General features: G+C 42.4%; 2 protein-coding genes and 2 long non-coding RNA genes across 5 annotated transcripts; 1 reads left to right on the top strand and 3 right to left on the bottom strand.

Annotated features, from left to right (window-relative positions):
- Positions 1-56313: 56313 nt before the first annotated feature.
- On the bottom strand, positions 56314-59286 carry LOC123079729 (uncharacterized). The gene is made up of 3 exons (XM_044502524.1): positions 59152-59286; positions 58859-58993; positions 56314-56446 (listed from the first exon to the last, which is right to left on the bottom strand). The coding sequence occupies exons 1-3, from the start codon at positions 59250-59252 to the stop codon at positions 56314-56316; spliced, it is 369 nt and encodes a 122-aa protein (XP_044358459.1). The 5' UTR covers positions 59253-59286.
- A 1212-nt stretch (positions 59287-60498) lies between these two features.
- Positions 60499-61422, bottom strand: LOC123076378 (uncharacterized). The gene is made up of 4 exons (XM_044498664.1): positions 61297-61422; positions 61000-61182; positions 60818-60892; positions 60499-60741 (listed from the first exon to the last, which is right to left on the bottom strand). Exons 1-4 carry the CDS (start codon positions 61375-61377, stop codon positions 60499-60501), a joined length of 582 nt encoding a protein of 193 aa, XP_044354599.1. The 5' UTR covers positions 61378-61422.
- Positions 61423-61920: 498 nt separating this feature from the next.
- On the bottom strand, positions 61921-62590 carry LOC123079730 (uncharacterized). Its single transcript, XR_006438100.1, has 4 exons — positions 62469-62590; positions 62287-62388; positions 62132-62210; positions 61921-62055 (listed from the first exon to the last, which is right to left on the bottom strand). It is a non-coding gene; the product is annotated as an uncharacterized lncRNA (long non-coding RNA).
- A 2748-nt stretch (positions 62591-65338) lies between these two features.
- On the top strand, positions 65339-68224 carry LOC123079728 (uncharacterized). 2 transcript variants are annotated; one of them, XR_006438098.1, is made up of 3 exons: positions 65339-65774; positions 66186-66298; positions 67769-68224. It is a non-coding gene; the product is annotated as an uncharacterized lncRNA (long non-coding RNA). The 2 variants fall into 2 exon arrangements; XR_006438099.1 differs by having other exon boundaries at positions 65339-66298.
- Positions 68225-72089: the final 3865 nt, after the last annotated feature.

The raw sequence follows: 72089 nt of genomic DNA, 5'->3' as shown, positions 1-72089 counted from the left end.
AGAACTACCCTAGATACTTCGTAGATGAGGAGGCTGGTAAGGTCGACAGAAGTATATTGGATATACATTATATTAATGTGTACTTTACTAGTACTCCTAGTAGCACCAGGGTATTAGATACCGGTTCGGTTGCTAAGTGTTAGTAACTCGAAATAAAAGCTGCGGAATAAACGGAGACTAGCTAAAAGTGAGATGACGATATGTGTTGGAAGTGTTTCCAAGGTTGATGTGATCAAGCATCGCATGCTCCCTCTACCATCGAGATTGGTGTTAAACCTAAATAATTGTTATTTGGTGTTTACGTTGAGCATAGACATGATTGGATTATGTTGTTCATTTAAGAAGAATAATGGTTACTCTTTTTATTTGAATAATACCTTCAATGGTCTTGCACCTAAAATAAATGGTTTATTGAATCTCGATCGTAGTGATACACATGTTCATGCCAAAAGATATAAGATAGTAATGATAGTACCACATACTTGTGGCACTGCTATTTGAGTCATATTGGGATAAAACGCATGAAGAAGCTCCATGTTGATGGATCTTTGGACTCACTCGTTTTTGAAAAGATTGAGACATGCGAACCATGTCTATTGGTATATATGCATGAAGAAACTCCATACAGATGGATCATTTGGACTCACTTGATTTTGAATCACTTGAGACATGCAAATCATACCACATGGGCAAGATGACTGAAAGGCCTCGTTTTCAGTGAGATGGAACAAGAGAGCAACTTGTTGGAAGTAATACATTTTGATGTGTGCAATCCAATGAGTGCTGAGGCACGCAGTGAATATCATTATGTTCTTACTTCACAGATGATTTGAGTAGATGCTAAGTATGTTTACTTGATGAAACACAAGTCTGAATTATTGAAAGGTTCAAGTAATTTCAGAGTGAAGTTGAAGATCGTCGTGACAAGAGGATAAAATGTCTATGATATGATCATAGAGATGAATATCTGAGTTACGAGTTTGGCACACAATTAAGACATTGTGGAAATTGTTTCACAACTAATACCGCCTGGAACACCATAGTGTGATGGTGTGTCCGAACATCATAACTGCACCCTATTGGATATGGTGCATACCATGATGTCTCTTTTCGAATTACACTATCGTTTATGGGTTAGGAATTAGAGACAACCGCATTCACTTTAAATAGGGCACCACGCAATTCCGTTGAGACGACACCGTATGAACTATGGTTTAGAGAAACCTAAGTTGTCATTTCTTAAAAGTTTGGGGCTGCGACGCTTATGTGAAAATGTTTCAGGCTGATAAGCTCGAACCCAAAGCGGATAAATGCATCTTTATAGAATACCCAAAACAGTTGGGTATACCTCCTATTTCAGATCCGGAAGCAAGGTGATTGTTTCTAGAAACAGGTCCTTTCTCGAGGAAAAGTTTCTCTCGAAAGAATTGAGTGGGAGGGTGGTGGAGACTTGATGAGGTTATTGAACCATCACTTCAACTAGTGTGTAGCAGGGCACAGGAAGTTGTTCTTGTGGCACCTACACCAATTGAAGTGGAAGCTTATGATAGTGATCATGAAACTTCGGATCAAGTCACTACCAAACCTTGTAGGTTGACAAGGATGTGTACTACTTCAGAGTGGTACGTAATCCTGTCTTGGAAGTCATGTTGCTGGACAACAATGAACCTACGAGCTATGGAGAAGCGATGGTGGGCCCGGATTCCGACGAATGGCTCGAGGCCATAAAATCCGAGAGGATCCATGTATGAAAACAAAGTATAGACTTTGAAAGAACTACTTGATGGTCATAAGGCTGTTGGGTACAGATGGATTTTAAAAGGGAGGATAGATAATGATGGTAAGTATCACGATTAAGAAAGCTCGACTTGTCGTTAAGATGTTTTCCGACAAGTTCAAGGAGTTGACTACGATGAGATTTTCTCACTCGTAGTGATGCTGAGAGTTTGTTGGAATTATATTAGCAGTTGCTGCATTATTTATGAAATCTTGCAGATAGGATGTCAAAACATTGTTTCCTCGACGATTTTCTTGAGGAAAGGTTGTATGTGATACAACCAGAAGGTTTTGTCAATCCTGAAAGATGCTAACAAGTATGCAAAGCTCCAGCAATCCTTCTAAGGACTGGAGTAAGCATGTCGGAGTTGGAATGTACGCTTTGATGACATAATCAAAGATTTTGGGTTTATACAAAGTTTATGAGAAACTTGTATTTCCAAAGAAGTGAGTGGGAGCACTATAGAATTTTTGATGAGTATATGTTGTTAACATATTGTTGATCGGAAATGATGTAGAATTTCTGGAAAGCATATAAGGTTGTTTGAAAAGTGTTTTTCAATGGAAAACCTGGATTAAGCTACTTGAACATTGAGCATCAAGATCTATAAGGATAGATCAAAAACGCTTAATAGTACTTTCAAATGAACACATACCGTGACAAGATTTTGAAGGAGTTCAAAATAGATCGGCAAAGAAGGAGTTCTTGGCTGTGTTATAAGGTGTGATTATTGAGTAAGACTCAAGACCTGACCACAGCAGAAGAGAGAGAAAGGACGAAGGTCGTCCCCTATGCTTTAGACGTAGGCTCTGCAGTATGCTATGCTGTGTACCGCGCTTGAAGTGTGCCTTGCCATGAGTTAGTCAAGGGGTACAAGAGTGATCCAGGAATGGATCACATGACAGCGGTCGAACTTATCCTTAGTATCTCGTGGACTAAGGAATTTTCTCGATTATGGAGGTGGTAAAAGAGTTCGTCGTAAGGGGTTACGTCGATGCAAACTTTGACACTAATCCGGATGACTCTGAGTAGTAAACCGGATTCGTATAGTAGAGCACTTATTTGGAATAGTTCCAAGTGGCGCGTGGTAGCTACATCTACAAGATGACATAGAGATTTGTAAAGCACACACGGATCTGAATGTTGCAGACCCGTTGACTAAAACCTCTCTCGTAAGCATAACATGATCAAACCCTAGAACTCATTGAGTGTTAATCACATGGTGATGTGGACTAGATTATTAACTCTAGTAAACTCTTGGGTATTAGTCACATGGCGATGTGAACTTTGAGTGTTAATCACATGGTGATGTGAACTAGATTATTGACTCTAGTGCAAGAGGGAGACTGTTGGAAATATGCCCTAGAGGCAATAATAAAATGGTTATTATTGTATTTCCTTGTTCATGATAATTGTCTGTTGTTCGTGCTATAATTGTATTAACTGGAAACCGTAATACATGTGTGAATACATAGACCACAACATGTCCCTAGTAAGCCTCTAGTTGACTAGCTCGTTGATCAATAGATGGTTATGGTTTCCTGACCATGGACATTGGATGTCATTGATAACGGGATCACATCATTAGGAGAATGATGTGATGGACAAGACCCAATCCTAAGCATAGCACAAGATCGTGTAGTTCGTTTGCTAAGAGCTTTTCTAATGTCAAGTATCGTTTCCTTAGACCATGAGATTGTGCAACTCCCGGATACCGTAGGAATGTTTTGGGTGTACCAAACGTCACAATGTAACTGGGTGGCTATAAAGGTGCACTACAGGTATCTCCGAAAGTGTCTGTTGGGTTGGCATGAATCGAGACTGGGATTTGTCACTCCGTATGACGGAGAGGTATCTCTGGGCCCACTCGGTAATGCATCATCATAATGAGCTCAATGTGACTAAGGAGTTAGCCACGGGATCATGCGTTACGGAACGAGTAAAGAGACTTGCCAGTAACAAGATTGAACGAGGTATTGGGATACCGATGATCGAATCTCGGGCAAGTAACATACCAATAGACAAAGGGAATTGTATACGGGATTGATTGAATCACCGACATCTTGGTTCATCCGATGAGATCATCGTGGAACATGTGGGAGCCAATATGGGTATCCAGATCCCACTATTTGTTATTGGCCGGAGAGGTGTCTCGGTCATGTCTGCATGGTTCCCGAACCCGTAGGGTCTACACACTTAAGGTTCGGTGACGCTAGAGTTGTTATGGGAAATAGTATGTGGTTACCGAAGGTTGTTCGGAGTCCCAGATGAGATATCGGACATGACGAGGAGCTCCGGAATGGTCCGGAGGTGAAGATCGATATATTGGACGAAGGGTATTGGAGTCCGGAAGTGTTCTGGGGGTACCAGGCTATGGCCAGCATGACCGAAAGGTGTTTCGGGAGCCCCGGCAAGTGTTGGAGGGCCTCATGGGCCAAAGGGGAAGGGGCAAACCAGCCCACTAAGGGGTGGTGCGCCCCCCACACCCTTTCCCACGTTATTTGGGGAGGTGGGGCGCCTCCACCTGGCTTGGGAGGCAAGCCTCCACCTGCTTGGCTTGGGGGGCAAGTATCCCTAGGATTTTCCCTAGGGAGATCCAATCTGCTTGGCCGCCGCCCCCTAGGGGAAACCCTAGGGCGCATCCCCCTCTCCCCTTGCCCCTATATATAGTGGAGGGGTGGGAGGGCAGCCGACCCTCTTCCCTGGCGCAGCCCTCCCTCCTCATACAACTCCTTCTCCTCCTCCGTAGTGCTTGGTGAAGCCCTGCCGGAGAACCACGAGCTCCATTGCCACCACGCCGTCGTGCTGCTGGAGTTCTCCTTCAACTTCTCCTCTCCCCTTGCTGGATCAAGAAGGAGGAGATGTCCCCGGGCTGTACGTGTGTTGAACGCGGAGGCGCCGTCCGTTCGGCGCTAGATCGGATCTTCCGCGATTTGAATCGCCGCGAGTATGACTCCATCAACCGCGTTCTTGTAACGCTTCCGCTTAGCGATCTTCAAGGGTATGAAGATGCACTCCCTCTCTCTCGTTGCTAGCATCTCCTAGATTGATCTTGGTGACACGTAGGAATGAATTATTGCTACGTTCCCCAACAGGAATTCAAGTGCACTACATTATACTCCGTTAGAGTGCCTGCTAGTCCAGAACACAGAGTCATGGCTAGTTTATGCTACGCACACAATCGTTAATTGGTGGTTTAAATATGCGTAAGGGATATGCAATGTATTATCATGTAGAGATATCTGAAATTAGCCGTGTCAACTTGCAGATAGGGTTACGCAATGAAAAAGTACAAGATTTCTTAGTACAAGATGTATGTTGCAATTTCATGGAACATTGCAAAAAAAGGAGAGGCGGTGGTGATCCTATACAGTGTGCAATGGTAGGTCACTCTCCATTGCAATCATCATGACATGTTATTTGTATGTCAGTGATGTTGGCCAAGTTTCTTAGGGACAGTTATTTCGAGTTATCCTAAGAAAATAAGCACCTTTGAATATAAGCTCCAGATAATAAGCCAACCAGTTCTTTTCATTGCCTGTCGTTTCAGCTTATCTGTGGTATGATCAGTGAAAAGTCTAGGTTGCATTATATTTTGTAATTTTTTTGCCCATATGAAAATAAATTTGACTTGCAAACCTCACAAATTGAACCCAGTGCAGTAATTAATATGATAGGAAAACAGACCATCAATATTTGTTCAAAGTGCAAATACAAAGATACCATCTACTTGGCACAATCTACTTTGGTTATCACTGGTACACGTCGGTGCTATACAAACGGTTTTTAACCCCTTTCCGCAATGGCATTTGGAACCGTTGCCAAGTAGTGCGGGTGATGGGGGGGTCCTTCCCACACGACCCAGAAACCGTCGGGGATATGCCCTCCTGGTATACACACTCGGCAAAATGAGGTCGTGTGCGACCGGTGAGCGCTCAAATATGGAAATACGTACAGTAGAGCTAAAAAATACAATTATACAAGCGAAATTGTTTCCGGTCGCAAGTACATCCCACACAGTGAGTCCCCGCTAAATGTTTTCGTTCCTATGTACATCCCACACAGTCGCTCCATGGAAAACGTATCCGTTCACAGGTACATCACACACAATTTTTCCCATTAAATCGTTTGCGTTATTGAATGTATCACACACGGTCTGGAGAAGAAACTGTGTGGCAAAGGTTGTCCATCACACACAGTTTTTATGTGGTAAACGTTTGTGCAAGGTAGCCTAACGCAAACATTTTTCAAGAGAAAGTCGTGCGTGATTGTTCATTGATCCAACACGGTTTATTCGTAGAAATTGTGTGCGTTGCCTGAGGTCATCGCCCACGGTATTTTTTCAATAACCGTTTGCAATAGCAAAACCCAATTAGCAGGCTAATTCGCCATTAGTAGGCTAATTGCCCTATTATTAATAATCCATTTATTAATCTAATTGACATTCACATTGAGCACACAATATATTTCATTTCCATATTAAGGAAGCAAAATTTCATAATTGAAATACATCAGAGTACAACATGATATAGCTTCAGCACTCAGCTACCCCATTACACAACTGCACCAGCACCAAGTTCCACATGCAACATGTAGAACCTTTCGAAATTAGCATCATAGATGGTATATAGATAGATGCATCTCATCTGGAAAACTGCTGAAGCGGAAGGCGAATATTGAGCCTTCATTCATGTTGAAGGTCTTTGCAACTCTAGGCCAGTGTCTGTGGATGATTGACCATCCGACTTCGTCCTCTTCAGGAACACTTCAATATTGAAGCGTGGGTGTTGTATGAAAACCTTCCTCGCCTCCTGACCATAGAGGTGGTTTGAGAGGTAATCATCAGTGAACTGCTTTGGAAAGGCCTGAAAACAAGGATGTGCATAAATTTCTTCTCTATATTGGAAATGGGGCAAAGGAATAAAAAAGGCAAGGTATAATAGTTAGTACCATCTTGTAGTGAACTGATGTCTTCTTCATTGTGCAGACAAAGATCTCGTTGTTTTTTGTCGCTAATTTCTTTATCCAAACAATCTTTCTGAGTTTCTAGATTTGATTGATATTCATAGACAACTCATTTCCCCATATGCAAAAAGGGTTGAACAGTGGGTCAAAACTTCTGACAGCAGGACCTACACGTGCAAGACCAAAATTTTAAAAACCAAAATATTAGAATGGTTCCTGCAATTGCACAATAATGTGCTAGCTATTAGGGAACGGACCATGCACGTGCTAACCTCGATTGTAAACCTCAATGCTTCCCATTGTTTCCCTGCAACACATATAAGGTAGTTAGTCATCGGGTTAAGTAAGGGTTCGCATGCTATCAGTAAAATATGTTGATGAAAAATAAGCACATTGCAGATTCATCAGATTAATTCAAGTCACACGAAAAACCCATTTATCCAAACCAAGCATGATTAAGAACTAGGAAATATAGCACTTGTATATGTTTCTCATCTATTAAGTGCAGCCAAATTCGATTTATTCCTCACATGCACAACAATACAAAATTCTACACACGACAATTGGACATCGCATTGCAGAATTGAACCAAGCAGTTAACTAAACACCACAACAAATGAACCAAACATTAACTGAACACCACATTGCACAATATAACATACTCCTAATAGAAGATCAGACAGTTAACCAAACAGTTAACTACAACCAATTGTAGCAATTGTATTTGTTTCTCATGTATTTACTACAGCCAAATTCAATTTATTCCTCACATGGTATACAATAACAGAATGCACCCACAACTATTGAACACCGCATTGCAGAATTGAACCAAACAGTTAACTAAACACCACAACACAAATGAACCAAACGTTAACTGAGCACCACATTGCACAATGTATAACCAAACCAAGCATGCTTGACAACTTGGAAATATAGCAATTGTATTCGTTTCTCATGTATTTTGTAAAGATAAATTCGATTTATTTCTCACATGGAAGACGATACAAAATTGCAGCCTGAAGAATTGAACATCACATTTGCAGAATTGAACCAAATAGTTAACTGAAGACGACAACTAATTAACAAAACAGTTAATAAGTGAGCACCACACTGCACAACATATAGAACATATACACTAGAGCAACAGATTGCATGGTAAAATTAGATAGCACAATTCACTAGAATTTGTGAAGGAAAGGCAGGAGCAGCACACACAACGAGTAAACCGAGCATGCTTAACCGGCATAGCTAGCAAATGGCAAGGTGCTCCTCCAAGATCTGGGGGTCGGCACGAATGGCAGCCATCGCAACCTCATCCACGCGTGCGGCCGCGATTTGCTTCTCCGCTGCCAAACGCTCCTTGAGATCCTGGTTATATTGCGTGCACCCTGGCTTAGGGCGGTGCTTATTTGGTGGAGGGGTCGGTGATTTGGGTGGAAGGTGTCGCGCTCGCGCCGGCGGTCGGGGCATGTGGGATGTGGAAGGAGGAGGAGGATGGGGGTCGGGTGTGGATTACCTGCCTGGATAGATGAGGAGGCGGCGCTGCAAACAAGGAGTGAAGGTTTCAACTTGGAAAGGAAGGCGGAAAGAGGGGAAATGTGGCTTTTGGTAAGGGGGAGGGGCGGGGAGGTAGATATTTCCACGGAAGCCGAAAATTTGGAATCGCTTCACCCAAAAAACTGGCGCGCAAAGTGTCATCAGACATGGTCCCTTATTAAGAATTGTGTACGATATGTGGACATCACAAACGATTCAGATAGCTTAACCCGTGTGTGATAAGTTTGAATGTCAAAACTTTTGGTTCGGATTTCCCTGGTTACAGTGGTCATCCACGTCATTGCATAATTTGGGTACACAAAGGAGACTAACTTCTTAATCGAGCAAGTTCAGCAATTAAACAAAGCTAGCTGACCTAAACATTACTCTAACAAATTAAAGATCGGCGCTCTTAATTAAACAAAACAAAGAGTACTACTACGGCCGGTGCTCGTCGATCTCCGCTGCCGCCTCCATGTCCAGCTCGCGCCCGGCGGTCTCCCGGGGAAGGGGCTCCATGGCATCCATGATAACCCACAAGTATAGGGGATCAATTGTATCCTCTTTCGATAAGTAAGAGTGTCGAACCCAACGATGAGTTAAAGGTAGAACAAATATTCCCTCAAGTTCTATCGACCACCGATACAACTCTACGCACGCTTAACGTTCGCTTTACCTAGAACAAGTATGAAACTAGTAGTACTTTGTAGGTGTTGTTGGATAGGTTTGCAAGATAATAAGGAGCGCGTAAATAAAAAGTAGGGGCTGTTTAGATAAAGAAGCAATAAAGTTAGTATAGCGAGTGTGGAAAAGTGGTGGTAGGAGTTGCAAAATTGTCCCTAAGCAATTGACTACTTTACTAGACCGATAGCAAGTTTTATGTGGGAGAGGCCACTGCTAGCATGTCATCCCTGACTTGGAATTCTATGCGCTTATGATTGGAACTATTAGCAAGCATCCGCAACTACTAACGTTCATTAAGGTAAAACCCAACCATAGCATTAAGATATATTGGTCCCCCTTCAATCCCGTATGCATCAATTTCTATGCTAGGTTGAAGCTTCCGTCACTCTTGCCCTCCAATACATAGTCCTATCAACATACAACTGACCCTATGGTGTGATCCATGCGCGCGCTCATATGATGGGTACCAAAGGACAGCAACATAACCACAAGCAAATTAAACCAATCATAGCAATTCACCAATTACCAATAGGACAACGAAAATCTACTCAGACATCATAGGATGGCAACACATCATTGGATAATAATATGAAGCATAAAGCACCATGTTCAAGTAGAGGGTACAGCGGGTTGCGGGAGAGTGGACCGCTGTAGATAGATGGGGGAAGGTGATGAAGATGTTGGTGAAGATGACGGAGGTGTTAGTGTAGATTGCGGTGACAATGATGGCCCCGGCGACGTTCCGGCGCCACCGGGAGAGAGGGGGAGAGGGCCCCCTCCTTCTTCTTCTTCCTTGACCTTCCCCCTAGATGGGAGAAGGGTTTCCCCTCTGGTCCTTGGCTTCCATGGCATAGGAGGGGTGAGGGCCCCTCCGAGATTGGATCTATCTCTCTGTCTCTCTTTGTTTCTGCGCTCCCTGATTCTGCCCTTTCACCGTTTCTTATATTCCCGGAGATCCGTAACTCCGATTGTGCTTAAATTTGAACATGATTTTTATCCGAATATTGGCTTTCTTGCGGTGAAAGAAGGGCACCAACCGCCTTACGGGTGGCCACGAGGGTCAGGGGCGCGCCCACCCCCGTGGGGCGCCCCCCTGCCTCGTGGTCCCCTCAGGCATCGTCTCGCATTGATTCTTCTTCCCAAAAATCACATATATTCCAAAAATAATCTCCGTCAGTTTTTATCCTGTTTGGACTCCGTTTGATATTGATTTTCTGCGAAACAAAAAACATGCAACAAACGGGAACTGGCACTGGATCAATATGTTAGTCCCAAAAATAGTATAAAAAGTTGCCAAAAGTATGTAAAACTTGTAGAAGGAGGCTTATGTGTGATAGAGTGTATCGTATCACGGGGTTTGGATGCACCGGTGAAGTTTGCACAAACTCTCGAGGTGAGAAAGGGCAATGCACAGTACCGAAGAGGCTAGAAATGATGGAAGGGTGAGAGTGCGTTCTACAAATGGCGGTTTTCTATGTGAAGAGGAACAGGCAATCCAAACTTCAAATGATATAAGTGAAGCACATGAAGCATTCTAGAAAGCCATACTCAAAAAATATAAGTGAAGTGCAATGAGCATTATATAAATCAACCAAGGACTATCTCATACCAGCATGGTGCATAAAATAAAAGTGAAAACTAAATGCAAAAGACGCTCCAAGATTTGCACATATCACATGAACGAAACGAAACCGAAAACATACCGATACTTGTTGAAGAAAGATGGGATGCCTTCCGGGGCATCCCCAAGCTTAGATGCTTGAGTATCCTTGAATATTTAGTTGGGGTGCCTTGGGCATCCCCAAGCTTGAGCTCTTGCCTCTCCTCCTTATCCTCATATCGAGACCTCCTCGATCTTTGATCACTTCATCCACACAAAACTCAACAGAAAGCTCGGTAAGATCCGTTAGTATAATAAAGCAAATCACTACTCTAAGTACTGTTTCAAACCAATTAATATTTTGTTTTTGCATTGTGGCTACTGTAATATAACTTTTCCATGGCTTAATCCACTAATAGAAATCGATAGTTTCATCAAAACAAGCAAACTGTGCATCAAAAACAGAATATGTCTTAAACAGGACAATGTGTAGCAATCTGAACATTCACCATACTTCTGGTACTCCAAAAATTCTGAAACAATTAGGAAAAATAAACAATTTGTATATAAAGACAGTGCAAAAAGTTTCAGATCCGTTTGACGTACCAGTAAAAAATGTAAAATCGCGCACTACAGCCAAAGTTTCTGTTTTGCACCGCACAAACCAACAAGCAATGTAAACATCCTAAAGGCAAATCTAGGCACACTATTTTTATTTTTAAACTTTGTAAAAGCACACAACAGAAATAAATGACTCTCTAAAACTTCTGGGTTGTCTCCCTGGCAGCGCTTTCTTTAAAGCCATTAAGCTAGGCATATAGTGCTCAAGTAATGGATCCACCCGGATCCCAAGGTATATCAAAGCCAATTCAAATTAACAATGATTTGTGATTTAGTAGTGAGCACAAAGTAACATATATCATGCAACAACGAAGTCTAACTCTCTTCCTATGCATCGGCATGTCATAAAAGAACAATTCATGCACACATAGTAAAGGGCAATGCATAGTATAAACAGTTTCTTGCAATTTTATCATATTGGAAACATGGAGAGGCGGAGATGTAGTTCCTCTCTCATAATAATTGGAAGTAGGAGCAGCAAGCACATGCATATTATATTCATCAAAATCATCATGTGTAGTAGTAAAACGCAACCCATCAATATAATCCTTAATAAGGGCAAACTTCTCCGATATAGTGTAGTCGGGAGAATTCAAAAAGATAATAGGACTATCATGCGTGGGTGCAATAGCAACAATTTCATGTTTAACATAAGGAACTATAGCAAGTTCATCTCCATAAGCATAATTCATATTGGCCCCTTGGCCACAAGCATAGCAAGCATCATCAAAAAGGGATATTTCAAAAGAATCAACGGGATCATAACAATCATCATAGCAATCATCCTTCAGTAAGCACGAAGGGAAATTAAACAATGTATGAGTTGAAGAGTTACTCTCATTATAAGGTGGGCATGGGTAGCTAATCCGCTCTTGCTCCTTTTGTTCTTCGCTCTCCTCATCATCTTTTTCATCCAATGAGCCCACAGTGTCATTAATTTCTTCTTCCATAGACTCCTGCAAAATATTAGTCTCTTCTTGGACAGCGGAGACTTTCTCAATATATTCATCAATATCATAATTGTATTTATAATTCTCATAGCAATATTTAAGGATAGCTAAATTTTCAGGTCTATTAACTGAATCATCAAAATCTTCAAACTCTTTAAACAAAGATTCAATTTCACATGCACCCTTAAAAGCAACAAATTCTTCTATTCGTTCCACATCATAGTAATCATATATACCTCTAGCATAAGAAGCCAAGATTTTATTATCATTAAATCTACATGAAAAGGGAAGGTGTGGAGCCTTCATCCTAGAGCAACAATTTTAATCATATCTCAAGCATAGTTGCCAAGCATACCAATGCAACATATGAATTTGATCCCATAATAGTTTCCCTTTTTGAGTCAAGCGATAATCCCTAAAGTATTCACGTTGATCCAACGTGTCTCCCATTATACAATTGAATGGGGTTTTCTTAGGATTATTAAAGTAGTGCATAATATCTTTCACATAATGAGCATCAAGGGTTTTAGGAGGTTCCCCATCTCCATGAGTAGCAAGTATACCTAAATTTTTTGGTATTTCGTGTTCCATATCCATAACTAAAGATAGAGAACAACTTAGAACTGAAAATAAAAACTACATAGTGGTAAAGCAAACAAGCACACACGAGAATATTCACCCCACGCTATAACTCCCCGGCAACGGCGCCAGAAAAAGGTCTTGATAACTCACAAGTATAGGGGATCAATTTTAGCCTCTTTCGATAAGTAAGAGTGTCAAACCCAATGAGGAGCTAAAGGTAGAACAAATATTCCCTCAAGTTCTATCGACCACCGATACAACTCTACGCACGCTTAACGTTCGCTTTACCTAGAACAAGTATGAAACTAGTAGTACTTTGTAGGTGTTGTTGGATATGTTTGCAAGATAATAAACAGCGCATAAATAAAAAGTAGGGGCTGTTTATATAAAGAAGCAATAAAGTTAGTATAGCGAGTGTGGAAAAGTGGTGGTAGGAGTTGCGAAATTGTCCCTAAGCAATTGACTACTTTACTAGACCGATAGCAAGTTTTATGTGGGAGAGGCCACTTCTAGCATGTCATCCCTGACTTGGAATTCTATGCACTTATGATTGGAACTATTAGCAAGCATCCGCAACTACTAACGTTCATTAAGGTAAAACCCAACCATAGCATTAAGATATATTGGTCCCCCTTTAATCCCGTATGCATCAATTTCTATGCTAGGTTGAAGCTTCTGTCACTCTTGCCCTCCAATACATAGTCCTATCAACATACAACTAACCCTATGGTGTGATCCACGCGCGCGCTCATATGATGGGCACCAAAGGACAGCAACATAACCACTAGCAAATTAAACCAATCATAGTAATTCACCAATTACTGATAGGAGAACGAAAATCTACTCAGACATCATAGGATGGCAACACATCATTGGATAATAATATGAAGCATAAAGCACCATGTTCAAGTAGAGGGTACAGCGGGTTACGGGAGAGTGGACCGCTGTAGATAGATGGGGGAAGGTGATGAAGATGTTGGTGAAGATGACGGAGGTGTTGGTGTAGATTGCAGTGACGAAGATGGCCCTGGCGGCGTTCCAGCGCCACCGGGAGAGAGGGGGAGAGGGCCCCCCTCCTTCTTCTTCTTCCTTGGCCATCCCCTAGATGGGAGAAGGGTTTCCTCTCTGGTCCTTGGCTTCCATGGCATGGGAGGGGCGAGAGCCCCTCCGAGATTGGATTTGTCTCTCTGTCTCTCTCTGTTTCTGCGCTCCCTGATTCTGCCCTTTCACCGTTTCTTATATTCCCGGAGATCCGTAACTTCGATTGGGCTGAAACTTGAACACAATTTTTATCCGGATATTGGCTTTCTTGCGGCGAAGGAAGGGCACCAACCGCCTTACGGGGTGGCCACGAGGGTCAGGGGCGCGCCCCCCTGCCTCGTGGCCCCCTCGGGCATCGTCTCGCGTTGATTCTTCTTCCCAAAAATCACATATATTCCAAAAATAATCTTCGTCAGTTTTTATCCCGTTTGGACTCCGTTTGATATGGATTTTCTACGAAACAAAAAACATGCAACAAACAAGAACTGGCACTGGGCACTGGATCAATATGTTAGTCCCAAAAATAGTATAAAAAGTTCCCAAAAGTATATAAAACTTGTAGAATATTGGCATGGAACAATCAAAAATTATAGATACGATGGAGACGTATCAATCCATCGCACCATACTCGGCAAGCATACTACCCTCCTCCTCTCCGGCGACCTCCTCCTCCTCCTCTCCGGCGACCTCCTCCTCCCTCCTCTCCTCCCCTCCCCTCACGGTTTCTCCTACCTCCTCTCCGGTGAGCTCCTCCTCCCTCCTCTCCGGTGAGCTCCTCCTCTCCTCCCCTCCCCTCATGGTTTCTCCTTCCTCCTCTCCGATGCTCCGGTGAACTCCTCTCCGGCGATCTAGGCGAGCGCCTCTCCGGTGACCTCCTCCTCCTCCTCTCCGGCGAACTCCTCTCCGGCAAAAGAACACGGCAAAAGAATGCACAAGATCCAAAAACGAGAACAATATTTGAAAAAATATCGTGCAAAAAAACGAGCAAAAATGGGCAAAAAAATCGCGATCCAGATCCAAATTCAAAATTCAAAAATACTAATGGCGCACGGTGGGGGTTAGACGGTGCGCCACTACTATTTTCCCGCCTTCAAAATTCAAAAATACTAATGGCGCACCGTGGCCTATACTAATGGCGCACCAATGGCCTATACTAATGGTGCACTGTGGCCTATACTAATGGCGCACCGTGGCCTATACTAATGGCGCACTGCCTGGTGCGCCATTAGTATACCAGATACTAATGGCGCACCAGTGGTGCACCATTAGTAAAAAATACTAGTGGCGTGGTACTAGTGGCGCACCAGTAGTGCGCCATTAGTAGGCAAAACTGGTGCGCCACTAGTAGGCCTTTTCCTAGTAGTGCTAGGGCATATTTCCTTCAGTCTCCCACTTGCACTAGAGTCAATAATCTAGATTACACAGTAATGATTCTTACACCCATGGAGCCTTGGTGTTGATCATGTTTTGCTCGTGGAAGAGGCTTAGTCAACGGGTCTGCAACATTCAGATCCGTATGTATCTTGCAAATTTCTATGTCTCCCACCTAGACTAAATCCCGGATGGAATTGAAGCGTCTTTTGATGTGCTTGGTTCTCTTGTGAAATCTGGATTCCTTTGCTAAGGCAATTGCACCAGTATTGTCAAAAAAGATTTTCATTGGACCCGATGCACTAGGTATGACACCTAGATCGGATATGAACTCCTTCATCCAGACTCCTTCATTTGCTGCTTCCGAAGCAGCTATATACTCCGCTTCACACGTAGATCCCGCCACGACGCTTTGTTTAGAACTGCACCAACTGACAGCTCCATCGTTCAATGTAAACACGTATCCGGTTTGCGATTTAGAATTGTACAGATCAGTGTCAAAGCTTGCATCGACGTAACCATTTACGATGAGCTCTTTGTCACCTCCATAAACGAGAAACATATCCTTAGTCCTTCTCAGGTATTTCAGGATGTTCTTGACCGTTGTCCAGTGATCCACTCCTGGATTACTTTGGTACCTTCCTGCTAGACTTATAGCAAGGCACACATCAGGTCTGGTACACAACATTGCATACATGATAGAGCCTATGGCTAAAGCATAGGGAACATCTTTCATCTTCTCTCTATCTTCTGCAGTGGTCGCGCATTGAGTCTTACTCAACTTCACACCTTGTAACACAGGCAAGAACCCTTTCTTTGCTTGATCCATTTTGAACTTCTTCAAAACTTTGTCAAGGTATGTGCTTTGTGAAAGTCCAATTAAGCGTCTTGATCTATCTCTATAGATCTTGATGCCCAATATATACGCAGCTTCACCGAGGTCTTTCATTGAAAAACTCTTATTCAAGTATCCCTTTATGCTATCTAGAAATTCTATATCATTTCCAATCAGCAATATGTCATCCACACATAATATTAGAAATGCTACAGAGCTCCCACTCACTTTCTTGTAAATACAGGCTTCTCCAAAAGTCTGTACAAAACCAAATGCTTTGATCACACTATCAAAGCGTTTATTCCAACTCCGAGAGGCTTGCACCAGTCCATAAATGGATCGCTGGAGCTTGCACACTTTGTTAGCTCCCTTTGGATCGACAAAACCTTCCGGTTGCATCATATACAACTCTTCTTCCAGAAATCCATTCAAGAATGCAGTTTTGACATCCATTTGCCAAATTTCATAATCATAAAATGCGGCAATTCCTAACATGATTCGGACAGACTTAAGCATCGCTACGGGTGAGAAGGTCTCATCGTAGTCAATCCCTTGCACTTGTCGAAAACCTTTCGCAACAAGTCGAGCTTTATAGACAGTAACATTACCGTCAGCGTCAGTCTTCTTCTTGAAGATCCATTTATTTTCTATGGCTTGCCGATCATCGGGCAAGTCAACTAAAGTCCATACTTTGTTCTCATACATGGATCCCATCTCGGATTTCATGGCCTCAAGCCATTTTGCGGAATCTGGGCTCACCATCGCTTCTTCATAGTTCGTAGGTTCGTCATGGTCTAGTAACATAACCTCCAGAACAGGATTACCGTACCACTCTGGTGCGGATCTTACTCTGGTTGACCTACGAGGTTCAGTAACAACTTGATCTAAAGTTCCATGATCATCATCATTAACTTCCTCACTAATTCGTGTAGGCGTCACAGGAACCGGTTTCTGTGATGAACTATTTTCCAATAAGGGAGCAGGTACAGTTACCTCATCAAGTTCTACTTTCCTCCCACTCACTTCTTTCGGGAGAAACTCCTTCTGTAGAAAGGATCCATTCTTAGCAACGAATGTCTTGCCTTCGGATCTGTGATAGAAGGTGTACCCAACAGTCTCCTTTGGGTATCCTATGAAGACACATTTCTCCGATTTAGGTTCGAGCTTATCAGTTTGAAGCTTCTTCACATAAGCATCGCAACCCCAAACATTAAGAAATGACAACTTTGGTTTCTTGCCAAACCACAGTTCATAAGGCGTCGTCTCAACGGATTTCGATGGTGCCCTATTTAACGTGAATGCAGCCGTCTCTAAAGCATAACCCCAAAACGATAGCGGTAATCAGTAAGAGACATCATAGATTGCACCATATCTAGTAAAGTACGATTACGGCGTTCGGACACACCATTATGTTGTGGTGTTCCGGGTGGCGTGATTTGCGAAACTATTCCGCATTGTTTCAAATGTAGACCAAACTCGTAACTCAAATATTCTCCTCCACGATCTGATCGTAGAAACTTTATTTTCTTGTTACGATGATTTTCAACTTCACTCTGAAATTCTTTGAACCTTTCAAATGTTTCAAACTTATGTTTCATTAAGTAGATATACCCATATCTGCTCAAATCATCTGTGAAGGTGAGAAAATAATGATATCCGCCACGAGCCTCAATATTCATCGGACCACATAAACCTGGATGTATGATTTCCAACAAATCTGTTGCTCTCTCCATAGTTCCGGAGAACGGCGTTTTAGTCATCTTGCCCATGAGGCACGGTTCGCAAGTACCAAGTGATTCATAATCAAGTGATTCCAAAAGTCCATCAGTATGGAGTTTCTTCATGCGCTTTACACCGATATGACCTAAACGGCAGTGCCACAAATAAGTTGCACTATCATTATCAACTCTGCATCTTTTGGCTTCGATATTATGAATATGTGTATCACTACTATCGAGATTCATTAAAAATAGACCACTCTTCAAGGGTGCATGACCATAAAAGATATTACTCATAGAAATAGAACAACCATTATTCTCTAATTTAAATGAATAACCGTCTCGCATCAAACAAGATCCAAATATAATGTTCATGCTCAACGCTGGCATCAAATAACAATTATTTAGGTCTAATACTAATCCCGAAGGTAGATGTAGAGGTAGCGTGCCGATGGCGATCACATCGACTTTGGAACCGTTTCCCACGCGCATCGTCACCTCGTCCTTGGCCAGTGTTCGCTTAATCCGTAGTCCTTGTTTCGAGTTGCAAATATTAGCAATAGAACCAGTATCAAATACCCAGGTGCTACTGCGAGCTCTAGTAAGGTACACATCAATAACATGTATATCACATATACCTTTGTTAACCTTGCCATCCTTCTTATCCGCCAAATACTTGGGGCAGTTCCGCTTCCAGTGACCAGTCTGCTTGCAGTAGAAGCACTCAGTCTCAGGCTTAGGTCCAGACTTGGGTTTCTTCTCCTGAACAGCAACTTGCTTGCTGTTCTTCTTGAAGTTCCCCTTCTTCTTCCCTTTGCCCTTTTTCTTGAAACTAGTGGTCTTATTGACCATCAACACTTGATGCTCCTTTTTTATTTCTACCTCCGCAGCCTTTAGCATTGCGAAGAGCTCGGGAATCGTCTTATCCATCCCTTGCATGTTATAGTTCATCACGAAGCTTTTGTAGCTTGGTGGCAGTGATTGAAGAATTCTGTCAATGACTCTATCATCCGGAAGATTAACTCCTAGTTGAATCAAGTGATTGTTATACCCAGACATTTTGAGTATATGCTCACTGACAGAACTATTCTCTTCCATCTTGCAGCTGTAGAACTTATTGGAGACTTCATATCTCTCAATCCGGGCATTTGCTTGAAATATTAACTTCAACTCTTGGAACATCTCATATGCTCCATGATGTTCAAAACGTCGTTGAAGACCCGGTTCTAAGCCGTAAAGCATGGCACACTGAACTATCGAGTAGTCATCAGCTTTGCTCTGCCAGACATTCATAACATCTGGTGTTGCTCCTGCAGCAGGCCTGGCACCCAGCGGTGCTTCCAGGACATAATTCTTCTGTGCAGCAATGAGGATAATCCTCAAGTTACGAACCCAGTCCGTGTAATTGCTACCATCATCTTTCAACTTTGCTTTCTCAAGGAACGCATTAAAATTCAACGGAACAACAGCACGGGCCATCTATCTATAATCAACATAGACAAGCAAGATACTATCAGGTACTAAGTTCATGATAAATTTAAGTTCAATTAATCATATTACTTAAGAACTCCCACTTAGATAGACATCCCTCTAATCATCTAAGTGATCACGTGATCCAAATCAACTAAACCATAACCGACCATCACGTGAAATGGAGTAGTTTTCAATGGTGAACATCACTATGTTGATCATATCTATTATATGATTCACGCTCGACCTTTCGGTCTCAGTGTTCCGAGGCCATATCTGCATATGCTAGGCTCGTTAAGTTTAACCTGAGTATTCTGCGTGTGCAAAACTGGCTTGCACCCGTTGTAGATGGATGTAGAGCTTATCACACATAATCATCACGTGGTGTCTGGGCACGACGAACTTTGACAACGGTGCATACTCAGGGAGAACACTTTTATCTTGAAATTTAGTGAGAGATCATCTTATAATGCTACCGTCAATCAAAGCAAGATAAGATGCATAAAAGATATACATCACATGCAATCAATATAAGTGATATGATATGGCCATCATCATCTTGTGCTTGTGATCTCCATCTCCGAAGCACCGTCATGATCCCCATCGCCACCGGCACGACACCTTGATCTCCATCGTAGCATCATTGTCGTATCGCCAACTATTGCTTCTACGACTATCGCTACCGCTTAGTGATAAAATAAAGCAATTACATTGCGATTGCATTGCATACAATAAAGCGACAACCATATGGCTCCTGCCAGTTGCCGATAACTCGGTTACAAAACATGATCATCTCATACAATAAAATTTAGCATCATGTCTTGACCATATCACATCACAACATGCCCTGCAAAAACAAGTTAGACGTCCTCTACTTTGTTGTTGCAAGTTTTACGTGGCTGCTACGGGCTGAGCAAGAACCGTTCTTACCTACGCATCAAAACCACAACGATAGTTTGTCAAGTTGGTGCTGTTTTAACCTTCGCAAGGACCGGGCGTAGCCACACTCGGTTCAACTAAAGTTGGAGAAACTGACACCCGCCAGCCACCTCTGTGCAAAGCACGTCGGAAGAACCAGTCTCGCGTAAGCATACGCGTAATGTCGGTCCGGGCCGCTTCATCCAACAATACCGCCGAACCAAAGTATGACATGCTGGTAAGTAGTATGACTTATATCGCCCACAACTCACTTGTGTTCTACTCGTGCATATGACATCTACGCATAAAACCAGGCTCGGATGCCACTGTTGGGGAACGTAGTAATTTCAAAAAAATTCCTACGCGCACGCAAGATCATGGTGATGTATAGCAACGAGAGGGGAGAGTATTGTCCACGTACCCTCGTAGACCGAAAGCGGAAGCGTTAACACAACGCGGTTGATGTAGTCGTACGTCTTCACGATCCGACCGATCAAGTACGAAACGCACGGCACCTCCGAGTTCAGCACACGTTCAGCTCGATGACGTCCCTCGAACTCTGATCCAGCCGAGTGTTGAGGGAGAGTTTCGTCAGCACGACGGCGTGGTGACGATGATGATGTTCTACCGACGCAGGGCTTCGCCTAAGCACCGCTACGATATTATCGAGGTGTAATATGGTGGAGGGGGGCACCGCACACGGCTAAGAGATCAATGATCAATTGTTGTGTCTTTGGGGTGCCCCCTACCCCCGTATATAAAGGATCAAAGGGGGGAGGTGCGGCCAACCTTGGGGCGCGCCAGGAGGAGTCCTACTCCCACCGGGAGTAGGACTCCCCCCCTTTTCCTAGTTGGATTAGGACTTGGGAAGGGGGAAAGAGGAGAGGGAGAAGAAGGAAGGGGGGCGCCGCCCCCTTCTCCTTGTCCTATTCGGACTAGGGGGGAGGGGGGCGCGGCCCAGCCCTAGCCGCCTCTCCTCTCTTCCACCTAGGCCCACTAAGGCCCATTATGTTGCCGGGGGGTTCCGGTAACCTCCCGGTACTCCGGTAAAATCCCGATTTCACCCGGAACACTTCCGATATCCAAACATAGGCTTCCAATATATCAATCTTCATGTCTCGACCATTTCAAGACTCCTCGTCATGTCCGTGATCACATCCGGGACTCCGAATAACCTTCGGTACATCAAAACATATAAACTCATAATATAACTGTCATCGAAACGTTAAGCGTGCGGACCCTACGGGTTCGAGAACTATGTAGACATGACCGAGACACGTCTCCGGTCAATAACCAATAGCGGAACCTGGATGCTCATATTGGCTCCCACATATTCTACGAAGATCTTTATCGGTCAGACCGCATAACAACATACGTTGTTCCCTTTGTCATCGGTATGTTACTTGCCCGAGATTCGATCGTCGGTATCTCAATACCTAGTTCAATCTCGTTACCGGCAAGTCTCTTTACTTGTTCCGTAATACATTATCTCGCAACAAACTCATTAGTTGCAATGCTTGCAAGGCTTAAGTGGTGTGCATTACCGAGAGGGCCCAGAGATACCTCTCCGACAATCGGAGTGACAAATCCTAATCTCGAAATACGCCAACCCAACAAGTACCTTCGGAGACACCTGTGGAGCACCTTTATAATCACCCAGTTATGTTGTGATGTTTGGTAGCACACAAAGTGTTCCTCCGGTAAACGGGAGTTGCATAATCTCATAGTCATAGGAACATGTATAAGTCATGAAGAAAGCAATAGCAACATACTAAACGATCGAGTGCTAAGCTAACGAAATGGGTCAAGTCAATCACATCATTCTCCTAATGATGTGATCCCGTTAATCAAATGACAACTCATGTCAATGGCTAGGAAACATAACCATCTTTGATCAACGAGCTAGTCAATTAGAGGCATACTAGTGACACTCTGTTTGTCTATGTATTCACACAAGTATTATGTTTCTGGTTAATACAATTCTAGCATGAATAATAAACATTTATCATGATATAAGGAAATAAATAATAACTTTATTATTGCCTCTAGGGCATATTTCCTTCACTGGGGCCTTGTTCTTTTCAGCAGCTGGAATATTCCTTGTGCTCCTCTTGGGTTTTGAAGTCTTTGGAGCTGGAGCAGAAGCTTTGGGGCAGTCTTGGGCTTTGAAGGGGCAGCCCCAGACTTGATGGCATCCCCCATCAGCTTTTCAGTCTTTGATGCTGGTGCAGCATCTTCTTCTTCCTCTTCTTCATCTTCAGCTGGATCTCTTATCATAGTGGATCTCCCAATGAACCTGGCAATAGTCTTCTTGACCCTCTCTTTCCTCTTCTTGCCTTCGCCAGCCTCCTTTGGTTCAAGTGTGAACTCCATGGTTTCCTGAGTTGAGGATCTGGCCTTTGACATAGGAACTCTCTTGGAAGGTGCCTTCTTGTGCATGCCAGGCTTGGTGGATGCAGCTGAGCCAAACTCCTTCTTAACAACCATTTTCTTGGAGCTCACTTCTTCCTCAGCAGCCACATAATCCTCATCCTCTGGGTCTGAGTTTCTCTTCTTCCTTATCCTTGTAGCTTCCTTGGGCAAATTGCTTGGAGTATGATACGTCTCCAACGTATCTATAATTTTTTATTGTTCCATGCTATTATATTATCTGTTTTGGATGTTTATGGGCTTTATTAAACACTTTTATATTACTTTTGGGACTAACCTAATGACCCAGAGCCCAGTGCCAGTTCCTGTTTTTTCCCTTGTTTCAGTGTTTCGAAGAAAAGGAATATCAAACTGAGTCGAAACGGAATGAAACCTTCTGGAGAAATTATTTTTGGAAGGAAAGCAACCCGATAGACTTGGAGTGCACGTCAGGAAAGAAACGAGGGAGGCATGAGGCAGGGGGGCGCGCCCACCCCCCCTGGGCGCGCCCTCCACCCTCGTGGGCCCCTCGTGGCTCCCCTAACGTACTTCTTTCACCTATATATACCAATATACCGTAAAAACTTTGGGGAACAGAATAGATCGGGAGTTCCGCCGCCGCAAGCCTCTGTAGCCACCAAAAACCAATCGGGGCCCTATTCTGGCACCCTGCCGGAGGGGGGATCCCTCACCGGTGGCCATCTTCATCATCCCGGCGCTCTCCATGACGAGGAGGGAGTAGTTCACCCTCGGGGCTGAGGGTATGTAGCAGTAGCTATGTGTTTGATCTATCTCTCTCGTGTTCTTGAGGTGATACGATCTTGATGTATCGCGAGCTTTGCTATTTTAGTTGGATCTTATGATGCTCCTCCCCCTCTACTCTCTTGTAATGGACTGAGTTTCCCCTTTGAAGTTATCTTATCGGATTGAGTCTTTTAATGATTTGAGAACACTTGATGTATGTCTTGCGTGGGATACCCGTGGTGACAATGGGGTATTCTATTGATCCACTTGATGTATGTTTCGGTGATCAACTTGCGGGTTCCGCCCATGAACCTATGCATAGGGGTTGGCACACATTTTCGTCTTGATTCTCCGGTAGAAACTTTGGGGCACTCTTTGAGGTTCTATGTGTTGGTTGAATAGATGAATCTGAGATTGTGTGATGCATATCGTATAATCATACCCACGGATACTTGAGGTGACATTGGAGTATCTAGGTGACATTAGGGTTTTGGTTGATTTGTGTCTTAAGGTGTTATTCTAGTATGAACTCTAGGGCTGTTTGTGACACTTATAGGAATAGCCTAACGGATTGATTGGAAAGAATAACTTTGAGGTGGTTTCGTACCCTACCATAATCTCTTCGTTTGTTCTCTGCTATTAGTGACTTTGGAGTGACTCTTTGTTGCATGTTGAGGGATAGTTATACGATCCAATTATGTTATTATTGTTGAGAGAACTTGCACTAGTGAAAGTATGAACCCTAGGCCTTGTTTCCTAGCATTGCAATACCGTTTACGCTCACTTTTATCGCTTGTTACCTTGCTGTTTTTATAATTTCAGATTACAAAAACCTATATCTACCATCCATATTGCACTTGTATCACCATCTCTTCGCCGAACTAGTGCACCTATACAATTTACCATTGTATTGGGTGTGTTGGGGACACAAGAGACTCTCTGTTATTTGGTTGCAGGGTTGCTTGAGAGAGACCATCTTCATCCTACGCCTCCCACGGATTGATAAACCTTAGGTCATCCACTTGAGGGAAATTTGCTACTGTCCTACAAACCTCTGCACTTGGAGGCCCAACAACGTCTACAAGAAGAAGGTTGTGTAGTAGACATCAAGCTCTTTTCTGGCGTCGTTGCCGGGGAGGTGAGTGCTTGAAGGTATATCTTTAGATCTTGCAATCGAATCTTTTTGTTTCTTGTTTTATCACTGGTTAGTCTATAAAAGAAAACCACAAAAAAATGGAATTAAGTTTGTCTCATACGCTTCATATTTTTAATATCTTTCATGAGTATGATGGGAAGGAAATTTGTGCCAAAGTGTTAGAAGAAGAATTACATAGAATGCTTGGCATCAAATATGTGAATGATGAGCATGATTGCAATGTTGTTAGTATGAACTCTTTGAATATCCATAGTACTAATGATGATTGCACTAGTTATGATGAAAATGCTTCCTATAAACATGTCAATTTTTGTGGAGTGCATTGGGTTTGCAAGTACACATCAAATAGAGAAGATAGATATTGCAAGAGGCACAAGCATTTAGAAACTAAATTGTTGCAAGAAAGGCTAGATGTTTGCGCTGAAAATTTAAATTTTCTTGGCCATACTTGTGAACTTTGCAATGAACGGGGTCATTTAACTATCCGATGCAAATTGTTTCATGATCTAATCGTGTCCAAAAATTGTGATGACTTGATTTCCCTTGCACATTATAATGAACTTAGTTTGCTTATGGGTCACGAAGAAATGAAACGTATAACTAACTATCTTCCAAAATTTGCGCGTTATAAACTTCTTGGATTTGATCTAGAGGAAATTTATATGTATTGTGCGGTGAATTGCATTGAAATCCTTATATTTCCAATTACATAAAGAAAAGAAAGCAAATAGAAGATGAGGAGAATACTAATGAAAGGGAAGAGACTTCCCAATATCCTCCTATTATTTCTTATGATGAATCAGGTAACGAGGAGGAGCTTTCTATTCAACCAATCTCATTAATAAGGAGCTCCAAAAAGAGGACTGAACCCACACATGATGTGAAGAAGAAAAAGGAAAGACGGAGAAGCAAAGGTAGAAAGGTATCTCCCCCAAATGATGTTGCTCCTATTACTCATCGTGATGATGATAATTGCTATACTATTGGTGCTATCCATACTATTAATGATGAGAGTGATTATGCTTATGATATGAAAAGGCCCAAGCTTGGGGATGCTATGTTTGATGAGGATGATGTTTTTGAGAATATATTTGCTGCAATTAATGTTTGTCCCAAGCTTGGGGACGCTATGTTTAATGAAGATGATATTTTTTGCCTCCCAAGTTTTGATATGCAAAGTTGTTATGATGATAGCATGCCTTCTACCTATGATGATTATATTGATGAAAGTGGGTTGGGAAGAGTGTCAACTTTAGGAAGTAATGATCCCACTATTTTGGAGGATATTGAATATTATAATATTTATGAAAGTGGATTTGGAGAGGTCATGACTTTATTTAGTGATGTATCCACTATTTTGGAAGAGGTTTCAATCGATTATGATGAGAACAAAGTTGCTACTTATGATGATTATTGTGATGAAACTTATGCTATAAAAAGTAGTGATGATTATATTTATAAAACTTGTCATGATTATGATTACACTTTTTCTGAACATTACTCTTTTAATGTGGAAACAATTTATAGTATCCAAGTCTCTTATGATACTCCCACTATTCCGAATGAGAATAATTTTGCTTGTGTGGAGAGTAGTAAAATTTCTATGCTCGTAGATCATGAAAAGAATGCTTTAGGTGCTGGTTATATTGTTGAAAATTATTATGAGGGAGGAATATATACTTGTAGTAATTGCAATAATATCAAGTTTCCTCTCTATGTGCTTAAAGTTTTGAAGTTATGCTTGTTTTACCTTCCTATGCTAGTTGATTGTTGTTCCCATAAGTTGTTTGCTCACAAAATCCCTATGCATAGGAAGTGGGTTAGACTTAAATATGCTAGTCATATTCTTCATGATGCTCTCTTTATCTTTCAATTCTTATCTTTTATGTGAGCATCATTGAAATCATCATGCCTAGCTAGGGGCGTTAAACGTTAGCGCTTGTTGGGAGGCAACCCAACTTTATTTTAGTTTCTTGATTTTTGGTTCTGTTTAGGAATAAATAATCCATCTAGCCTCTGTTTATATGTGGTTTTGTGTTTTAATTAGTGTTTGTGCCAAGTAAGACCTATAGGATCTTCTTGGATGATAGTTATTTGATCTTGCTGAAAATTCCAGAAACTTTCTGTTCACGAAAACAATTGTTAAAAATCACCAGAACGTGATAAAATATTTATTCCGATTTCAGCAGATCAATAAACAAATTATCTAGGTCTTCCTATTTTGGTAGAATTTTTGGAGTTCCAGAAGTTTGCGTTAGTTACAGATTACTACAGACTGTTCTGTTTTTGACAGATTCTGTTTTTCGTGTGTTGTTTGCTTATTTTGATGACTCTATGGCTAGTAAAATAGTTTATAAACAATAGAGAAGTTGGAATACATTAGATTTAACACCAATATAAATAAATAATGAGTTCATTACATTACCTTGAAGTGGTGTTTTGTTTTCTTTCGCTAACGGAGCTCACGAGTTTTCTGTTGAGTTTTGTGTTGTGAAGTTTTCAAGTTTTGGGTAAAGATTCGATGGACTATGGAGTAAGGAGTGGCAAGAGCCTAAAATTGGGGATGCCCAAGGCACCCCAAGGTAATATTCAAGGACAACCAAGAGCCTAAGCTTGGGGATGCCCCGGAAGGCATCCCCTCTTTCGTCTTCGTTCATCGGTAACTTTACTTGGAGCTATATTTTTATTCACGACATGATATGTGTTTTGCTTGGAGCGTCATTTTATTTAGCCTTGCTTGCTGTTTGAATAAAATACCAAGATAGGAAACTCTTAAATGTTAGAGAGTCTTCACATAGTTGCATAATTATTCAACAACTCATTGATCTTCACTTATATCTTTCGGAGTAGTTTGTCATTTGCTCTAGTGCTTCACTTATATCCTTTTAGAGCACGGCGGTGGTTTTATTTTGAAGAAATAGATGAACTCTCGTGCTTAACTTATACTATTTTGAGAGTCTTTAGAACAGCATGGTAGTTTGCTTTGGTTATGAAACTAGTCCTAATATGATGGGCATCCAAGATGGGTATAATAAAAACTTTCATATAAGTGCATTGAATACTAAGAGAAGTTTGATACTTGATGATTGTTTTGAGATATGGAGATAGTGATGTTAAAGTTGTGCTAGTTGAGTAGTTGTGAATTTGAGAAATACTTGTGTTGAAGTTTGCAAGTCCCGTAGCATGCACGTATGGTAAACGTTGTGTAACAAATTTGAAACATGAGGTGTTCTTTGATTGTCCTCCTTATGAGTGGCGGTCAGGGACGAGCGATGGTCTTTTCCTACCAATCTATCCTCCTAGGAGCATGCGTGTAGTTCTTGGTTTTTGATGACTTGTAGATTTTTGCAATAAGTATGTGAGTTCTTTATGACTAATGTTGAGTCCATGGATTATACGCACTCTCACCTTTCCATCATTGCTAGCCACTTCGGTACCGTGCATTGCCCTTTCTCACATTGAGAGTTGGTGCAAACTTCGCCGGTGCATCCAAACCCCGTGATATGATATGCTCTTTCACACATAAACCTCCTTATATCTTCCTCAAAATAGCCACCATACCTACCTATTATGGCATTTCCATAGCCATTCCGAGATATATTGCCATGCAACTTTCCACCGTTCCGTTTATCATGACACGTTCATCATTGTCATATTGCTTTGCATGATCATGTAGTTGACATTGTATTTGTGGCTAAGCCACCGTTCATAATTCTTTCATACATGTCACTCTTGGTTCATTGCATATCCCGGTACACCGCCGGAGGCATTCATATAGAGTCATACTTTGTTCTAGTATCAAGTTGTAATCATTGAGTTGTAAATAAATAGAAGTGTGATGATCATCATTTTTCTAGAGCATTGTCCCAAGTGAGGAATAAAAAAGGGCCATAAAAAAAAGAGAAGGCCCAAGAAAAAATGAGAGAAAAAGAGAGAAGGGACAATGTTACTATCCTTTACCACACTTGTGCTTCAAAGTAGCACCATAATCTTCATGATAGAGAGTCTCTTGTTTTGTCACTTTCATATACTAGTGGGAATTTTTCATTATAGAACTTGCCTTGTATATTCCAACAATGGGCCTCCTCAAGTGCCCTAGGTCTTCGTGAGCAAGCAAGTTGGATGCACACCCACTTAGTTTCTTTTGTTGAGCTTTCATACATTTATAGCTCTAGTGCATCCGTTGCATGGAATCCCTACTCCTTGCATTAACATCAATCGATGGGCATCTCCATAGCTCATTGATTAGCCTCGTTGATGTGAGACTTTCTCCTTTTTTGTCTTCTCCACATAACCCCCATCATTATACTCTATTCCACCCATAGTGCTATGTCCATGGCTCGCGCTCATGTATTGCGTGAAAGTTTATAGGTTTGAGATTACTAAAGTATGAAACAATTGCTTGGCTTGTCATCGGGGTTGTGCATGATGAGAGCATTCTTGTGTGGCGAAAATGGAGCATGACTAAACTATATGATTTTGTAGGGATGAACTTTCTTTGGCCATGTTATTTTGAGAGGACATAATTGCTTAGTTAGTATGCTTGAAGTATTATTACTTTTATGTCAATATGAACTTTTATCTTGAATCTTTCAGATCAGAATATTCATACCACAATTAAGAAGAATTACACTCAAATTATACCAAGTAGCATTCCACATCAAAAATTCTGTTTTTATCATTTACCTACTCGAGGACGAGCAGGAATTAAGCTTGGGGATGCTGATACGTCTCCAACGTATCTATAATTTTTGATTGTTCCATGCTATTATATTATCTGTTTTGGATGTTTATGGGCTTTATTAAACACTTTTATATCACTTTTGAGACTAACCTATTGACCCAGAGCCGAGTGCCAGTTCCTGTTTTTTCCCTTGTTTCAGTGTTTCGAAGAAAAGGAATATCAAGCGGAGTCGAAACGGAATGAAACCTTCTGGAGAAGTTATTTTTGGAAGGAAAGCAACCCGATAGACTTGGAGTGCACGTCAGGAAAGAAACGAGGGAGGCACGAGGCAGGGGGGCGCGCCCACCCCCTGGGCGCGCCCTCCACCCTCGTGGACCCCTCATGGCTCCCCTGACGTACTTCTTTCACCTATATATACCAATATACCCTAAAAACTTCGGGGAACAGAATAGATCAGGAGTTCCGCCGCCGCAAGCCTCTGTAGCCACCAAAACCCAATCGGGACCCTGTTCCGGCACCCTGCCGGAGGGGGGATCCCTCACCGGTGGCCATCTTCTGTTGGGGAACGTAGTAATTTCAAAAAAAATCCTACGCACACGCAAGATCATGGTGATGCATAGCAACGAGAGGGGAGAGTGTTGTCCACGTACCCTCGTAGACCGACAGCGGAAGCGTTAGCACAACGCGGTTGATGTAGTCGTACGTCTTCACGATCCGACCGATCAAGTACCGAACGTACGGCACCTCCAAGTTCTACACACGTTCAGCTCGATGACGTCCCTCGAACTCCGATCCAGCCGAGTGTTGAGGGAGAGTTTCGTCAGCACGACGGCGTGGTGACGATGATGATGTTCCACCGACGCAGGGCTTCGCCTAAGCTCCGCAACGGTATTATCGAGGTGTAATATGGTGGAGGGGGGCACCGCACACGGCTAAAATATCGTATATCAAGTGTGTATAGAGGTGCCCCCTTGCCCCCGTATATAAAGGAGCAAGGGGGAGGCCGGCTGCCCTAGGCGCGCCAAGGAGAGAGGGGGAGTCCTCCTCCTAGTAGGAGCAGGACTCCCCTTTCCTAGTCCTACTAGGAAAAGAAGGGGGGAAGGAAAGAGAGGGAGAGGGAAAGGGGGCTGCGCCCCCCTCTCCTAGTCCAACTAGGACTCCTCCTGGGAGGGGGCGCGCCACCTCCTGGCTGCTGCCCTCTCTCTCCCCTCAAGGCCCAATACTTCCCCGGGGGGTTCCGGTAACCCTCCGGCACTCTGGTTTAATCCGAAACTTCTCCGGAACACTTCTGGTGTCCGAATATAGTCGTCCAATATATCAATCTTTATGTCTCAACCATTTCGAGACTCCTCGTCATGTCCGTGATCACATCCGGGACTCCGAACAACCTTCGGTACATCAAAACATATAAACTCATAATATAACTGTCATCGTAACTTTAAGCGTGCGGACCCTTTGGGTTCGAGAACTATGTAGACATGACCGAGACACCTCTCCGGTCAATAACCAATAGCGGGACCTGGATGCCCATATTGGCTCCCACATATTCTACGAAGATCTTTATCGGTCAGACCGCATAACAACATATGTTGTTCCCTTTGTCATCGGTATGTTACTTGCCCGAGATTCGATCGTCGGTATCTCGATACCTAGTTCAATCTCGTTACCAGCAAGTCTCTTTACTCGTTCCGTAATACATCATCCCGCAACTAACTCATTAGTCACAATGCTTGCAAGGCTTATAGTGATGTGCATTACCGAGTGGGCCAAGAGATACCTCTCTGACAATCGGAGTGACAAATCCTAATCTCGAAATACGCCAACCCAACAAGTACCTTTGGAGACACCTGTAGAGCACCTTTATGATCACCCATTTACGTTGTGACGTTTGGTAGCACACAAAGTGTTCCTCCGGTAAACGGGAGTTGCATAATCTCATAGTCATAGGAACATGTATAAGTCATGAAGAAAGCAATAGCAACATACTAAACGATCGGGTGCTAAGCTAACGTAATGGGTCATGTCAATCACGTCATTCTCCTAATGAGGTGATCCCGTTAATCAAATGACAACTCATGTCTATGGCTAGGAAACATAACCATCTTTGATTAACGAGCTAGTCAAGTAGAGGCATACTAGTGACACTCTGTTTGTCTATGTATTCACACATGTATTATGTTTCCGGTTAATACAATTCTAGCATGAATAATAAACATTTATCATGATATAAGGAAATATATAATACTTTATTATTCCCTCTAGGGAATATTTCCTTCAGTCTCCCACTTGCACTAGAGTCAATAATCTAGATTACATAGTAATGATTCTTACACCCATGGAGTCTTGGTGCTGATCATGTTTTGCTCGTGGAAGAGGCTTAGTCAACGGGTCTGCAACATTCAGATCCGTATGTATCTTGCAAATTTCTATGTCTCCCACCTGGACTAAATCCCGGATGGAATTGAAGCGTCTTCTGATGTGCTTGGTTCTCTTGTGAAATCTGGATTCCTTTGCTAAGGCAATTGCACCAGTATTGTCACAAAAGATTTTCATTGGTCCCGATGTACTAGGTATGACACCTAGATCGGATATGAACTCCTTCATCCAGACTCCTTCATTTGCTGCTTCCGAAGCAGCTATGTATTCCGCTTCACATGTAGATCCCGCCACGACACTTTGCTTAGAACTGCACCAACTGACAGCTCCACCGTTCAATGTAAATACGTATCCGGTTTGCGATTTCGAATCGTCCGGATCAGTGTCAAAGCTTGCATCAACGTAACCCCTTACGATGAGCTCTTTGTCACCTCCATAAACGAGAAACATATCCTTAGTCCTTTGCAGGTATTTCAGGATGTTTTTGACCGCTGTCCAGTGATCCACTCCTGGATTACTTTGGTACCTTCCTGCTAGACTTATAGCAAGGCACACATCAGGTCTGGTACACAGCATTGCATACATGATAGAGCCTATGGCTAAAGCATAGGGAACATCTTTCATCTTCTCTCTATCTTCTGCAGTGGTCGCGCATTGAGTCTTACTCAACTTCACACCTTGTAACACAGGCAAGAACCCTTTCTTTGCTTGATCCATTTTGAACTTCTTCAAAACTTTGTCAAGGTATGTGCTTTGTGAAAGTCCAATTAAGCGTCTTGATCTATCTCTATAGATCTTGATGCCCAATATATACGCAGCTTCACCGAGGTCTTTCATTGAAAAACTCTTATTCAAGTATCCCTTTATGCTATCCAGAAATTCTATATCATTTCCAATCAGTAATATGTCATCCACATATAATATCGGAAATGCTATCGAGCTCCCACTCACTTTCTTGTAAATACAGGCTTCTCCAAAAGTCTGTATAAAACCAAATGCTTTGATCACACTATCAAAGCGTTTATTCCAACTCCGAGAGGCTTGCACCAGTCCATAAATGGATCGCTGGAGATTGCACACTTTGTTAGCTCCCTTTGGATCGACAAAACCTTCCGGTTGCATCATATACAACTCTTCTTCCAGAAATCCATTCAGGAATGCAGTTTTGACATCCATTTGCCAATTTCATAATCATAAAATGCGGCAATTGCTAACATTATTCGGACAGACTTAAGCATCGCTACGGGTGAGAAGGTCTCATCGTAGTCAATCCCTTGAACTTGTCGAAAACCTTTCGCAACAAGTCGAGCTTTATAGACAGTAACATTACCATCAGCGTCAGTCTTCTTCTTGAAGATCCATTTATTTTCAATGGCTTGCCGACCATCGGGCAAGACAACCAAAGTCCATACTTTGTTCTCATACATGGATCCCATCTCGGATTTCATGGCTTCAAGCCATTTTGCGGAATCTGGGCTCACCATCGCTTCTTCATAGTTTGTAGGTTCATCATGGTCTAGTAACATGACCTCTAGAACAGGATTGCCGTACCACTCTGGTGCGGATCTTGATCTTGTTGACCTACGAGGTTCAGTAATAACTTGATCTGAAGTTTCATGATCATTATCATTAACTTCCTCACTAATTGGTGTAGGTGTCGCAGAAACTGATTTCTGCGATGATCTACTTTCCAATAAGGGAGCAGGTACAGTTACCTCATCAAGTTCTACTTTCGTCCCACTCACATCTTTCGAGAGAAACTCCTTCTCTAGAAAGGATCCATTCTTAGCAACGAATATCTTGCCTTCGGATCTGTGATAGAAGGTGTACCCACAGTCTCCTTTGGGTATCCTATGAAGACACATTTCTCCAATTTAGGTTCGAGCTTATCAGGTTGAAGTTTCTTCACATAAGCATCGCAACCCCAAACTTTAAGATACGACAACTTTGGTTTCTTGCCAAACCATAGTTCAAAAGGCGTCGTCTCAACGGATTTCGATGGTGTCCTATTTAGAGTGAATGCAGCCGTCTCTAAAGCATAACCCCAAAACGATAGCGGTAAATCAGTAAGAGATATCATAGATTGCACCATATCTAATAAAGTACGATTATGACGTTCGGACACACCATTACGCTGTGGTGTTCCGGGTGGCGTGAATTGCGAAACTATTCCGCATTGTTTCAAATGTAGGCCAAACTCGTAACTCAAATATTCTCCTCCACGATTAGATCGTAGGAATTTTATTTTATTGTTACGGTGATTTTCAACTTCACTCTGAAATTCTTTGAACTTTTCAAATGTTTCAGACTTATGTTTCATTAAGTAGATATACCCATATCTGCTCAAATCATCTGTGAAGGTGAGAAAATAACGATATCCGCCACGAGCCTCAATATTCATCGGACCACATACATCTGTATGTATGATTTCCAACAAATCTGTTGCTCTCTCCATAGTTCCGGAGAACGGTGTTTTGGTCATCTTGCCCATAAGGCACGGTTCGCAAGTACCAAGTGATTCAAAATCAAGTGATTCCAAAATTCCATCAGTATGGAGTTTCTTCATGCGCTTTACACCGATATGACCCAAACGGCAGTGCCACAAATAAGTTGCACTGTCATTATCAACTCTGCATCTTTTGGCTTCGACATTATGAATATGTGTATCACTACTATCGAGATTCATTAAAAATAGACCACTCTTCAAGGGTGCATGACCATAAAAGATATTATTCATATAAATAGAACAACCATTATTCTCTGATTTAAATGAATAGCCGTCTCGCATTTAACAAGATCCAGATATAATGTTCATGCTCAATGCTGGCACCAAATAACAATTATTTAGGTCTAAAACTAATCCCGAAGGTAGATGTAGAGGTAGCGTGCCGACGGCGATCACATCGACTTTGGAACCATTTCCGACGCGCATCGTCACCTCATCCTTAGCCAATCTTCGCTTAATCCGTAGCCCCTGTTTCGAGTTGCAAATATTAGCAACAGAACCAGTATCAAATACCCAGGTGCTACTGCGAGTATTAGTAAGGTACACATCAATAACATGTATATCACATATACCTTTGTTAACCTTGCCATCCTTCTTATCCGCCAAATACTTGGGGTTGTTCCGCTTCCAGTGACCAGTCTGCTTACAGTAGAAGCACTCAGTTTCAGGCTTAGGTCCAGACCTGGATTTCTTCTCCTGAATAGCAACTTGCTTGTTGTTCTTCTTGAAGTTCCCTTTCTTCTTCCCTTTGCCCTTTTTCTTGAAACTAGTGGTTTTACTGACCATCAACACTTGATGCTCCTTTTTGATTTCTACCTCCGCTGCCTTTAGCATTGCGAAGAGCTCGGGAATTGTCTTATCCATCCCTTGCATGTTATAGTTCATCACGAAGCTCTTGTAGCTTGGTGGCAGTGATTGAAGAATTTTGTCAATGATGCAATCATCCGGAAGTTGAACTCCCAGTTGAATCAAGTGATTATTATACCCAGACATTCTGAGTATATGCTCACTGACAGAACTATTCTCTTCCATCTTGCAGCTATAGAACTTATTGGAGACTTCATATCTCTCAATCCGGGCATTTGCTTGAAATATTAACTTCAACTCCTGGAACATCTCTATGCTCCATGACGTTCAAAACGTCGTTGAAGACCCGGTTCTAAGCCGTAAAGCATGGCACACTGAACTATTGAGTAGTCATCAGCTTTGCTCTGCCAGACGTTCATAACTTCTGGCGTAGCTCTTGCAGGAGGCATGGCACCTAACGGTGCTTCCAGGACGTAATTCTTCTGTGCAGCAATGAGGATAATCCCCAAGTTACGGACCCAGTCCATGTAATTGCTACCATCATCTTTCAACTTAGCTTTCTCAAGGAACGCATTAAAATTCAACGGAACAACAGCACGGGCCATTTATCTACAATTAACATAGACAAGCAAGATACTATCAAGTACTAAGTTCATGATAAATTTAAGTTCAATTAATCATATTACTTAAGAACTCCCACTTAGATAGATATCCCTCTAATCATCTAAGTGATTACATGATCCAAATCAACTAAACCATGTCCGATCATCACGTGAGATGGAGTAGTTTCAATGGTGAACATCACTATGTTGATCATATCTACTATATGATTCACGCTCGACCTTTCGGTCTCTGTGTTCCGAGGCCATATCTGCATATGCTAGGCTCGTCAAGTTTAACCTGAGTATTCCGCGTGTGCAACTGTTTTGCACCCGTTGTATTTGAACGTAGAGCCTATCACACCCGATCATCACGTGGTGTCTCAGCACGAAGAACTTTCGCAACGGTGCATACTCAGGGAGAACACTTTTATCTTGAAATTTTAGTGAGAGATCATCTTATAATGCTACCGTCAATCAAAGCAAGATAAGATGCATAAAGGATTAACATCACATGCAATCAATATAAGTGATATGATATGGCCATCATCATCTTGTGCTTGTGATCTCCATCTCCGAAGCACCGTGCTTGTGATCTCCATCTCCGAAGCACCGTGCTTGTGATCTCCATCTCCGAAGCACCGTCATGATCACCATCGTCACCGGCGCGACACCTTGATCTCCATCGTAGTATCGTTGTCGTCTCGCCAACTAATTGCTTTTACGACTATCGCTACTGCTTAGTGATAAAGTAAAACTATTACATGGTGATTGCATCTCATACAATAAAGCGACAACCATATGGCTCCTGCCAGTTGCCGATAACTCGGTTACAAAACATGATCATCTCATACAACAAATTATATCACATCATGTCTTGACCATATCACATCACAACATGCCCTGCAAAAACAAGTTAGACGTCCTCTACTTTGTTGTTGCAAGTTTTACGTGGTTTCTACGGGCTTAGCAAGAACCGTTCTTACCTACGCATCAAAACCACAACGATAGTTTGTCAAGTTGGTGTTGTTTTAACCTTCGCAAGGACCGGGCGTAGCCACACTCGGTTCAACTAAAGTGAGAGAGACAGACACCCGCCAGTCACCTTTAAGCAACGAGTGCTCCGAACGGTGAAACCAGTCTCGCGTAAGCGTACGCGTAATGTCGGTCCGGGCCGCTTCATCTCACAATACCGCTGAACCAAAGTATGACATGCTGGTAAGCAGTATGACTTATATCGCCCACAACTCACTTGTGTTCTACTCGTGCATAGCATCAACGCATAAAACCAGGCTCGGATGCCACTGTTGGGGAACGTAGTAATTTCAAAAAAATTCCTATGCACACGCAAGATCATGGTGATGCATAGCAACGAGAGGGGAGAGTGTTGTCCACGTACCCTCGTAGACCGACAGCGGAAGCGTTATCACAACGCGGTTGATGTAGTCGTACGTCTTCACAATCCGACCGATCAAGTACCGAACGTACGGCACCTCCAAGTTCTACACACGTTCAGCTCGATGACGTCCCTCGAACTCCGATCCAGCCGAGTGTTGAGGGAGAGTTTTGTCAGCACGACGGCGTGGTGACGATGATGATGTTCCACCGACGCAGGGCTTCGCCTAAGCTCCGCAACGGTATTATCGAGGTGTAATATGGTGGAGGGGGGCACCGCACACGGCTAAAATATCGTATATCAAGTGTGTATAGAGGTGCCCCCTTGCCCCCGTATATAAAGGAGCAAGGGGGAGGCCGGCTGCCCTAGGCGCGCCAAGGAGAGAGGGGGAGTCCTCCTCCTAGTAGGAGCAGGACTCCCCTTTCCTAGTCCTACTAGGAAAAGAAGGGGGGAAGGAAAGAGAGGGAGAGGGAGAGGGAAAGGGGGCTGCGCCCCCCTCTCCTAGTCCAACTAGGACTCCTCCTGGGAGGGGGCGCGCCACCTCCTGGCTACTGCCCTCTCTCTCCCCTCAAGGCCCACTAAGGCCCAATACTTCCCCGGGGGGTTCCGGTAACCCTCCGGCACTCCGGTTTAATCCGAAACTTCTCCGGAACACTTCCGGTGTCCGAATATAGTCGTCCAATATATCAATCTTTATGTCTCGACCATTTCGAGACTCCTCGTCATGTCCGTGATCACATCCGGGACTCCGAACAACCTTCGGTACATCAAAACATATAAACTCATAATATAACTGTCATCGTAACTTTAAGCGTGCGGACCCTTTGGGTTCGAGAACTATGTAGACATGACCGAGACACCTCTCCGGTCAATAACCAATAGTGGGACCTGGATGCCCATATTGTCTCCCACATATTCTACGAAGATCTTTATCGGTCAGACCGCATAACAACATACGTTGTTCCCTTTGTCATCGGTATGTTACTTGCCCGAGATTCGATCGTCGGTATCTCGATACCTAGTTCAATCTCGTTACCGGCAAGTCTCTTTACTCGTTCCGTAATACATCATCTCGCAACTAACTCATTAGTCACAATGCTTGGAAGGCTTATAGTGATGTGCATTACCGAGTGGGCCCAGAGATACCTCTCCGACAATCGGAGTGACAAATCCTAATCTCGAAATACGCCAACCCAACAAGTACCTTTGGAGACACCTGTAGAGCACCTTTATGATCACCCATTTACGTTGTGACGTTTGGTAGCACACAAAGTGTTCCTCCGGTAAACGGGAGTTGCATAATCTCATAGTCATAGGAACATGTATAAGTCAAGAAGAAAGCAATAGCAACATACTAAACGATCGGGTGCTAAGCTAACGTAATGGGTCATGTCAATCACGTCATTCTCCTAATGAGGTGATCCCGTTAATCAAATGACAACTCATGTCTATGGCTAGGAAGCATAACCATCTTTGATTAACGAGCTAGTCAAGTAGAGGCATACTAGTGACACTCTGTTTGTCTATGTATTCACACATGTATTATGTTTCCGGTTAATACAATTCTAGCATGAATAATAAACATTTATCATGATATAAGGAAATATATAATACTTTATTATTGCCTCTAGGGCATATTTCCTTCATCTTCATCATCCCGGCGCTCTCCATGATGAGGAGGGAGTAGTTCACCCTCGGGGCTGAGGGTATGTAGCAGTAGCTATGTGTTTGATCTATCTCTCTCGTGTTCTTGAGGTAATACGATCTTGATGTATCGCGAGCTTTGCTATTTTAGTTGGATCTTATGATGCTCCTCCCCCTCTACTCTCTTGTAATGGACTGAGTTTCCCCTTTGAAGTTATCTTATCGGATTGAGTCTTTTAATGATTTGAGAACACTTGATGTATGTCTTGCGTGGGATACCCGTGGTGACAATGGGGTATTCTATTGATCCACTTGATGTATGTTTTGGTGATCAACTTGCGGGTTCCGCCCATGAACCTATGCATAGGGGTTGGCACACATTTTCGTCTTGATTCTCCGGTAGAAACTTTGGGGCACTCTTTGAGGTTCTATGTGTTGGTTGAATAGATGAATCTGAGATTGTGTGATGCATATCGTATAATCATACCCACGGATACTTGAGGTGACATTGGAGTATCTAGGTGACATTAGGGTTTTGGTTGATTTGTGTCTTAAGGTGTTATTCTAGTATGAACTCTAGGGCTGTTTGTGACACTTATAGGAATAGCCTAACGGATTGATTGGAAAGAATAACTTTGAGGTGGTTTCGTACCCTACCATAATCTCTTCGTTTGTTCTCCGCTATTAGTGACTTTGGAGTGACTCTTTGTTGCATGTTGAGGGATAGTTATACGATCCAATTATGTTATTATTGTTGAGAGAACTTGCACTAGTGAAAGTATGAACCCTAGGCCTTGTTTCCTAGCATTGCAATACCGTTTACGCTCACTTTTATCGCTTGTTACCTTGCTGTTTTTATAATTTCAGATTACAAAAACCTATATCTACCATCCATATTGCACTTGTATCACCATCTCTTCGCCGAACTAGTGCACCTATACAATTTACCATTGTATTGGGGACACAAGAGACTCTCTGTTATTTGGTTGCAGGGTTGCTTGAGAGAGACCATCTTCATCCTACGCCTCCCACGGATTGATAAACCTTAGGTCATCCACTTGAGGGAAATTTGCTACTGTCCTACAAACCTCTACACTTGGAGGCCCAACAATGTCTACAAGAAGAAGGTTGTGTAGTAGACATCAGAGTACTCATGCCGCCCTCATCATAGCTGCTAGAGGGACTAGTGCCGTCACTCAGGTTCATCTGTTGTTTTGACTTGTTTTGGCTATCACTCTGATCTGACATACTGGCAAAGCAAACTGACAGCAGACCCTGTGAATAGATATAGATGAGGTAGAGTCGATAAGCATCACAAAGTGCAGAGTTTTTGCAAAACAAATGAGTCAAAAACTTAGTTTTAGTTTTCCACGGAAAGCATTTCGGAGCTGCCGATTTGTTAAACTCGGTGACACCGAAGCAACTTTTGGAGTCTAAACTAGTGAAATCGGTGAGGTCGAGACACAGTTCGGTGACTCCGAGATTGCTAGGGTTTCACAGAGACTTGAACTCGGTCGCACCGATTTGCAACTTTTGATCAGACCGAAAAATGCAAGTGCAATGGCCTAAGCCAAATCGGTGAGACCGATTTCCACAACTCGGTTGGTCCGAGATGAGTTCGGCGGAAACCTAACCCTAAATTTTTGAATCAAATCTAATCTAAGGGATGTTTTTGCTGGACAGGATGATCTCAAATGTGGTAAAGAACATGGCATTTGCTTTGTGCTAAGAATCGGAGTAAGGAACAGCACAAAGTTTTGAACTCATACCCTAGTTCGGCGGTGAGTTCGCTACGGCGGCAACAGGAGGGTTGAATTCCATTGACGGCGACGAAGACCAGCGGTGGGAGGTCGCTGGCGACGAGAGGACGATCCGGAGACCCGAGGCGGCAGAGCAGGACACGCGCAGGCTAAGGGGTTTTGGAGAAATTTCCAAAATTCGACCCGACGGTATATATATCCTGACCCTATTGATGTGACCGAGTGGAACAACTCGATGGTACCCGAGCGGTTACTTCAACTCGGTGTGACCGAAAAGTTCTAATCGGTTGCACCGAGATTGAAAACCTAGATCAACTCAGTGAACTCGGTCAGACCGAAAAGGGTGAATCGGTCAGACCGAAATGCACAGAGAGGTTTTGGAAGTTTAAGTCTATGACGAATCGGGGACTCCGAGTGCTCCTCACACAGAGTGTTCGAAACTGACTTGATCAAACTTTGTGATGTAGCATGAATAGAGTTTGAGACGAGAAAAGCATAGATAGCTAGAGGAAGTTCTTAGGCATTCTTGTCCATCCATTTGGCAAAAGAAAAAGAGCCAAACAGTCAAAGCAACAAATGGATGTCCTCGAATGAGTAAAATATGCAATCAACATGCTCACACAATAAAATGGCAAATGAAATATGTGACGAAGCATGCACAAAAACTCTAGCATCTAACAAGCAATTGGCGATGACTAGGTCATCTATATACGAGTATACTGACTTAGGAGTCAAATGAGAACATTTGATCATAGGTCATACTCATCGTTTAAGCATAAGTGGGGCTACCACTTTTTCATAAAGCATTGTTGTGTTCACACCATTAGAGTTGCTTTAGCTCATTTTTAGAGTAAAGCTCCTCCTAGATGTGATATCCCCCCTAAGATGAATGAACTAACCTTGGGTTTTGTCGATGATGACTTCATGTAGATGTTGAAGATGTGGTTTCTCAATGTTGATGTAGATCATTTGGAGCAATCCATTGGAGTGATTTGCACTTTCAATACCTACACGGGTTAGTCCCACAAGGAACAAACAAGGATATCCATGGACATAGAATGAAGTTCATACATGATGATGTCCATGAAAGCATTAGGTTACCTTGTCCCTTGACTTACCATCAAGAGGGTTTGTGACTCCTTGAACTAGTGCAAGATGTGGAAGTTGTTTGCACTTGTCCTCGCCAAGATGATATGAGTGAAGTATGTTGGCGGAGTCACCCTCAAGAACTCTCTAGTTCTTCTTCTTCGGGGTCCACATCATCTTGATGGGAATCCTTGGAGTTGTAGTCATACTTGATGAAGTAGAACTTGATGTAGTATTGGGAACCCACTTGACCAAGGCCTTGGGAGCTTCTTCAAATGCATCAGTCTCCTCTTGAAGCTTCTCCTTGACCTTTTGCTTGTGGTCTTGTGGTGGAAGATCATCTTGAGCTTGTGTCCCTTGGAAAGAAGTCGGATCATACTTCTCTTGTTGAGGAACAAACTTCGTCTTGGGGTATTGATCTTCTTCCCACTCAACTCCATTGGCATTGAACTTTCGTTCAAAACCAACACCTTGATTCTTCGGTGCCTACCTATCATGGCATATTGAAGTTCCTCATCATTTCATTCGTGATCATTTTGCTAAAGGAGACATCAATCTTAAGCATGTTCGCACCGATAAGTAATTGGCGGATATATTCACTAAACCACTTGATGAAAAGGTATTTTGCCGTTTGAGAGGTGAATTGAATATCATTGATGCCTCAAACTTGGAATAGATATTCCATTTGGATACATGCAAGGCATGAGCCTTTGAGACTAATCCTTGATACTTCTCTTATGATGATGATCATTTGTCTTGGATATGTATTTGCACCCCTTGCATGTCATCTAACCCTTGTAGGTACTTGGATGAGCCTAAATATAGGAGATTGCAATTCATTCACATCTTGAGCAATTTCTACATCTCCAAGTATGTATGGTTCGGTTGTTGAATCCAAGGAAGCATGAACTCACTCAAAATATCTTTTGACTACTTCAATATGTCAAAATTTCATGAATGTCAATTTGGATACACAAGTGCTATTCCTTGCAAGACTAACCCATGTAGGAAGATGAACTTCAACTCCAAAGGGTGCTCCCAACTCTGGATGGTCTACATCAACCTTGAGCATCCAATATAAGTTCAACTACATGATCAAGATCAACACCACAACCCAAGGTATGTCATTCCATCTTAGAGAAGCTTTGCTCCAAGTCATGAGTTAAAGCAACTCGACAAGATGTGAATACATCAAAATAATGAAAAATGGTAACCCCATTTTGAGCTTAACGGTGAGTATGACCTATGATCAAGTGATCTCACTTGACTCCTAAGTCAATATACTCTAACATAGGTGACTATGTCGCCGGCCACCTCTAGATGAAGTTCTCTAGTGTTCCCTTGTATATTGCTTTTCAATCTGCTTTTCTTCTTGTGTTTCCCCTTCTAAAACAAAAAAACTTCATCTAGATCTCTTTTCGATTTCTGTTTTATCAGTCTCTAGTTAATTGATTGCTAGTCCTTATGAAAATTCCTTGCAAATCTTTGTGAGATTCCATTTGCCAAGTGAGCCGAGTTGACAAAATTTCCTCTGCGTTGAACTCGGTCTCACCGATCCAAGCCCATCGGCCAGACCGAAATACAAGGTTTCCTTGTACATAGTTAATCGGTACAACCGATATGGACTAGCTCGGTCACACCGATGAGCTTCTTCAGTGGCTCTGCTATCTCGGAGTCACCGATGGAAACAGGTTGGTGTCACCGATTTCACTGCTGAGAAAACATTTTGCCATTTTATACTCCATATTTTCTTCGGCTCCACTCAATGATTCTTTTCCTCTATCAGCATCTTAAGCTACATGCTGCTTTGTAGTGTCTCTCAAGGACCACATCTACCTGACTCATGATCTGGAAGCTACCCTTCTTGGAAACTGATGTCAAAGGGGGAGAGAGAGCACATCAAAGCTTATCAAATCAAACTTATCAGAAGAAAGAGAGCACATCTAAGCTCTTCTAAAGATGCATATTAACAAGAGGAGAGAAGTCACATGTCTTTAAGAGGGGAGAGACATGTAGTTTAATTGATTCTTTTTCGCTATGTTTTAATCGATTTATCTCACCCTACCATCTCCCACTATCCAATGTCAAATTCAGGGGGGAGAGAGAGTCTGTGCTTTAGGGGAGAAAAATCCTTGGAACTTACTGCAAATCTTTAAATCTTCAGGGAGATGTCTATATCCGAATGAAGTACTCACTTTGTCGTACTCACCTATTACATGTCATCCCAGTCTTGGTATTCCTGTGGATCTTGAAATTATTTTGTTTGGAGTATTCTTATGTTATCTAACCCTGTTTTCTCAAGCTTATTCCTTCAAAAGTCAGCCCAAGAACCACAAGGTAAGTATATGCATCACACTCATGTGCATGATGATCTCTTACTGTTGCACATACTGTTTGCAAGAGGGATTCATAAACATGAAGGTAAAACTCTCAATCATATTGTTTGCCCTGATGCATATAGCCAAGATACATGTAACTCATTACCCACTCTGTCATGCAATGCATTTGACACATCCATTTTGCATCATGTTTTCCTACTGTTATTTATATTGTTTTTATGCATAACTAGCAAAGTGGCCCGCTCGATGCGCGGGCTAGGATATTTAAAGTTTTTTTTGAATGTTTTTATTGAAGTATAAATGCAACTAATTGTGGAGACATATTTTAAGTATTAGGATTTCATAAACTTTGTTCTTTGATGTTTTTGGTTTTTTTATTTTGATATGATTATATTGGTGCTCGTTCATCCTTTAATTGCTAATTATTCATTTCATAATAATTGTTGTCTTATGATCGATTGTATTTTTTAATTGTACTTTTAAACTATAGTTTTATTATCGACTGCATTATCCAAAAAATGTATATTTTTGCTAACAGTTTTATCATTTTGTTTATTTTTTCTGTAAAGAGTAATTTGATTATGGTTTGTAGAATTGTCAGGTTTTATTTTTATTTTTTTGTACTATTTTTTTATTGTGAAAAAGCGTCTTTTATTTTGAGATGGATTATTTGATTCACATATATGACGCTTGTGTGAAGGGCGACCTTTTGTATTTTCATTGTGAAAAAGCATCACAGTATGAAGGGCGACCTTTTGTATTTTTTACTGTGTTTACATAAATCAGTACTTGCACACGTACACTCCAGCACTCAGCAGTACCAATGCCGCCTTACATTTTGACGTTGCATTGTTTCCTAACAGTTTCCACAGAGATGAGGAAGGGCAAATTATCACGGCAAGAGTAGGGAGGCAGGAGCGTGTGGTGGATGCATTTGGGGCCGAAATATGTGCCATGGCTGCAGCGATCGCCACATGCACTGAGCTGGGGGGCCATCCGAGTGGCGTTTGAAACCGACTCGCAGCTGCTAGCGGACGCCCTTGATCTACGGAAAGTAGATTCTTCCCCATATGCGGTGGCCATTAAAGATATCAAATTCCAACTCAAAATGTGGTTCTCTAAGCAGGAGGTGTTGGTATGTCGTCGTGAGGCTAATTTTATAGCGGATGCTCTAGCTAAAGTTGGGCGGATATGCCTATCAAATAATTCTTGTATGTGCTGGACACGAATGTACCGCCCCAAGTGGCTGTTTGTGTTGCAGGTGATATGCCTGTGCACCGTTGATTTATAAAGCTTTGCTTTAACTAAAAAAACAGTTTCCACGGTACTAATCCCCGGAGAAACAAAGTTTCGACAGTACGTAACTGGTGTAATGGTCCCACCAGTATTACTGGTCACTTTACCCTGTAGTCTTCTGGACTTCTCCATTCTTCTTTCCTCACACAAGTGAGTGTTCTTGGCGGATCCCCTTTTTTTTTTTTTTTTCTTGTCAGTGTAGATTTGGTACTGTTGGATAGCTCCCATCTACTTTGGTCCTAACCTGAGTCCACCCCCGCACCTGGTGCTTCCACAGGGAGACCATCGACGGCGGCTAGTTTTCCTCCTCATACACCTGCTGTAGGTTGGTAAATGGCGGCGGAGGGGTATCATGTCCCAAGGATCTGTTGCGACAGGGAGTAGGCGAGATTGTTGATCTGCACAGTGCCGTTGATGTTGTCTTCTGTGCAACTGATTCGGTCATGGATTTCATCTCCCGCAGGTCTGCAATTTTCTTGGATCTAGCTTTAGTATGAGGATGGTAGTGTTGTTTTCTTCCCCAAGCGTTTGATTTACTTAAATTAAGATACGTGGGCTCAATGAAAATATGGTTTTCTAATTTTGGCCATTCTGGGGTAGCACTACTCGTTGGGTGCGATCTGTAGCAAACTCTGCTTCGGAATTTGTCTTAGCGACTGTAATCCTATTTCAGTGGAATAAAACTCACGTTTTCATTGGTAAAAAAAAATACATTTGCTCAGCGGTACCAACAGTTGCTTGTATCACGTTAGCATAGTTTTCTCTTTTAAGTGATCTTCAAGTGTTTAATTTGGTACAGTGTAGATAGTAATATGTAATGTAAGTATCCCGCCAAAAAATAGAAATTAAGTAATGTAATTATATATTTGGGTAGACACACCAGTGGAAATTAGTACTATATATATTCATTGCATGATCATGTATACTGGCTGTTCTTTTTTTTGGTTGATGATAGTATTTTGTGAATGCGAAATACTCCCTCTCTCCCATAATATAAGACGTTATTACATTCAATATGTGAGGTGTAGTGTTAGTTTGTTTTTGGCCCCCTCCACTTTTTTCCGGGCTTGGGACCGGCATTGGCAGTGTTAGACCCCCCTACCCCTGCTAATATTGAACACACTTATCAAAGAATTTGTAGAGTTTTGATTGGCTATAGTTGAAATATTTCCCAGAGTATACTGTATTTAATATGGAAACCAGTCTGATTGCATATTAATACGAATTATAATAATTTTCCCATGCTTTCACTATTGGTTTGCATGAAATATTAAGCTCGTACAATAAAACTTTAGATAATATATTTTGTCATTGTTTGGTAGTAATGAACCGTTTCGACGCGTACAAAAATTAATAGATAATAGCTGAATATGAAAACAGGTCTGATAGCATTGTACATATGCAATATTACAACGTCCCGATGCTTTTTCTATTTGTTTTTATGAAATATAATAAGCTTATAGAATCAAGTATTACATAATATAGATCTTTGATGTTTGGTAGTAATGTAGTATTTCCACCTGTTGATGCATGTTTGCATTACTTTGGCAGTGTAGTAGACCATATTTGACCTGCCATATCATGTTAGCATAGTTAAGTCAGACTCTATTTGTAATAGATTTTGCAGTGTAGTAAGTTCCTATATATGTAATTCTTACGTAATAGTAATGCCTCATCTAGTTAAAGAAACATCATGCTGAAATTCTGTTATTTGTTCATACCTTCAGAATATCTCTGTATAGACTATGTTCTTGACCACATCATCCTCATTGCTATCTTCATCATCTACCATTACCCGCAGTCCCTCCCTTTTTGTTACTCTTGAGAAGGCTACGTATAACTGTCCATGTGTGAAAACTTGTTTAGGCAGATATAGTCCTACTCTATTTAGAGATTGTCCCTGGCTCTTGTTGATAGTCATAGCAAAGCAAACTGATATAGGATATTGTCGCCTTTTTAGAACAAATGGCCACGCTGATTCAGTTGGTTACATCACTATTCTTGGAACATATACCTTTTCTCCCACATGGGTTCCAGTTATTATCTGTGCTTCAATGAATCTTCTTCCAAGCTGAGTAATCGTCATCCTTGTACCATTGCATAACCAGCACTTTGGTTGATATTACGTAGTAGCATCACAGGTATGCCGACTTTTAATTTCAGCTCGTGATTTGGGATTCCAGGAAATGGTAAGCTATTCAGGAATTCCGTTGGATATAATAATTCTGTTTCTGCATTGAAGGTAGTTGCTTTGCATACTGTGTCACAGCTTAGATAAGTTTTCTCTTCACCTTGTATCTGATCCATTATATACTCATTTATATCGTGAACTGTTTCATTTCTTGGACATAATATTGCTCTTTCTTCTAAGTATTCTCGTTGGCGATACCTCTCCTGCAAATTGGGATATATGCTCTCCACAACTGTATTTTTGGGATCATTTCCTTTCTTGAGAAGTATGTCATTTGGTATTTTTATCAATTCCTCACCTTCTGATGATGTATTTTTTCCATCGCCGATATTGAGAATCCACTCTGCAAATTCTGCTATCTTTTGTTTCTCGGATTCATCATTTGTTGTGCAGTTCAGCCGCATGTTCTTTGTTAGCTTCATTACCTGAAAGTTCTTCCAAAGGTAAGATATTTTAATGGATGCAGTGACTATGTTGTGTCTTCTTCCCTTTGGTATAACAGGAAGGATCTGGCGGAAGTCCCCTCCTAGAACCATTGTCATGCCACCGAATGGCCTGTCGCTGCTGTTCTCACTCTTATGTCTTAATATATCCCTTAGAGTCCTATCTAGCGCCTCAAAACATATCTTGTTTGCCATTGGAGCTTCATCCCATAGTATTAGCGACGTCTTTTTTAGTAGTTGTGCCAAGTGTGAACCCTGTTTGATGTCACATGTTGACTCTTCTGTAAGGATTAGTGGAATGTGGAACCTCGAGTGTGTTGTTCTCCCTCCTTCTAGAAGCAGTGCTGCAATACCAGATGATGCAACTGCTAGTACTATCTTCCCTTCAGAATGCAACTTTGTTGTGATCGCCTTCCATAGGTATGTCTTACCTGTCCCACCATATCCGTCCACAAAAATTTGTTTTCCAAAATCATTGTCAACAGATTCCATTATTGTGTCAAATGCAAGACGTTGTTCATAGTTGAGACTACCAAAGATCTTCAAATGCTCTTCTCTTTGCTGCTCTTTGTCGTAATTAATTTCTTCATTTAGTAGCTTGTTTCCAAGTTCCTTTATTTCCGAAGAATTTGGAAGTTCTATTCTGGGGTATTCCTTAAGTGTTCTTCCAGCTTGTCTCATGAGCTTCTCTATTTCCACCAAGGCGTGTCCTTGCTTCTGTGATGCTGTGAGGCATAGTGTAGGATAGTTCAATAATTTTCTCTGTTTGTACTCCATGTCTTCGCTTAATACCTCCGAGCATGATTCCCACAGTTTTTTTGGGCTTGTGACTTCGCAGTGGCTTAAAATTGTTGTGAATAGCTACCTTAGCTGGTTGCCAGTCGCCCAATTTGATGCCTCCTTGATGCACTCAAGCCACTCTTTGTCATCATCAAGAAATCCTAGTGCTTCACAAGCAGATTTGTATGATGCGTGGACAACTCCATTAACTGTTCTTATGTCTTCAAAACATGTGCATCCTTTCTTGACGTTAAGTAGCATTCGCATATAGTATTTTTGTCCACTTGCTGGATGGGCATAATATATCCTTCCTGTTAGGAATAAGCAACTTGTATTCCCATGAGGCCATAGGCCGATATATATACATGTACAGGTGTGGTACATATGCAGGAAACCCCTTATACTACGGGATAAATACAAAGGGGTATACATGACTTATATTATAACTCTAACACCCCCCCTCAAACTCATGGTGGAGGAACAACACTGAGTTTGGAGAGATAAAAGCCATGTTGTGCTCTAGTCTGGGCCTTCGTCAGGAAATCCGCCAACTGTAACTCGGAAGGCACATACTGAAGAGCAATAACCTGATCCTGCACACCAGCGCGCACATAGAAAGCATCAACACCAATATGCTTGGTGAGCTCATGCTTCACAGGATCGCGCGCAATGCTAATAGCACCTGTACTGTCAGATAAGAGCATAGTCGGTGTAGTGACAGAAACACCAAAATCCTGAAGTAACCACCGTAACCAAGTCACCTCTGCCGTCAAAAGAGCCATAGCTCGCAACTCAGCCTCAGCACTCGAACGGGAAACTGCAATCTGTTTCTTCGTCTTCCAGGCAATGAGAGATCCGCCAAGAAAAACACAGTAAGCAGAAAGCGAACGGCGATCAAAAGGATCACTAGCCCACGTAGCATCCGCATAGGCCTGAAGCTGTAAAGAGCTGGAGCTAGGAAAGAAGAGACGATGAGAGATCGTGCCCCGAAGATATCGGAGAACACGAAGGAGATGACTATAATGAACCGATGTGGGAGCAGAGACAAACTGACTCAGAATATGAACCGGATAAGAGATGTCCGGACGAGTGACAGCTAGATAGACTAGACTGCCAACGAGATGACGATAACGCGTCGGGTCAGGGAGAGGATCACCATCAGTAGCACGGAGGTGAACATTGAGCTCCATAGGAGTCTCAACAGTGCGCTCGTCGGAAAGAGCAGCACGAGCAAGAAGATCCTGGATATACTTTTCCTGGGATATAAAAAAGCCATCAGAGGTAGAAGAGACTTCAATCCCAAGAAAGTAGCGAAGAGGTCCAAGATCAGACATAAGAAACTGCTCACTAAGACGAGCCTTTACAAAGGCAATATACTCGGGGTCATCCCCAGTGATGACCATATCATCAACATAGAGAAGAAGAAGAGTCCGGCCACGAGGAGAAAGGTGAATAAACAATGCGGGATCATGAGCACTTGCTGAAAAACCAGCAGTAGTGACCACAGAAGCAAAACGCTCAAACCAGGCACGAGGGGCTTGCTTAAGGCCATAGAGAGAGCGACGAAGACGACACACCATGCCATCAGGAACAGAATACCCAGGTGGTGGCTGCATGTACACCTCCTCACGCAGCTCACCATTAAGAAAGACATTCTTAACATCAAGCTGAGATATAGACCAGTGGCGTGCAGAGGCAACAGCAAGAAGTGTACGAATAGTGGTCATATGGGCCACAGGAGCAAAAGTCTCGTCATAATCACGACCATGCTCCTGCTGAAAACCACGAGCCACGAGACGAGCTTTGTGACGCTCAAGAGAACCATCGGAGCGAGTCTTAACCTTGTAGACCCACTTACAAGTGATGGGACGGACTCCGGGAGGAAGAGAAACAAGATCCCAGGTACCAGTGCGTTCAAGAGCAGCAATCTCCTCTGCCATCGCAAACTGCCATTCAGGATGAACAACAGCCTGACGGTAAGAAGTCGGCTCAAGAACAGCAGCACCAGCGGTGGGAAATCCAAAGCGATCAATAGGCGGACGAGGACGAGAACGCAAGCCATAAGTAGGCTGAGAGGAAGAGGACGACTCATCCAAGGAAGCATCCACAGGCCGTGAACGACGAGTGTAATGCTGAGGAAGAGATGGAACAAGAGAAGGAGGAATCGCCAAGGTAGAATCAGGGGGTGGCGACGAAGAAGTCACCGGAGATGAAGGTGTAGAATCCGGTGACATGCTAGGTGAGGAGACCGGGGAAGATGGTGGCGGTGAATCGACGAGGGGTGGAAGAAGCAGAGGGAGTGGGACGAATAGGCACAGGCGCGACGGGAGTGATAGGGGAGTCAGGAAAAGTGAGGAAAGAGATATCCTCCACTGAAAAGACCGAGGAAGATGGGCGTGGGTAAAAAGGACGAGACTCATCAAAAGTCACGTCTCGAGAGATACGCATCCGACGACCGACAGGATCCCAACAACGATAGCCCTTATGCTCATCACTGTAGCCTAAGAAGACACACTCAACAGACTGAGCAGTCAGTTTGGTGCGTTCGCGAGGGGCAAGAAGAACATAGCAAACACAACCAAACAAGCGAAGCATCGAATAATCGGGAGAACGATCAAACAGACGCTCAAAAGGAACACCACCCTGCAAAGCAGCAGATGGCTGAAGGTTGATGAGATAGACGGAAGTGGAGATAGCCTCGGCCCAAAAATGAGGCGGAAGAGAGGCGGCGATCATCATAGCACGAGCCGTCTCAAGAAGGTGACGATGCTTGCGCTCAGACACGCCATTCTGAGCATGAGCACCAGGACAAGAGAACTGGGCAAGAGTACCCTGCTCAGCAAGGACACCACGCAACATCTTAGAGATATACTCACCAGCGGAGTCAGCACGAAAAACACGAATGGGGGAAGAGAACTGAGTATGAACCATGGCAGCAAAACGCTTATAAATAGACAACACCTCACTACGTGAAGTCATGAAATAAAGCCATGTGTAATGAGAAAAATCATCGATGAAAATAATATAGTATTTATGGCCAACTTTCGAAGCGAAAGGAGCCGGACCCCATACATCAGAATGGACTAAATCGAAAGGACGCTTAGACACTGACTCACTATGGGAATATGGTAACTAAATCTGCTTGCCAAGACGACAACCCTGACACTCTAAAGAAACATCTCCTGAGACAGACCCCAGAAGACCTCGACGAACTAAAGACGATAACCGAGAACCACACAGATGACCAAGTCGATGATGCCACTGCTTGAAGGACCCAGTAATAGAGGCGACAGCAGCGGAGGGACTGGCATGGTGGTGGCAGCGGAAGGAACATGAAGCCAGTCCAACTCCCAAAGACCCTGAGAATCACGGCGGCGAGGGCCAGCCCCAACCAGAGTGTGCGTGCGACGATCCTGGACAGAACAAGAGTCAACATCAAGGATGACACGACAACCAGAATCAGTAAGTTGACCGGCAGAAAACAGATTCATGGTAAGTCGTGGAACATGAGCAACATCAGGAACAGAATAAGGAGTAGAAAGATGGCCTCTACTAGCAACAGAAAGTGGAGTACCATCAGCAGTGAAGACATGAACAGGAGAATCCAGCGAACGAAGAGAGGACAAAGCGGAAGAATGAGAAGACATATGAAAAGAAGCTCCAGAATCCAGAACCCATGGGGATGTACCTGACTGTGTAGAGGGCGGGTGCTCAGTGCGGGAAGCATCAGTCACAGAACCAGCAGTACCCGTCGAGGAAGAACCTGAAGCCGCGAGCAGACGCTTAAGTCTCAGAATATCCTGCTCGGTCAAAGCAATGGCTGAAGCTGGCGAGGGAGATGACGAAGTCCCTGAGGAGGATGATCGCGCCTTGCGCAGGTGTTTCCGCTTTGTGTAGCACTGGGACTCAATATGACCATCATTGTTGCAGTAGTCACAATGTGAACGGGGGCGACCTGAGCCTCCAGAAGGAGTGGGCAAGAGCGGCGGAGCACTCGAGCGAGAATGGGGCGGTGCAGCCGGCGGAGTGGAAGAAACCCGAGTAGCGAGCACAGAGGGAACCTCCAGCAAACCAGCACCACGTAGGCGAGTCTCCTCAGCACGAATCTCGGAAAGCGCCTCCATGAGAGAAATACGGCCACGAGCAAGCAACTGAGCACGCCGGGGCTCAAACTCCTTACGGAGCCGAGACAGGAACTCGTAGACGCGATGAAACTCCAAATCGGCCTGGACAGCCTGGCAGCAGGGGCAAGTACGACAACCAGCACTGCGGAGAGAATCAAGCTGGCGCCAGATAGCAGAACTCTGTGCATAAAAGTCATCAACAGTAGAGTCATCCTGCTGAAGAGCATGCTCCTGACGAACCACAGAAAGGTATAAGGCATCACCAGAGGGCTCATAGCGCTGACGAAGACAGGTCCACATCTGGAAGACAGTAGGAAGACCCAGAAACTCAGAAGCAAACTGAGGCAGAACACTAGCAGTGAGAACAGCTGCAGCACGAGCATCATCATCAAGCCACTGGGTGTAAACAGACAAAGCACCATGATACGTCTGAAGAGCCTCCTCATAAGCCAAAGCCCTCTCATCATAGGCACGATCAGCAGCCTCATCAGCAATCTTAGCCGCATCCTTGGCGGCCTGAGTAGCGTCCGGAGGAAGAACCAGTGAAGTCGGCGGAGTAGGGGCCACCGGAGGGACCGGACGTGGCGGACAGCAGACCTCGCCAGAAAGAACATCCCAGAGACGAATGCCACGCATGTGAATGCGCATGAAGCCAGCGAACTCGGTGTAGTTGGTACCATCGAAGATCACCGGACAGCGAGGGACAGCAACGTAGCCTGATGAAGCAGACATGTTTTTTTTTTTTGCAAAGATCCGAAAATAGCAGAGGCCGGACGAGGACGACGGCTGGGAGCGAGATCCGGCGCAGCAGACCTTAGACGACAGCAGTAGACGATCGGGAGGAGAGGGACCTGGCCAGAGGACCACGAGCGAACGGCGGCCAGAGGCCCTGCTGCACGAGCGCCTCTGCCGTCAAAAGAATCCAGGCGGGAGGGGAGGACGACGGCGCCTGGCGTGAGGGGCGCACGAGTCCGGGCGGGAGGGGCGGACGACGGCGCCTGGCGAGTCCTGGCGGGAGGGGCAGACGACGGCGCCTGGCGTGAGGGGCGTACGAGTCCGGGCAGGAGGCTCCGGGAGGGGCGGACGACCACGGGAGGAGCGGACGACCACGGGAGGGACGGACGACGGCGGCTGGAGGGGCACAGCAGCGACGCCAAGGCGAAGATAAACCGCGGCGGCGGAGGGGATGGGATCGTAGCACGAGTTGCGCGTGCGAAAAAGAGACCTAAAGCTCTAATACCATGTTAGGAATAAGCAACTTGTATTCCCATGAGGCCATAGGCCGATATATATACATGTACAGGTGTGGTACATATGCAGGAAACCCCTTATACTAGGGATAAATACAAAGGGGTATACATGACTTATATTATAACTCTAACACTTCCAACCGATCTTCCTTTCTTCCTTTTGCTCCACTTTGTCTCTTTCTTTTTCCACACCCATTTTGATGGGAATTCTGCATATGTTAATTCTCTGGCTTCTTCACACATCTTGTTTGTCTCCATCCACTGTGTAAATTTAGTGATTCCTACTCTTTCTTTCCTGACTATCTTGGTTAAATCTGTAGAATCTGAGAAAATTACTTGTTGCTCATTTTCCAGGTGGAAAGGCAACCTTTCGACGCAGGGATCTCTGAAGTGCATTTTGAATTGGAATGTTCTCCAACACGCATCATTCCCTGTTATATATGTGCATTCTAGGTACCTTTTTATCTCATCGTTTTCTATTAGTGCTGTTGCTTGGTCATCACCTTTATTTATGTATTTAAAAAGGTATTTTATGGATAAAGATCTGTTGCACACCTCGACATTTATATGTGCTTGATATTTCACCAGCAGATTTCTGTTGTATGGGACTACGTATCTGTTATCCAACTTTATTCCCCCTTTCTGTATGAATCTTCCATCGTCTCGTCTTCTATATACTGGGTATCCATCTTCATCGACAGTGGTATTGTTGTTGTATTTTTTGGGGAACTTTCTTATGCATCTGTTGTCGACCATGCATGGTGACTTTGTGTTTGCTGCACCACATGGCCCGTGCATCATGTAGTTTTCCACAGCTGCATATCCTTCTGGGTCAATTTCCTTGTCTGGTATCTCTGCGCAAGTTACTCTATCTACCTCTGATGGCTCTGGATACTTGTGTTTCTTTTCCTTTTTGTCGAGGAATATGACTATGTGGGCATGTGGGAGGCCCCTTTTTTGAAACTCTATTGTGTATATAACTGCAATTTTATAAAATAACAGTTAGTTCAGGCAATTAAATAAGATGTTTGATAAAGTCAGTATGATATATTACTTGTGAGTGTTTTTCCGAAGTATTCCCTTTCTCTTATATCTCTCATGAACTCCTTGAGTTTTATGTGGAATACTCGATCAACAATATCAGGCCTTTCGTATGCTGTTTGGGCTACTTTGTGTAGCATAGCCTCAATCTCCGGCCATGCTGCGTTGCACGTGAATGTCACAAATAGGTCTGGGTATCCAGCCCACCGACATATTGCCATAGCATCTTGGAAGTTTTGTGCTTCTAGGGCTATCTGTGACTGTGGATGGCAGCAGTATCCTTTTTCCTACTTGGTCAGCCCTTGTATCTCCTCTTTCTATTGCATCCTGTAAGCCAGCATATAATTCCGTTCGTAGGTTTCCTTGATTATTTTTTACCCAGTCCAGTCTACTGCAAAATGCATGCAAGGGCATCCACAATGAACTGCAATGTAAGCTTTTCACACACCAGCAAGTGCATCGATTGGTTAGTACGTTGTTGTAGACGATATGCATAGTATTCCAACATTGTTACATGCTTTCTCTTACATTTTGCACCTTGTTTTAATATGTAAGGTATATTTTGTCTGTACCCATCTTCTCCATATGGGAACAATAGTGGATACTGCATAGCCATGAATTTTGGATGGTTCTCTGATATTCTTCTTGGCTTCATGTTTTTGTACTCAACAATGATATCCCGTCCTTTTCTACTTTCCGTGGCATCATTGACAATCAAGGCTGCAACTTCACTTGCAGATGGCATGTCACTTCGTCTTCCATCTGAGCGTCGCTTATTGATTACTTTTAATCTCACGTTTTGATAGTCACCTTCTTCGAATCTGTCCCTTGCCATTCTGAAAGTTTTTGCAAGTATGTTATCTCTATCAAGCATATTTTTAAGGCCCTCTACGATGTGAGGATCTATTGACTCCCTTTTATCTTCCCTTGTCGAAGCATTAATCCTGTTTCTTACCTCATTTTCATTATCATAGATGTACAGTTGTGCCCAACGTGGTTTATCTTCACCTTCAGGCAATAGAGTACCTATTCTGTGGTAGTTCTGCCCATTCATTCTAAAAACATATGGCCCACTGCCATTGTTTATTTCTTTGTCTACTTTTCCTCCCATTGTTGTGAAAGCGAACATGGAGTTGTACAATCTGATATTTTGCAAGCAGTTTTTTGACGTCTTTCCGTTGTCTTTCCTTAGCAATTTCACTAGGTAAGTCGGTGGCTCTCTTAATGGTGGCAACTCAACCTTGCCATGTTGGCAGCATAGTCCAAAAGATGGCATGCTTTTCGCTCTACCTGAAGTTCTTTCTTCATACCAGAAAATTGCACCGCATCATTCACACTTGCATTTGGGTTTTCCGAAGTTCCAAATTTCCATATCAGTCCTCTCTGATTGCCTGTTAAAGTTTTGGATTTAGCATAAATTGAAACATTATTAATGTCTGGTGTTGTTGATAGTATAAAAACTTGATAGAACTTACAAATGTTGTCTTTGTTTCTTTCTCACCGATTTTGATGTAGTAGATATTTTATTACCTTTTGAGTTGTACACGCACATAGCAGAAATTATCAGATTCACGAATCTCCAAATTTTAGATCCTGATTGTAATTTCTTGTTCGTTACCTCATAGTATTACCAGCCTGGCCAATCATTTCTCCTTCTTTTGTCGATATTTGTGCAAGCTTCTTGGCTTGCATTATTCTTTTCCTATGTCGTCTTGCCTCTTTTGCCTTTTCTCTTGAGTTACTTGCCCTGCATAAACATAAATACTAATTAGTAGAATTAAGAGATTATTTTTTGTCTGGCAGAATGAACTTATTACTCCTTGTGTTAATTTAACATTTTTTTTTGCATTGGCTATAGTTCATTGTTATGTGTATTTTTTTTTTGAGATTTGGTGGACCATTCTAAATTAGCCGCACTTGAAGATTTGAGCACATAGATAGCAGAGTAGATGTGGATAGCATAAGAAAGGTACATAATGTTGCTGTTAGGAAATATGCAACTTGTATTCCCATGAGGCCATAGGCCGATATATATACATGTACAGGTGTGGAACATATGCAGGAAACCCCTTATACAACGGGATAAATACAAAGAGGTACATGACTTATATTATAACTCTTAACACCCCCCCTCAAACTCATGGTGGATGAACAACACTGAGTTTGGAGAGATAAAAGCCATGTTGTGCTCTAGTCTGGGCCTTCGTCAGGAAATCCGCCAACTGTAACTCGGAAGGCACATACTGAAGAGCAATAACCTGATCCTGCACACCAGCGCGCACATAGAAAGCATCAACACCAATATGCTTGGTGAGCTCATGCTTCACAGGATCGCGCGCAATGCTAATAGCACCTGTACTGTCAGATAAGAGCAGAGTCAGTGTAGAGAGTCGGTGTAGTGACAGAAACACCAAAATCCTGAAGTAACCACCGTAACCAAGTCACCTCTGCCGTCAAAAGAGCCATGGCTCGCAACTCAGCCTCAGCACTCGAACGGGAGGGAGGTACCATCAGCAGTAAGAACATGAATAGGAGAATCAAGAGCACGAATAGAAGACAAGGTGGATGAATCATGAGTCATATGAAAAGATGCTCCAGTATCAAGAATCCATGGAGATGTACCTGACTGTGTTGAAGGTGGTCTCACAATGCCAGAGGAGTCAGTAGCAGAACCAGCAGAACTCGTCGGTGAAGAACCAGAGCATGCAGCGAGCAAGCACCGAAGGCGCGTAATCTCCTGCTCAGTCAGGAGCTCAACTGAAGAGGTCGACGTAGATGCACCCGGCAATGAAGAGCCGGAGGCGGTCAGCAAACCACGAAGTCCCACAATCTCCTGCTCGGTGAAGTACATAGCTGAAGTAGACGACGCAGTAGCACTGGGAGAGGAGCGGCCACCAGGCCCACCACCACCTGTGGAAGCCGCCAGAGGAGGCGACATAGCATAACCAACATCATCCGTAGAGGCCGGTGAAGGAGACGAGGGCACATGCAGACAAGCCCCAAGCGCCAAAGGAAGACGCGGGTCAATAGAGTCATATGCATCAACACATCCGATGGGGGCCGTGAGAGGAGCCGGTGTAGAACGATAATCACCGATGAAAGTCGCAGGAGGAGTCGATGTAGAGCGACAATCACCACGTGCGAGAGTTGCCACAGGGGACGATAGCACATACGGACGAGCACCAAGCACCGACAACATTATGCTTTTTTTTTTCTTTTTTTTTTTACAGAAGGCAACCAGTCAAACAGCCAACAGAGCGGCCGAGCAAATCAGATCGGGACCAGTAGGCGGCGGCGGAGCAGATCAGATGACAACAAGTGGAGGAGGCTGATGCACCACGTCACGGGCCTGCACGGGAGGAAGATGGTGCAGCAGCCGCAAGTGGACAAGCACAAGCTAGCCAAGCCACCAGAACGACGTGGCGTGAGGAGTTACAGCAGATGCCCAAGGCAGCAGGCCAACAGCCAGCCAGGCCCAAAAATCGTCCAAGGCGTGGCCCAAAGGAACGATGTCCAGGTCAACGCACGAAGAGGCCACGAACCGATCGCAGCGGCGGCTGACTTCCTGCACGCGCTACACGGCGGGCTGGCGAGAGGACGGCTGCCGGACAGCGACGGAGGCGGGCAAGTGGCGGACGGCGGCGCAGGGGCCCGCCCCAATCCAAGCGGCGTCGATCTGCAGCGAGATGGGTTGGGGCGATCTGGACGGCGGCAGCGGTTTGAGGCACGGAAAAGCAGCGACGAGAGAGGGAGGGAGCACAGCACGTGAGTGTGTGGGTGAGAGGAACAACGACGGCCGGCCGACGAAGGATAGCGGCAGCAAGAGATGGGATCAGAAGAGCACGAGTTGCGGTGTGCGAAAAAAAACCATAGGGCTCTAATACCATGTTAGGAAATATGCAACCTGTATTCCCATGAGGCCATAGGCCGATATATATACATGTACAGGTGTGGAACATATGCAGGAAACCCCTTATACAATGGGATAAATACAAAGGGGTACATGACTTATATTATAACTCTAACAGTTGCTTCCTGTATGATGTAATACCAGCCATGCATCATTAATGTTAAAGTTTAGCATTTGAATTGAGAAATATAATTGAACCAAATGGATGATAAGATGCATAAGAGAGAAACTTCGTGAAGATTTTCTTACTTCACGTGGAGCAAAGGTTGTCCTTTGTGTATGTTCGCGGAATCTGGCAGACCTCCATGTATGATTGAAGATCGTCTGTTTTTATTCTCTTGAAGTTTCATTACCCTTTCCAATCTTGCGATTTTTGCTGATTGTCTGGATTTGCATCAATAAGATTAAAAATTAAAATATAGTTTTTCTCGTGAAAGCTACAACCAATTAGGAACCTCAGAGTGCGTAACTGGAATTGCTTTGTTTTTTAAAATATTAGTGGGATTTCACATATAAAATATTCAAGATTAGTAATGGATCACCTTGTTGGAGTGCATATTTGATTTGTTTTAACCACCTTGGCAGGTTTCTCACATTCCTTGCTATGTGGCCCACCTTTTCTTTTCATGTTGTGTTCCTGCATAATGGAGATTTCAAATGTAAACCAAAGTGAACGATATTATAATATTGTTACAGACAAATCGTGGTCTGGTGGCCGATGGACGGTGATTAAGATTAATGTGCTTGTTGTACAGGGGAGTACATTGCCCCGGCACTTGAAATAACACTCAAGTTATAAAATAATTTTATAAGTTTATGAAGATTCAATATTTTTATTACCTTAAATGAACTTATAAAATATATTTGTGGTCGTATAATTAAAGGAGATCACTTTTCAAGACCAGTGATTTTGCAGAAATTTTTACTGATAAAAGGATTTTATGTTCCAATCTCTTTGTGGTACAAGCTGACCGAAGCAATCTATACCTGATTAATGAGGTTTTCTTTTTGGACAAATTTAATGAGGTAGTGATACTAAATATTATGGGAACCCTCATCTGATCTATAAACTGCAAGTGAATTCCCTGCAGTACCCTGTGCTTCTTAATGGACTTGAGCCCTATGGGAGCCGCCACACAACCCCAAAATATAGTAGAGTATCACGCTAGAATAAGATTGTAACTGAGGATTAAGAGAGAGGGAGAAGAACTATACCTGAATTTAGAAGTTGTTTGACTGTTGTCGTACCTTGAATTGAAAGCGTATGTTCTGTCGATTTTGTTGGTGCTCCTGAGAAGAGATTGAGTTTTAGGTCTATTTGTGCCACGGCAGTTGTTTATATAGGCATGTCCTTTCTTTCTATAACCTAGTTTTGTACGATCTCTTAAGGTATTCTTGTTACATGCGTTTACATACTGGACTCTAATCCAACGTGCCTTTAAATTGGGCCATCCTGGACAGCGTGGAAGTGTTGTTTCATGGGTTTATTTTTGGCCCACATGTTTAGGTCGAGTCACATCAGTTCCTTACAGTTTCCCTAGAAACCAACGTAACATGCACCATCTCTCTCTCTCTCTCTCTCTCTCTCTAATACATACTACTATTACCAATCCATAACCTCTTAGGTCATAATGTATACTTTACCAGGGCATCTTGTGCGTCAGCATGCGGTGTGTGTCGTTGAATTAAGCTTGTCCAAAACAGCAAATGAAGATGGAGAAGCGACCAATGGCGTGGTTCGGACGATGATGTACACGATTTCTACTCTGCCGAGCGTCCAGGCCAACACCCATTTAGAAGTATTACAGTAATCACCGATAGTTTTCCTTTAGTCTGTTTTATACTCCCTTGCGGTTCATCATTTTCCTCCTCCTCCTATACATAAAATATCACGAGTTAGAACACAATAGTACTTTGTGTTTATCTTGAAAACAATACAGAAAGAAAAAGTATGTACATTTCACGTCACTATTGAATTTGTTTTTGTTCATAACTCTTCTGAGTTTCTTGTTGGTAGGCCTTCTGACATCTGTCTTGTTTTGTGTGCGGTCTTTATCTGAATCATCTCCTATGGTAATTATATCTGAACTTGTAGCTTGAATGTTTGCTACCTCCTTTTCAAATACATTTTCCTGTTTTTTCGGCGATGTCATAAAATAGTAAAGTAATTTCAAAGAATACCTCACTATCGAATTTTTCTGTAAGTACCTTTGTTTTATTTCGCGAAGCCTTTCTTTTAAAATCCTGTTTACATCTCTTTTGTTTTGTCTCTCCTTTTATCTTCTGCAAAAACGTTTTTAGCTCTTCATGTGCGTTTTTATGTCATAAATAAATAGGCTGTAATCAATTATCAATGCATATACAGGGAGATAATGTTTTCAATTTGTTACCTCATCGTCAGGAGCTTCAATTTTAACAACTGTTCTGGAAGCAACCGGTCTCCCATCTTTTACATATCTTTTGCTAGACTTCTGTATCCTCTGTTGTTGCTTTTTGTTGGATGATACTGAGGTTTCCTTTCTGCACATATCCTTCTTCTCATCAGTCGTTGCATTCTTGGAGGAGTGGTTCACCTATAAGAATGAAAATTATTTTTTAACATTTTAAAACAAAAAATGCACACTTGTGAGAGCAAAATCATTAATTACTGGGAACACCTTGTTATACTCAAATGTGCATGTGCATACCTCTTCAATCATTTCATTTGAATATTCCATCTCAAGTTTTTCATCAACTTCAAAAGTGTAGCTCACTTTAAAATTTTCCATACACTCTTCTAGATTCTTTGAATTTAACTTCAGTCGAAATATGAGTGTTCTGCCATAAAGGTTCTGAATAACATCTGGTATTGTGTTGTTGAATCCCTCCTGCTCTAATAGGGTCGATGCAGATATGTTGCCTAAAAGACTCTTTGCTACCTCATTAAACATCACGAAAGTTGTTGTTGCCGTGCCATCGTGTACCTTCAGTTTAAGTAGGTACCTAATATGATGTTGTCAAGTTATTACTGGTATATTATTAAAACAAATGGAACCGAAGACAATCTAGTGCACAACATGCTCACCGCATGTCTGGATTTTGAGCTACTTCATGACAGGAAGTGCAAATATAGTTATCTTGTTCCTTTTTTGTAGCACAAAAGCAAAGTTTGCATGCCATGTACCACCAGCCTTTATCTGTTATAATATCATCAATTGTTGCTTTTGTTGTGCATACAAATTCCTATTAAAGAGAAAATATATGAGATTATTACATAATAATGTACAATAAATAAGGTACAGTATGATGATCAAGGTTAGAGGGAAACCTTTCTTTTAACGTCAGCATATCGCAGTTCTATAATTTCCCTCAATGTTTTTCTGTTGTACAACATTTGCTCTTCAATCGTTCCTTGGGTGCTTTCGTCGATTTGAATCATTGTTGGAATAACATCTCTTTCACAATACCTATAATAGGTCACAACATAAGCACATAAACTTGTAACTTCAAAGACATACATAATTGCATTATTATATACCATACCTCTCAATAATTTGGCCTGCTTCTGGAATTTCAGGGTTGAGGAAGACTTTAGATGCATTTGTTGTGCGTAGTGATAGCCCTGGTAACAAATTGTCAGTAATTTGGATTTAAGTTTTCACAAAAAGATTGTAGTTCTCAACACTGAATTTTCTGACCAAATTTGACGTGACAATCACTATTATTTGTTTGTGCAAAAGACTTTCATTCACCGTATTTGCTAAAATATCCCCCATAGCGTGATCCGGATCGTTTCATCTCTGCATGGATTTAATCATGAAAAAGTGATATAAAATCATCTATGCAATTTTAAAAAATCTATAGTAATATAATCACTTACTCTAGTAAAAGGATTTCAATCTCACGGATGTTTGAAGTTTGCGCCATGCCCGTCCCTTTATTTTTTTGTACTTGCTCTATTGGTTTCATTGCAGTAAGCAATCCAATCCAATCGAAGTTGTGATCCAAAAACTTGGATTTTCCTTCATCCACTTCCTTCACTGTTGTATCATAAACAAAACTGATTTTGAGATTGTTCTTCAATGGTCGGTATTTTTCATACTCCGAGACTTTGAAGGTCTTAATTATGTATATGAAGTCCTCTTTAATTTTTGATTTAAATTTATTGACCAGTTTGCTCCCAATAGAAGCATGGATCGCATGGCCCTACATAGAAAGAAAAGATCAGCAAACTTTGGAAAGGATAAATTGAAGAGACATTATATATGTAATACTTGCACCTTTTTGTCCAATAAAATCATATCAGTGCTAATGAGCTCATTAGTTGATAAGTTAATCACGTCCCAAAGTCTTAAAACTTTGACTTTGATTGTCCATGTCTCGTTTCGTGTAGTCAATGCATTCAACGTTGTATATGCCATAATCTTTGAGGCCCTTTAAATATAAGAACAGAATGTTGATTAGTAAAGTAAGTAATATAATGACATGCAAGCAATCCCATTTATTTCTGTAAGCTTCTATAGTATAACAGCCATGGCATTAACCTTATGTAGAAGACTATGAAATAAAAGTAGATGAATCAACACAATTTTATTGACAATTCGTCTTAATTTATGTTTCAGATGGAGCTGATGCCATGACGACAGAAGCCCACTATGACATCTGAGTGTTGATTAGTAAAGTAAGTAATATAATGACATGCAAGCAATCCCATTTATTTCTGTAAGCTTCTATAGTATAACAGCCATGGCATTAACCTTATGTAGAAGACTATGAAATAAAAGTAGATGAATCAACACAATTTTATTGACAATTCGTCTTAATTTATGTTTCAGATGGAGCTGATGCCATGACGACAGAAGCCCACTATGACATCTGAGGTTGATCAAATATGGAAACCATCTATGTATGTTTCTCTGTATCTGTTTGTACGTGATGTAACTTGTGAGCTAACATGTGAAACCTTTTTATATTAGCACTACCTACAGTATGAATTACGTATTATTGATCCATTAATAGATCTGATCTATAATAATAGGTATAATCTATAATATGGACAACACCTTATGCACCATCTATGCTTCTCTATATCACAGCAAGTAATCCCACTTGGACATGTTATAGTTGTAGCATGATTCTGGACTTGTATAGTATTTCGGAGGTAATGGCAAATGTTTTAGATCAGGACTGCCTAGAGTATAATTGAACCATTATTGATCCATTAATAGGTATGATCTATAATTCGTGCAGATGGAACTTACTTGTTGTAGACCGTTTGCTTGACGGAACTATCTTGTGGCCGCTGGAGGAAGACAATTCCCATTTGCTCGACAGAACTATCTTGTGTTTGCTGGAGGAAGATAATTCTGGAGTCGAAGTTTTGGTCGCTGGAGGAAGACGATGTGGGAGGAAGATGATGCAGAAGTTGTACTCTAAAATCTAGAGGACAATGATCCTTTCAGGTCGTGGGGAAGGTCTTATATGGATGCGTGAGTTTCTCTCATCTGCACGATTGAAAGGAATTTTTTTTGGACGCAGCCTGGACAGATATTTCATTTGGAGACTTTTTTTTAATAAGAAACCAAGAGATATGGTAGTTCTGATTTGTTTCGGTACATCCCGTTTGTAGACAACACGATTGAAAGAAAGCTTTTTTGGTCGCAGCCTGGACAGATATTTCGTTTGGAGATTACTAGTACACATGCCCGTGCGTTGCATCGGGCGAAAAAAAATAGAACCTGTTTCCTGTGCCATTATGCACCATTTTATATCCAATTGTAATAAACGTCAATGATAATGTTAAACGTTAAAATTTTCTTTTTAAAAATAGAAGGTAATGTTAACATAAAAATTGGAATACTTTTTTAAGAATAGTCAACATTTTTATGAAATTTGAACATTTCTTTGAAAAAGATCATTTTTCGAACAGATGTTTTTCTTGCAAAGAATCCTTTTTCAGGGGTAATAATGTTTTTTAGGGGTAATAACATTTTTCTGTATAATATAATTTTGAAAATGTTTTTTATATATTTTTCTGTGACTGGTTTTTGCACAACCTGCTTCATTTGCCGGTGTGCATCATTTTTTATATCCAGTTTTCATAAACATCGACGATAAGGTTAAACATTAAATTTTTTTTTTTTAATAAAAGTTAACATTTGCATAAAACTGAAATACTTTCCAAGGAAGAGTTAACTTTTTACAAATTTTTAACATTTCTTTGAAAAAAATGTTTTTTGAGCATATGTTTTTTTGACATTTTATGAACTTTTTGGGCTTGGGCCAAACGACTGGGACTACACAAACACGCACGCTCTCGGAAAAAAGATACACTTTCGTTGCGACACAAACTGCACACATTGTCTCTGTTCCCGTTCCCTTCACTATCTCTAGTCGCCGCCGATGCCGCCGATCCCCCACTCCCCTCGTCTCTCCCCTCGAACCCTCTCATTCCCCTCGCGTTGTCTCACAGACACACAACACACAGAGGAGCGAGCGCCACTCCGACCGGAGAGTGCTGCCACGCCGGTGACGAACCCTTCTACGCCGCCTCCTCATTCCTTCCCGTGCCCCTATCCTCTCCCTCACGCCTCCTCTGCATTTGCGCGCCGGGCAAGCGCAAGGCCGCCGTTGGCCCGGGCCGCTGCGGCCAAAAATAGTACTCCCTCCGTCCCGAAATATCTGTCGCTAGTGGTAAATTTACAAACAAATAAAAACCTGGAATTACCCTAAAAAAACCTGGAAGTTTTTGGGACACAACACAACCGGCAGTCCAGAGAATCATCAGTTCTCGTCGTCGCATCGCCCACTCAACTCGCATCCACCATTCCGCCCGCACCCCCCGAATTTCTCCGCCGTCCCAGTGCCGGCGCGACGCCGCATGCCCCGGCAGAGCGAGCGCTGCTGCCGTCGCATATGCCCGTCGAGCGCCGCTTCCGCCTACGCATTCGCCCGCCGCTGCCCCCGACGCATCTGCCTGGCTCCAAAAAAGCTCATTTTTTGGGTCCAAATTGGCTGATCTGGCGGCGGTGCTGGATCCGGTAGCGGCGAAGGCGGCTAGCGGGGAGGAGCATGTCCTCCATGGCGGGCGGAGAGTGCACTGACAGATAGATGGAGTAATTTCGCCTTAATCCGTGGTGCTTCCCTTTCTCGACTTAATCTGCGGTGGTTCCAAATCTTCCTAAGAGTAATTGATGCCCAACATTCTTCGTCTCATTTTCATTGCTGCTTCTCTGGCCGCAGCGTTCTGCGTCTCCTCGATGAGTAATCAATCCATGTTCAGAGTTAATTAGGAGTGCAGTATTTTCGCTAGTTCCTCATTGCTACAATTACTCCTGATTGTGGCCCAGCTTCCAAGTTTCAGTCATTATTTCTGGAACTTTTCTGTAATTCGAGTACTATGATGATGTTTATCTTCTTAAGAACAAAGGAACAAGTGTGGGAGGATGATATCTCTGCTGCTTGCTGTACTTCAATATTCTAGATTGTTGTTTAAGTTCTTGGAGTAAATTCAGTGTTTAAACATTTTATTCTTGGCCACAGCAATAACTATGTGAGTGTACTGTAATCCAAGAGATTTTCTTCATTCTTCTTGCAGGTAATAGATTGTTACTGTTACTGTTAAAGACGTGGCTCTCTCGGTGCTGCAGCTTCTTCCTCGCCGTGCAGGGACGGCGGCGACGAGCTTCTACCTCGGCTACAACCACCTAGGTGAGTTCCTCCTCTTCTCTATGGTGCCACAGATAGCTAGCACTGGACTTGTGACATGGTTTAATTCATGTGTTGCTGCAATGATTTGTTCCTGTTAACTGCTGGAGTACTTGTTCATCATCATGATGTACTCCTTTTTCAGCAAATTGTTCTGTTTAAATGTACCAGTAGTAATCTTGCAAAATGTCAGGAGTAAATTACAGTACTCCTAATATCAGGAGTAAATTTACAGCAAATTGTTCCTAATTACTATGGTCATTTAATTTGGAGTTGCTACTGATTCTATCTGTTTATAGCTATTTGGAGTAGGAGATTATATACCCTGAGTACTTGTGACCAAACATATAATTTCTGCAGCAAGTACAAATGTGCTAGAGTAATTCTTTCTATTGCTATGGACACATGGGCCATTTCTTTCTATTGGTATGTACAATATCTTATGTAGCCAAAGTTCGCTCTCTTCTCAAATCTGACCATGTAGTGTAGTGACCAGTAGTAGTAATGTGGTGATTATCCAGTAGTAACAGATGTCTGTAAATGTTCAGTTAAAGCATCTTATAGCTTTGGGAATGTGCTTATTCAGATCACACAATAAGGAAAAAAGAACACTACCATTAAGGAATGCTACAGAAATGGCAGTGATACTGAAGGATCTGCTTATTCGGATAAGAATTCCAATTCCAAAACAAAAACCCCTTTCAAAAAGGGGAGTAGGATTAGGGCAAACAAAAAGGCAGGGAGGAGTACACCTTGCTCCTGATCCAGAACATTAAAGGGACTGATAATGACCAGGTGAGGTAGGATTTGGGAACGTGATGCCTTGATCGTTTTCTGACTGGATCCGGAGGCCGGAGCACCGTTTGCTTTCCCTGTTCAGTGTTCATGCTCGCTCTATCATTGGGGTTTATGGCCGTATGTACAAAGACATCATTATTTTCTTCATTTCTTTTTGGCATCAGATTATCAGAAGCATCTCCCACTCCCATGAATGTTGTTTCTTTTCTCTTCTTTTCCTTTTCTGCTTGATAACATGAGTACTACAGAAAACAAGAGTATTTGCTTGTTTGTAGTGACTTTCATGCATTACATTAATGCATAGACATCTTAGGCAAAGAATGTTTAATTCAGCAGTGTAGCAGCATTAGCTTGCTCCGCTGTATGCCGTATGCTCCGCTGTATACCAGGAGTACATGTTTATGGTCTTGCTGCATTAGTCTAACTTGAGCTGGAATGGCAGGATATATATGCATGATCCATGAATCAAAACATGACATTTGTTGATCATCTGGAATTAAAGTACCATACCCAAATAATCTGTTTCAATTTGAGCATTTGCTCCTTCAAATAATAATGTCAAAAGCACAGTAAAATGCACTTTCATCAGTATCACCTTAATTGTGACTTTCTTCAGGTTCTTGTTCTTTCAGCAGTATTCTTCAGATTCTTGCTCATGAGGTTCTTGTTCTGCAGGTTCTGCCGTACAAGGAGCTCAGATAGGCGCTGGCACAGGTAGAGAATTTGATAAAAAAAACAGGGCAGCAGCAGCATTTCAGTTTGGGAAGGTTAGAATGCTGGAATTGAAGCAGTTGTGGATTTCTTCAAGGCAAAAACAGAGCATTTCCACTTAGTGAGATGAAAAGGGTTAGTTTTCAGGTTTTGTTTCAGCATGCTTTTGATTGGTCACTCCTGAGCACTAATTATCACCTACCTGCACTACTCCCTCTCCGTATGTATTAGAAATTCTAAAAAGACTTCATGCGTGGGACAAATGTGTGCTCGGTGCGTTAGGTCCTGCTTGTTTTAATTTGAACAAGAAACCAACCCTGTACATCTAGCATAGCAGGAGAAGAGCCCAGCCAACCTTCAATGTGCGTCTAGGGGCCCTTCCAATTTCATTGTTCCTCCTGTGATTAGGCCTTCCTTTAATCCGGCTTTGCTTCCTTTAATTCTTCCTTCAATTTCATTGTTCCTCCTGTGATTATGCCTTCCTTTAATCTGGCTTTCCTTCCTTTAAATCCTCCCTTCAATTTCATTGTTGCTCCTTTGATTATGCCTTCCTATCTGGCTTTCCTTCCTTTAACCCTTCCTTCCTTATTCTCGAAGTCAGAGACTTTATTATTCCTTGCACGCTTCACTCCTTAATTCCCGAGACAGCTCCTTGACGCCGAGAAAACTAAAAAGCGTATATAAATTGGGAGGATTTAATGTAAGGGGGCAAGGTGGGACTATTCTGTACCAAAGTAATTTTCTAGCCTTGCCCAGGCCTTTAACCCTTTTGTTTTGTGGGCTGTGTGGTCGCTGGCTTTGTTGGGCTGGGCCTTTAAACTCGGTGATGGATAAACGAAACCAGATCGATCGGTGACGTACGTGCAGGCAACGAAACGTTTCTATAGCAAAGGTAGTACCACCTCGGGTATATGTTTTAGATTCAAACTGAAAGCGTAAATTCACGGGAAGAAGCGTATTATGACGGTGAACCCGACAAAGTCAATCCGTGCTTTATATATATATATATATATATATATATATATATATATATATATATATATATATATATATATATATATATATATATATATATAAACGAAGGGTTATGGTAGTCTTGATTTGTTTGGGCACATCCTGTTTGTAGACATGTTTTTTTAGAAATGAAGAGATATGGTAGTTTTTATTTGTTTGGGAACATCCTGTACAATCTCTATTATGCGTGTCATGGCCCAACTTGTAAGCGTATTTGTTTTTATGCGGTGATGGTCCAACATCCTGGAGTTAGTTTGGGATTCTGAAACTAAATGTGAAGCCATCGTTGCACGTATGGACCCACCTGGTTTATGAAGATCTAATGGTTGTGCTTTGTCGGGTCATCTAACTAAAGGTCATCTAACTAAATCTCCATCAACATCTTCAACAACACCATCTCCTCTCAAATGCTACTTCATCTCTTGTATTCAATCTTTGTACCGGAACTATAGATTGGTGCTTGTGCGTGACTAGTAGTGTTGATTACATCTTGTAGTTGATTACTATCTGGTTTATTCGGTGGAAGATTATATGTTCAGATCCATTATTCTATTTAATACCTCACTGATCTTGAGCATGATTATCATTTGTGAGTAGTTACTTTTGTTCTTGAGGTCACGAGAGAAATCTTGTTGCAAGTAGTCATGTGAACTTGATATGTGTTCGATATTTTGATGGTATGTATGTTGTGATCCCCTTAGTGGTGTCATGTGAACATCGACTACATGACACTTCACAATATTTGGGCCTAAGGGAATGCATTGTGGAGTAGTTATTAGATGATGGGTTGCGAGAGTGACAGAAGCTTAAACCCTAGTTTATGTGCTATCCTCGATGGCAACAATACAATACGTGCCTTGCTGCCCGTACTGTCAGTGGGAAAGGACACCGCAAGATTGAACCCAAAGCTAAGCACTTCTTCCATTGCAAGAAAAACCAATCTAGTTGGCCAAACTAAATTGATAGTTCGAAGAGACTTGCAAAGATATCAAATCATACATATAAGAATTCAGAGAAGATTCAAATAATATTCATAAAATAAACTTGATCATAAATCCACAATTCATCGGATCTCAGCAAACACACCGCAAAATAGTATTACATCGAATAGATCTCCAAGAACATTGAGGGGAACTTTGTATTGGGAATCAAAGAGAGAGAAGAAGCCATCTAGCTACTAGTTATGGACCCGTAGGTCTGAAGTAAACTACTCACGCATCATCGGAGAGGCAATGGTGTTGATGTAGAAGCCCTCCGTGATCGGTTCCCCTCTGGCAGGATGCCGGAAAAGGCCCCAAGATGGGATCTCGCGGATACAGAAGGTTGCGGCAGTGGAAAAGTGGTTTTGTGGCTCCCCTGGATGTTTTTGGGGTATAAGAGTATATATAGGCGAAAGAATTAGGTCAGGAGAGCTACGAGGGCCCCACAAGGTTGGGGGCGCGCCCCACCCCCTGGGCGCGCCCTCCACCCTTATGACCACCTCGCGGCTCCTCTGACTTGTACTCTAAGTCTCCTGGGTGTCTTCTAGTCCAAGAAAAGTCATGGCGAAAGTTTTATTCCGTTTGGACTCCGTTTGGTATTCCTTTCCTGTGAAACTCTAAAACAAGGAAAAAACAGAAACTGGCACTGGCACTGGCACTGGGCTCTAGGTTAATAGGTTAGTCCCAAAAATCATATAAAATAGCATATTAATGCATATAAAACATTCAAAACAGATAATATAATAGCATGGAACAATCAAAAATTATAGATACGTTGGAGACGTATCAAGCATCCCCAAGCTTAATTCCTGCTCGTCCTCGAGTAGGTAAATGATAAAAACAGAAATTTTGATGTGGAATGCTACCTATCATATTTATCAATGTAATTCTCTTTATTGTGGCATGAATGTTCAGATACGTAAGATTCAAAACAAAAGTTTAATATTGACATAAAAACAATGATACTTCAAGCATACTAACAAAATAATTATGTCTTCTCAAAATAACATGGCAAGAGAAAGCTTATCCCTACAAAATCATATAGTCTGCCTATGCTAGCTCCATCTTCATCACACAAAATATTTAAATCATGCACAACCCCGATGACAAGCCAAGCAATTGTTTCACTTTGATGTTCTCAAACCTTTTCAACTTTCACGCAATACATGAGCGTGAGCCATGGACATAGCACTATAGGTGGAATAGACGGTGGTTGTGGAGAAGACAAAAAGGAGATAGTCTCACATCAACTAGGCGTATCAACGGGCTATGGAGATGCTCATTAATAGATATCAATGTGAGTGAGTAGGGATTGCCATGCAACGGATGCACTAGAGCTATAAGTTTATGAAAGCTCAAAAATAAAACTAAGTGGGTGTGCATCCAACTTGCTTGCTCATGAAGACCTAGGGTGTTTGAGGAAGCCCATCGTTGGAATATACTCCCTCCGTAAACTAATATAAGAGCATTTAGAATACTAAAATAGTGATCTAAACGCTCTTATATTAGTTTACAGAGAGAGTACAAGCCAAGTTCTATAATGAATAATTCCCACTAGTATATGAAAGTGACAACATAAGAGGCTCTCTATCATGAAGATCATGGTGCTACTTTGAAGCACAAGTGTGGCAAAAAGGATAGTAACATTGTCCCTTCTCTCTTTTTCTCTCATTTTTTGGGGCCTTATATTTTTTATTTGGCCTTTCTCTTTTTTTCCTCACATGGGACAATGCTCTAATAATGAAAATCATCACACTTCTATTTACTTACAACTCAAAAATTACAACTTGATACTGAAGGAAATATGCCCTAGAGGCAATAATAAAGTTATTATTTATTTCCTTATTTCATGATAAATGTTTATTATTCATGCTAGAATTGTATTAACCGGAAACATAATACTTGTGTGAATACATAGACAAACAGAGTGTCACTAGTATGCCTCTACTTGACTAGCTCGTTGATCAAAGATGGTTATGTTTCCTAGCCATAGACATGAGTTGTCATTTGATTAACAGGATCACATCATTAGGAGAATGATGTGATTGACTTGACCCATTCCGTTAGCTTAGCACACGATCGTTTAGTATTCTGCTATTGCTTTCTTCATGACTTATACATGTTCCTATGACTATGAGATTATGCAACTCCCGTTTACTAGAGGAACACTTTGTGTGCTACCAAACGTCACAACGTAACTGGGTGATTATAAAGGTGCTCTACGGGTGTCTCCGAAGGTACTTGTTGGGTTGGCGTATTTCGAGATTAGGATTTGTCACTCCGATTGTCGG

This window comes from Triticum aestivum, chromosome 3D (genome assembly GCF_018294505.1).
Source record: "Triticum aestivum cultivar Chinese Spring chromosome 3D, IWGSC CS RefSeq v2.1, whole genome shotgun sequence".
Lineage (NCBI taxonomy): Eukaryota > Viridiplantae > Streptophyta > Magnoliopsida > Poales > Poaceae > Triticum > Triticum aestivum.
The sequence above is the reverse complement of the archived record's forward strand: the minus strand, read 5'-3'. Positions and strand labels throughout refer to the sequence as shown.

Excerpts from the sequence above, each read along its gene's own strand:
- LOC123079729 (XM_044502524.1), bottom strand. The coding sequence starts at position 59,252 with ATGCAGGAACACAACATGAAAAGAAAAGGTGGGCCACATAGCAAGGAA. Across the intron at positions 58,994-59,151 it reads CAAATATGCACTCCAACAAG|ACAATCAGCAAAAATCGCAA; the intron begins GTGATCCATTAC and ends ATGCAAATCCAG. Across the intron at positions 56,447-58,858 it reads CAACCTTTGCTCCACGTGAA|GGCAAGTAACTCAAGAGAAA; the intron begins GTAAGAAAATCT and ends ATGTTTATGCAG.
- LOC123076378 (XM_044498664.1), bottom strand. The coding sequence starts at position 61,377 with ATGGAAAATTTTAAAGTGAGCTACACTTTTGAAGTTGATGAAAAACTT. Across the intron at positions 61,183-61,296 it reads CAAATGAAATGATTGAAGAG|GTGAACCACTCCTCCAAGAA; the intron begins GTATGCACATGC and ends TCATTCTTATAG. Across the intron at positions 60,742-60,817 it reads CTTCGCGAAATAAAACAAAG|GAAAATGTATTTGAAAAGGA; the intron begins GTACTTACAGAA and ends CCGAAAAAACAG.